Here is a 72,089-nt window from a genome sequence, read left to right on the forward strand (position 1 = left end):
TCATTATCGTGTTAAATATGTCATAAATTCTCTTATGTTGGTAAAAAAATTATTTGTATTATCCAATTACGCATACTTTTTTACCATTTTATAAAGAATCATCTTATAATCTACAAAATAGTATTTTAAACTGAAAATACCATCTCCTCACATTCTATATGAATATGTTTTTTCAGGTTATAATCTTAATTACGATACCTAATTGGACTAATAACTCCAATCAAATCTAAAGCAAAATATTCCACCCAATCTTTTGAGTTAAAAGATTTCTTATAATATTCTATTTATGTAATATTTATATAAAATAAAGCTTTTTATTTATGTTAGTTATTATAGGAGATACAGAATAAAATAAAATAAAATGCAACAACAAATACAATGGCAAGTTAGTAGTGGAGATGTACTGGACGATTTGGTTCGATTTTTTAAATCAAAATCAAATGATCAAATCAATTTATATTCACTTGATGTGTTTAGTTTCTTTTATTTTTTTCATCCCATGAATACGATTTTAATATTATTTTCTCTAAGTTTGAAAAAGGTTTTAATAATATATGTTAACTAGAAATGACACATATATGTACTATATTTACGCACTATAGTTGTTTTGTTAGTCTAACGATAACTTTTCAGTGATGTACTCGCTCAAACTTAACCTAACTTTTAATAATTAACCTCAAAAATCAACATAAAATCACTACAAAAAAGGTGTGAATTATATGAGGATTTCCTTGGAGATTAGTATGAAAATTCACAGAAAAGTTATTTTCTTACAAATTTTCATACCAACCCTCAGAAAAATCCCCACGTAATTTAAACATTTCTTGAAGTCTAAAAAAAAATATACTTTGTTTAATTTAAAAATTTCCCCTTAATACAACATCTCAAATTTGAATAAAATAAGTTTTAATGGAATAATTTTGGAGACCTTCCTTTAGATTTCATTCTCTAACACTCACCTCCCTATAGTTTAGGATACTATATCAACTGACTACCTCCCTTATTTTAATCTTTTTATGTTCATTTTTTAAACCTACTAAAATAAATATAAATTAACAATGATTCAATAAATTTTCCCTTTTTTATATTAATTTCTTCAAATTAAATATACTTTGAAATATGAACATAAAAGGAATCAACTAAATGACACGTTTCAATAACATTTGATATATATAAAAATGGATGCAATATATAGTATTTGTGGATTTGATTTGAATTTACCTTGCTTAGTGCAAAATTAATTCAAAACAATGCTTTTATAGATTTGATTTTTCAATTTGATGTGATTTTTCAATTTAATTTGTCCCCAAGTTAGTAGTATGACCGATTCAAACTAAAGAAGTATAGTGTGACAGTTTGATTGAAAATCTTGACCCTGACGGTCTCTAATGAAAGGATCAAAGATTCTTATTTTCATACATTAGTAACAGCGTCCGTAACGGAGTAACGATAAGATTCAAATCATAAAAATAATCACTGATATATGTATTAGAATAAACAATCTATATCATATATTCATACTCACAGAGTATAATTCTTTTTCGAACTTTATGTAAATACGAGATCATTTATACACCGGAGGACTCATGGTAGAAACACAACCATCCTTAGGATAATTATTATCTTTTTTGTTTCATATCTGGTGTCCAAAGCCCACACTGAAGCTCTAATAAAATTCAGATCGCGTTCTGCGAGGCTCACTCAACGATGATATTTTCAACATGATTTTCTTTATACTCAAAACTCGAAATAAAATTTCTAATTAAGCGTGAAACACTCAGCATCACAAACCAAACCATTGGTAAATATGTCAGTGTTGTGAATATGCCCCACAAGCATGACAACACTGCCCATAAACGCGTCATTCCAAGTCTAGGAGAAAGACTCAAGAAGACTTGTAAAACTTTAACTCACAAGTCTTTCTAATAACAAAAGTGAGTACCAATCTTTATGTTATAAATATATCCCTTCGTATTATATGCTGTCAACAATATTGACATAAACAAAATATTTAACAACAACGAAAGTTGATCGATACAAGTAATCATGGAAGATCTACCAGGGTTCCGATTTCACCCAACGGAAGAAGAACTTCTTGAATTTTACCTCAAAAATAAAATCCTTGGCAGAACATCGCGATGTGATGTAATTGGTCTACTGAACATTTATCGTCATGATCCTTGGGACCTGCCAGGTATATGTCGATACCATTTACATCTAATATCATGGTACGTCTAGTGAATGTAATATAACTCTGTTTTGATGTGACTTGAGCAGGGCTTTCGACGATTGGAGAAAGAGAATGGTATTTTTTTGTGGCAAGAGATAGAAAACATGGAAATGGAGGTAGGCCTAATAGGACTACAGAAAAGGGATTTTGGAAGGCAACTGGTTCTGATAAAAAGATCATTGGTTTATCAAATCCTAAAAATATAATTGGTCTTAAGAAGACTTTGGTTTTTTATACTGGAAGAGCACCTCGTGGCTCTAAGACAGATTGGGTCATGAATGAATTTCGATTACCAGATACCGTCTCATGGCCTCAGGTATTTTCCATACTTTGTTATATGATATACTCTCTTTTAAAAAGACATGTATCAATCAATAGGTTTGTAAAATGCAGGACATTGTGTTGTGCAAAATATACAGAAAAGCGACATCTTTGAAGGTGTTAGAACAGAGGGCTGCAATTGAAGAAGAAATGAAGCACGTACACAGCTCTCCTTGTTCAACAACCCCGCAGACAATGGACGCCATGTCATTTGGTAATGAACATCATGAACTGACTGATAAGAGCCCCGATTTGTTTACGTCAATCAGCAAGGATGAAGTAGATGATGATAGGTTATCAGTAGCTGAGAACAAAGTTTCAGCTGAAACCAAAGAGAAGAGTAATTGCTTTAGGCCAAAATTATTAAATGGACAAGATAGCCTGGCTGAACTGCAAGTACCCAAATTCAGCATGGACTTTAGTCAGGACCCTGTGTGGATGCAATTGCGTAGCCCTTGGCTGGATAATTTTATCTTGACACCTTCCGCGTTTGTGCATAACTTTTAGGTTAAGAAACCATCCATCTCAATTTCTTTTTCAACAATAATATGCTCATTGCTACAACCTAACCAGCTGGCCTGGGGTGTTTGTTCATATAGTATCCTTAATGGTTCCAGAAGTAGTATATATAGCTGATAAAGTATGTGTATTGACTGATGCTGTTTATGTTTATGTTGGACATAAGTCTGGATGGGTAACAGAAACATGGAGCAGTAATGTAAATTTTCAAATAGTAAATTGAATAACAAAACTAACTATAAGTGGCATAAATTAGTATTTTTGCCCAAGTGCTATTGCAAAGAAATAGGAAGAAGAAAAAGTGTACAGATAATTTAAATGATGCGGAGCCATCATTTCAATTTTATAAGTTTTTTGAATTTTAAAGAAAAAATGCTTAAGTACCTTTTGAGCCTAAGTTTGAATTTTAGACACACACTTATACATAGTTGTCTTATTATCTCTCAACTTATTTTATAAATAATAATCTACATTTTTCGATCTATGTGACATTTTCAGCCTAATAACTTGAAAAAATTATCAACACGCTTTGGACCCAAAAGATAGTGTCCACTTTTGCTAACTCAGTCATCTTAAAGACGCATATGCATGATCAATAGTCAGATAAATTTGATAAATTGTGCTTTATTAAATTTAAGAATCTAAATGACAAAGAAGTAAGTAAATTATAGAAGAGTTATTTTATTCCTCAAAAAAAAATTGTTTAATTGTACTTTTTTCCCCAACTTATATATATATATGAGCCAAGTGGACGGGTGAACCAAAATTTTCCTTGGGACCAACGTGGGTTCCCTACGAGTGGATGATACATTAGCACCAGAAATACAATAAAAAAATAATAAAAATTGTCTGCTACTATATAGAAGTATGAGAATATTTGTAGCAAGAAAACAATTATTAAACAGCATAACTGTATTCTGTAATTTAATCTTATTTTATATTTATATCTTTCAATTTTAAATATAAGCATAAACACTTCAATTTGTATAAATATAAATAAGTAGACAAATAAATTCTACGTGAGACAACACATATAAAATTTTGTTGTGTCATTTTGACAATCTGCTAAAATTACATTGTACATATAATATACTTGCAAATAATATAATTTCATAACTAATTAAAGAAAGACACTTGATATTTAAGTACAAAACAATACTTTAAAAATACATTATAAAGAAAATTTAATTTTCAGCCAAAAATAATAAATAAAAGCATTTAGTTTCTAAAACCCCACCAAACTATCCTACCCCTTCTTCCTCATTCTTCCAATTTTTTTTCCTGAGCCTCGTTTTGATTTTTTTTTTTTTTGGGGGGGGGGGGGAGGGATTTTTATTAAATTCAGATTTCCATTTTTTTCTTGTAGATTCACTTTGTATGTTATCAATTTCATGCTATTAATTGTGTATATAATATTATAATGCCTCCAAAAGAAATAAAATTATAAAAGGAGCACAAATACGAATGCTATGTATTATTTGTACGTTGTAGTCTCTCTCGTTTAGAATGGAGTTAATGGGTGTGATAGATGTGCAATGGTGTGTAGCACTGAACTTGAAAGATTGCAATAAAAATTGTAATTGTTAAATCTAAAGAACAAGAATGAGAAGATAATGATGGTTGTGATGATTTTCGGAACTGAAAAAATTAAAAAATTAATTTGATTGCATTAATAGTGATGGTGAATGAATGGTGTGTGGTGGAGGAGAGAACTAAGAAGTTTGACTTTTTACATATTATTTTTTGGCCTAAAACGAGCTCCCTTAGGCGCTGATTTTGGATGCATTACATTTACCATGTTAGTTGAGGGTTTAAATAACGCAGTAAAATTCTAATTAAGATGTTCAAAATAAACATTAGCTAGTTAAAAAGTCTAAATGAAATATTGTGCTAAACTTAAGAGACTATCAATGAATTTGACCTAGAAATATTTTGTGCACTTAAAATATTCAAATTCTGAATTCACCTCGACTTTGTTGTCTTGGGGGTGTTCTTTCATCACTGCAGTACTATTTAAAAAAAAAAGAAAAAAAAAGAAGACCAAGTCCTACACTTTTATCATTTGTAGAACGAAGAATTATTCTATTCGTGCTTCTCAGGACATAATTTTCTATTTTCAAAATCATGTTCAAACAAAATTCAGAAATAATATAAAATAATTAGACGTTTTGTATGCATGTGCTACTACTCTAATAGGAACACACTCGCAATTGCCATTTTTATCACGTGAGAGCTTTCATCGAAATCAAAATTTAAAATTTATATTTTAATATTTTAGATTACTAAATTGTATGACAGTAATCCCTTACATTTAATAGATTCGTAAGACAAATACAACAGAGTTTCACTCAAAACTATTTAGTTCAGCGGAACTAGTAAGCACACTCACCCTTCGTCCCTGCGGGGCTGCGGCCAGTCTGATTTTTGAAACAGAAACTACTGTTTGCTTTCTTTGGAAATCATTGATTGATTTTCATACCATTGTATTTGATTTTTCAAAGGAAAACAGGAAAAATGAAGATGGATAAATTGAGCGACTTGAAGCACCTGTTTGTTACTGTATTTCTAGCAAATTTTGCGTTGAATGTCATTCCTCCTGCCATAACTGATATTACAGTTGGTGCACTCTGCCCTTCTCAAGACGAATGTTCACTTGCCATTTATCTCTCTGGTTTTCAGCAAGCTGTGTGTAATCCAGATCTAACTTGTGATTTGTGAATCATTTTGACAAACAGTAGATATGCATTATCTGATTACCAGTTCACTTCTGCTGATTTCAGATCTTAGGGCTGGGATCAATGATGATGTTGCCATTGCTTGGACATCTATCTGATATATACGGAAGAAAAGCTTTGCTCACAGTTCCGGTAGCTGCCTCCATTATTCCGTCAGGTAAAAAATTGTTTTCCGGTCACTTCATCGAAGAACGCCCAAATCGCACCGTAAGTAACAAAAAAGTTTTGCAGTAATACTGGCAATCGGCAGATCAACAAACTATTTCTATGCGTATTACGCGGTAAAGACCTTCACTGGTATGGTCAGTGACAATGGAATTGAGTGCCTCTCCATTGCTTATGCGGTAACCATTAAAAGCCTAATTCAAATTTATCACAATACAATTTCTTTTTTTTTTGTTTTTTCTAATGCATACTTTTCTAGGCAGCTAATATATCAGAAGAAAAACGTGTTTCTGCAATTGGATTTGTTGCCGGCATAGGCTCTGCTGCATCTCTCTTGGGTACCATGGCTGCTCGTTTCCTCTCCACTGCACAGATCTTTCTGGTTCCTTTTTTCTCTCTAAATAACTTTCATTTTTACTTGTTACTATTCGGTTTGCTTAGTTGTGTTCGTTTTCATTGTGTATCAAAGGTAGCTGCCCTTTCTTCAATGATTGCAACAATTTACATGAGAATATTTGTGAAGGAGACGACCGGCCGGAGTGACAGTGAAACTCTAAATCAACCTATATTGATCGATAATGGTGCAGAATGTTCTAAATCAAAAAGTGTGTCACAGAGCTTTAAGCAAGTGTTACCACTCAAGGATATTTTCTGCTTGCTAAGGAGTAGGTGAGATTTCAATTTCTCATATAAGATTGTTTATTTGACAATAACGATGGATTACTATTTTCTATTTTCTTATGGGACCAGTATGTCCGTTGAAATTATGTGAAAAAGTACCCGTCCATTAACATCAAATTTTACACTAAAATATTGTTTATATTATTTTAATGTAAAGTGTAAACCAACTCCTATTTACCATCTAAATTTTATATTAAAAGGAATATTCTCATTATATTATTTTTTTTGGTAATATTATAGTATTAATTTTTATTAACTTATTTCTTAGAACAAATCCCTTTTTTTCACCAATTCACCTTATAATTTCATATTCTTTTCCCATGTAATCATTTAATATGAAATTATTTTAAATCACTAACTTTTTGAATGATATAAATTGCTAGTAAATATTATACATAATGATGAATAATACAAATAAAAGTGAAACGAAGAGATACAATTCAGTAAACATTACATATTGTAAAATTTGTTTTAATTTCTATATAAATATTCAACGTTTAAGATTAGTATGTTGCTTACTTAAATGCTCTATTAATACCTTACGAAATTTTAAAAAATGAGCATCTTTGTCCGTATATTTGTATTTTCTTTTCTTTTGTGAAGGTTGTAATTGTATTTTTATACACTTAGAATCTATAGTAAAATTAACTAGAATTTAATATAAAATCATATATACAAAAATTAATTAACTTTAAGAGTTAAAATGTATTATAAAGATATTACATATAAAATAACCAAGTAAATTAAGGATTTTATGAAAAAACATACATTTTATATAAATAAATATTTAAAAATGCGATAGTGTTGATGATAGTAGTATCATACCAAATCTATTCACATTTCACACACTAAAATAGTGTAGGGTTGAAGTTAAAAAAAAATACTAAATTTACCGTCAAAGTTAAACTGTTTGATTTTTGAAATTCAAACTATATAACTGAATTAGAACATAGAAATTAAAAATTCCTATCATATCGTCCTTTTCAGCGTGACGCTTTCGCTAGCAACAGTGGTTGCTTTTTTGAATGGTCTAGGAGAAGGTGGACAACAAACTCCGTATTTGGTACACAGTTCTATAGCTCCCTTTTAACTTTTAAGTGTCAATTCCAAGTATTAAGTCATGATTACCTCATAGCTTCTGAAGTTTTTTTTGTTCCACATTGTGCATATATCTTGTAGTACTTTTTAAAGGCTCGACTTCGGTTCAACAAAGACAACTTTGCTGTTTTAATGCTTATTGGCTACACTGGAGCAGCATTTGGCCAGGTTTGTTTTCAAGTCTAACTTCTCTTTACAGAGTATAGCTGGATTAAAGTGGGCACATTTTCACTCTGTTATATCTCAGCTCATAATTATTATCTAGTCTGTTTTTACTCTGGTATTTGTCAATCATGGTTTCGAAACAACCTTTCTATCTCACATAAGATAGTAATAACCTCTACGTATGCACTCCTCCTTTCTCTTACCTCAGTACTTGTGAAATCACACTAGATATATATGTTGTTATTGTTTAGTACTGCTCCAAGTGTTACCTCTTGTCAAATTTTGGTGCAGTTATTCTTGATGCCTCGGTTGGCTCCTATTACAGGAGAGGAGGCAATTCTCTCCTTATCCTGCATCGCTGGATTTATAAGTGTATGTGCTTCTTCAAACTTCTCTATTTTTCTTTTTTTTTTGTGTGCGCACTTGTAATAACTTACTCAGTTAGTTCTTATTATTCTACAGATGCTAATTGTTAGCATTGCATGGGCAGTCTGGGTAAGTTTTAATCTTTCAAACAGCTGAACAAATTGTCTGTTTTTCCAATAGTATATTTCAAATTTCAAAATATTAGATGTTTATATTTTCCAAATACATTTCATGTTCGCCGTTTCAGGTTCCTTATGTTGCTAATTTGTTGCCTATCATTTCCTTCCTTACAAGACCTGCTGTGAGTTTTCTTTGTTATATATTTCAAGGAAGATAAAACACTTTTTAGTTGTGTTGAATAATTGCTCTGATAAAGTGTTTATAAAATGTAGTTACAAAGCATTGTTTCAAAACAAGTTGGACCAAATGAACAGGTGAACAATTTAGATGTTGCTGATCTTCAATTATACCTTAATTTTAACTTACTTATGTGTTGGATTATTATTTTCTATCACGTTAATGTTCTGTTAATGTAATAGGGAATTGCTCAAGGGTGCATTGCAGGCATAAGCTCATTCGGCAACATTCTTTCTCCATTAATATATACTCCTCTTACAGGTAAGTTAAACCTTCAAATATTTTTCATGGTCAAAGTTTTGTGTGGCTCGGCAAAAAAAAATTACACGATATATATAAGGTATTTAAAAAAAAAAATCTGTATATATAGAGAGAGAGATTTTAAACATCATGAACATAAGATTAGATGTTGGCTAAGTGATTGACGGCTGATGGGATTCAAAATTTAGCTTGAGGTTCCAATTCAAATCTCAAACACTACATATTTTATTTTTCGAACTCCCTAGTGAAAATCCTGGATGTGTAGGATCTGAATGTCAAATTAAATGTATTTTATTTCCTTGTATGCAGATCTATTTTTATCTGAGAAGGCTCCATTCCATTATCCTGGATTCAACTTGTTCTGTGTCGGCCTTGCTTGGGTAAGCACTATACAAAAAGATTTTTGATAGGTAGACAAATGAAGATTACCTTATTTCTATCAATGCCAAAATGGAAATTAATTAACTATATTTCACATTGCTGAAATAGATTCTTAGGACTCAAGCATTACTTGTAAATAATACCCATATTCCGTGACTTCTTATGATTCACAAGCTATTGCACCACCTTAACAGTGATTTTCCATGTATATCTTTTGCAGTTGATAGCTTTAATCCCTAGTATGATGATACAGTTTGGTCCCAGAAATTCAGAACTCAAAATCGGAGACGGTGGCTCTAGCTTGGATGCCTAAATTTTGAGGTTCAAAGTTCTTCTTTTTTTCAACTAATCTAAAAATATGTATCATCTAAAAAGGTTTTCATTCACTTAAATCTCATAAAACTTAGAAGAGAAGTTCCCTCACCAAATGGCTGAGATTAATGAGTAATACGTGCAATTAAAGCTGTAGGAGGTTTGTTAAAGACAAAACATGTCATAGTGCATTTTTCTTTCGATACGAATTCGGGTTAGTCAGGCCTTGGGCATGTTTGTTTTGGTAAGGAAATTATTCCCCTTTAGCATCTGAGGTTTGATTTGGAATATGACCTCCCACGATAAAATGATCTCAATCACCAGAGTATAGATACCAAAAACTCAGGTGTCAGTCAACAATAGTAAAACAGAAGAAGTAATTTGTTGTGCTATAGAAGAAATAATTTGTTGTTCCACCACCGATGAGGGACAAATGCTTTTTCATTAAAGAATAAGAGGAATTTTCAATTTCTCAATTCTTCAAATTCTCAATTTTTCAAGTTTCTCTCTTTCGCTCTATTTCCCATTAATTCTTGCTACAACCCAACAAAGGTAATTCATCGGAGTATGAAATACGTTGAATATATATATATATATATACTCGTCAAGTAGTTTAACAAATCAAGTCTTATACATCAGTGGTTCAAACATCATGAAATACATTATCAATTAAAGAAAGTACAGATGATCAATTCAAGGAGATTTATATATTAAATATTTAATATTGATTAACTTTAGTGTGTTGATCGATAAATTTAAATATATATAATTAGGAGGTATATAATTAAATTTATGAAATTAAGTTGATTGATAAAATTAAATTTATTGTGTGGTGTGTGAACGCGCGCGCGTGCCTATGCGTGCGTACATGTGATTTTAATCAAATCACCCTCAAGAGATGAATTTATATTAAAATAAATTAATAAATACCGACCTTTAGAGCTCGATATATATTTAAATTATTATTTTATTTAAACAGATGTAGATATGTATTAAATATTTTTAAATATAAATAATTATTTTAAAGATATCGACATCCCGTGATCGGTAAACTAACACTTTCCTGAAAAAAGAATCATAATACCAAAACCCTAAGTCTCTCTCACTCCACTCTCAGTCCTTCTCAGCGCGACCCACCCCCATCGACTCCCATCCCCACCCATCCTTGTGCCACGCCACACCACCAAGCCCACCGGCACTGCCTCTGCAGCAGGAAGAGGTCACAGCAGATAGAGGGTTGTCGCAGCAACAACAAAAGGTTCTTAATTCGTGGCACCTCCATCTTGATGGGCGCCACCCCCATCCCAACTGGAAAATCAGTTCAATAAACATATTAAGAAGGTTAGTCAGATAATGACACTGAATTCTTCAATAAAGAGTGCAACACATCATTTGAATCAATGGGAATCATTCGTGAGAGTTGTTGTCCTTACACTCCACAACAAAATGGAGTGGTTGAAAGAAAACACATGCATAATTTTGAGGTAGCCAGAGCTATCAGATGGATCCATTCCAATAAGGTTCTGAGGAGAATGTGTATTAGTAGTTGTGTATTTGATAAATAGAATGCCTACTGATGTATTGCAAGATTTATCTTCTTACACTACAACAAAAATAACTTTTAGTGGCATTAAAATATTGACACTAATAAAGAGTGTTAAAGTCTTTACCGGCATTAGTTAAGTGTTATTAAAATCAATGTCGCTAAAGGCTTTAGAGTCTATATACAAAGAGTGATAATTGTTGCTAAAAATAGATATTTAATGGCAATTAAGAATTAAATGCCACTAATAATTACTTTTGTTGTAGTGTTATGAGGTGTTTCACAACAGAAAACCAAATCTTGATCATTTGAGAACCATTGGTTGTTTATGCTATTCAACTAGCTAGTTAAGAGTGACAAGTTTTCCTCAGGAGCATATGTTTGTGTCATGATGGGATACTCACTCAAGAAGAATATGTCTTGTATAGTGTGAGTGTCAAAAATTTCACAGTATTCAGGGATCTTGTCTTCAAAGAAACTGTGTTTCCATTCAGTCGTTTGAAAGAGCAGTACACACCAATTTTCCTTGATACATCACTGAATGATTCCAATGATGTGGAGGCTGATGTGGGGTCTCATGTATAATTAAGAAATGAAACTCTGGCTATGCAGGAAGTAGGGAACATTGGTTTTCAACAAGATATTTATGTAGTTTATGATGCAAATGGTGAAATACTGTCGGACATAACTCGTTTTATCAAAAACTTATTTTTATAAGTTTTTGACTTTTGAAGAATCGCCACTTAATTTTTAAAAAAGAATAAAAAAAAGTGTTCTTTCAAAAGATTTTATTAGAAAAATCCATCGAAAACTTTAAAGGGGTTCGGGAATTCAAATTTATAATTTAAGAAGGTGATTAAGGCGCCTAAAATATCCGTTAATACGATTTTCCGGCAATTAATTTAATTTAGCTAAAACTTAACATTATTTGAGATAAAATTCCGTTTGGAGCAGTTTGAAACAAAGTATTTAATTTTTTTTATCAAAGTAAGAATTGATTTGCAAATTTATTCATTCTTTTTAGAATCCGTTTGAAATTAATTTTAAGTCGATAAAACATTTACGACGTTTGCGGGGATTTGAATACTTTAATTTTAAACTACCAACAAATAAACAAAGATAAGAGAGAGAGAGTCAGGTCCAAATTCGAGTTATCTGTCCGCCTGAACCGGTATTTGGACCCGTTTCTTTTAGGTTTTTGACTCATTTCGGTCTGTCCTAACCTATTACAAAAATAAATGCAGAAAAGAAATACAACAAGTGTTTAGGCCCAAAATTACAAAATACAAAATAAAGAATAAAATAATGTGGACTTCTTGGCCCAACTTCTTCAACTCTATGAACTTCATCAATGACAGCAAATATTGATTATTTGTAATTAAAAGCCGAGTGGGTAGGTGAACCCATAATAACTTAAATCCTTTTCTAAATAATGAGATGGCTCGATTAACTAGTCAGTATTTATCTGGTTTGAATTGAACCAACTACCTGTCACAAGTCACAGCTGTAGAAGTAGAACTATTCACTGTCGTGGACAAAGTATTTGTTTATTAAAATGAAAAACGATTACAACACAATTAGATAAGTAAATTCATTCATAGCTGAGTCCAACAGACTACAACAAATAGACGATAAAGTTGTTACATAGAATCGACTAAGAGTCCATTACCAAAAGACCTCTGGTTGCCGCAATCAAGATTGTAGCCTGGACTAACTCCGAGAATTTTGCAATACCTCCTGTAGAACCCAATTCTATTCTGAACCCTGCTGTCACTGCCACGACCACGTTCTAGGCCACCATTGATGATGTTTGTAATGACACCGAATCCAGGGAGGCGATTGGCTGCTCTGTCAGCACCAGATGGTTGCCATCTTCCGGTGATGACATTGTGACAAGAAGGCTTTGGTGATTGAGGGGTCATCCAGAACCAGATAGCTGATTTGAATGAAATGACTGGATCTGTGGCTACTAAATCAGGATTGTTCAAAAGGTCCACTCCAATGGCTCTTCCACATTGCCCATAGTTGTAGTTGCTGTGTTCATTAATGTCAAAATTCACGTAATTAGACCCTACAAAATTCATAGCCATGACTTTGCTAAAATTATGGTAACTTACTATGAAATTTGGATTGGGCCTCGTCCAAAATATTTCCTTCCACGAGCACAAGGCCATTGACCACTTGGTGTACAGTAGTAGCCCGGGTTACCTTGTTCGTAAGGAAACAGTAACCCCATGCATATGGCCCATCTGGTGCTGAAGGCCATCCACCTATCAATTGGTACATAATCAATTATTTTTAGATTCATAATTATAAAAATTATAATTCTTCAATCTTAAATGTGGAATTCAAATGGATGTACCAGTAGTTTCATGGGAGGTTTGGGCAAAGAAAGTAGCAATTTCCCTTTTTCGGGTAGTGGTATAACCAGTAGTACCAAAGCCACGAAAAGACCTGGCAGCATTAATGAATGCATTATAACTATAGAAATTATTCTTTACTTGACAAGCATTATCATTGCGATGCTTAAGCATCTGATCAAACATGGAATATGAGATAACGGCGCCTATGTCTCCAACAAGAGGAGGTGTAGGTAGTTTCGAGGAGGACACTGGCTCTGGCAATTGCCGGGAGCACAATGAGCATCAGTGTAACCACACCACCCAAATTTGCTGCAACACAGTCCTGCGGCACAATGCGCAACTCCTGCCTGCCTTCCACATTGTTCAGCCGAGACAGTTAACAATAAGAGAGAAAAAAGTAAACAACAAGCAGAAAGCCTCATTTTAATGGAAGTGGTAAAAAGTAATGGAAAGTAGAAGGTATTTATAGGTAAATAAAGAGGGTGATAAAGCAGATATTGACTAAATAAGACTCAATTCTTAATATCTCATTAATACTATCTGTTTTATTGGGGTCACCTCTGCTAAGAGGCGGCTATTATAAAAATATCCTGTCGGTTTACTTTTCCTTGTTATATTTGAATTTGATATCTCTATCATGAAATAGTTTATTTCTGTCTTAATTGGTGTTTACTGGTAGCATAAATAGGGAAAATAACATGAAGAATTTTTTTATTTTAAAAGTGAAAATCTATTTCAAAAATACACACACAAAAAAAAAGTCATGGCTAAAACTTTCAGCAAACATGAAAAGGACATAGAACAAATGTTGACCAGTTAAAGGTATATGAACATGACTGGGGTATCAAATCACTCAACATAATGTAAAAATATAAGAAAATGAAAAGAGGTGTTGAGAGCTTTTCTCCAAAGTCTTATCAGTTTTAAAGGTAACAGTATTTTACATATATGATTGGAAAGAAAACAAATTGGTTATGAAGTACTATTATCAAACCATAAAGTAGATGCAAAGTAAGCTAAACCAATGGATGAGCTACTGTTGTATCATTCAAATATCATACCAAATAATAGTCTAATATATATTGACAAATGGTGTTGTTGATCAGAAACCATATCTTGTTGATAATTATCATGTAGTCTGTTTTTACTATGGTATTTGTCAAACATGGTTTCAAGTACATTTTTTCTTGTGCTGAGGGTCTATCGAAAATAACCTCTCTATCTCACACAAGATAGTGATAACAAGTACATATACACCCCTCCTTTCCGTTACCTCAGTACTTGTGAAATCACACTAGATATATAAGTTGATATTGTTTAGTATAGTTCCAAGTGATACCTCTTGTCAAATTTTGGTGCAGTTATTGATCTTCATGTCTCAATTGCCTCCTATATATTACAGGCAATTCTATTCTTATCCTGCATTGCTGGATCTATTCTACTACAGATGCTAATTGTTAGCATTCTTTCAAACTGTTAACCACATTGTCTGGTTTTTCATTAGTACTATACTAAAACGTAATTGGTAAAAAAAAAATCTCCTACTAGCTGTTCACATATGTCCTCTGTATTTTACCATAGATATGGTGAAAATGCACATTAATTAACTATATGAAATAGTTTCTCTAGGACGTCTAGTATGACTCGAGCATTACTTGTAAACTCATCAATAGATAATACCCAAATTCTGTGTCTTTCTTATAAATCACAAGCAATTGCACCACCTTAACAGTGATTTTCCATGTATATCTTTTGCAGTTGATAGCTGTTATCCCTAGTATGATGAACAGTTTGGTCCCAAAAATTCAACACTCAAAATCAGAGACGGTGGCTGTACCTTGGATGACTAATTTTTGAGGTTCAAAGTTCTTTTTTCTTTCAACTTATTTAAAAAAATATGTATCATCTAGGAAGGTTTTCATTCACTTAAATCTCGTAAAACTTAGAAGGGAAGTTGTCTCATCAAATGATTGAGATTAACGTGTAATACGTGCAATTAAAAGCTATAGGAGGTTTGTTAAGGTCAAAACATGTTGTAATCCATTTTTCCTTCAAAACATGTTGAATTATTCAGGCATGTTTGTTTGGTATTCAACCAAATTACCCTATTTGTATGTGATGAACTTCGTCAATGATAGCTTATCTTGATTATTTATAATTAAAAGTTGAGTGGGTAGGTGAACCCTTAGTAACTTAAAAACTTTTTTCTAAATAATGAGATGACTCGATTGAATAGTCAGTATTTATCTGGTTTTGAATTGAATCAACTACCTGTTACAAGTCACAGCTGTAGAAGTAAAACTATTCACTATCTTGGACTAAGTCTTTGTTTATTAAAATGAAAAACGATTATAAGTCGTAGTCACATTAGATTACAACACAATTACATAAGTAAATTTATTCATATCTAGGCCTTGCATTGTAACAAGAGGATACAACAAACAGATGGTGAAGTCATTACATAGTATCGACTAAGAGTCCGTTTCCAAAAGACCTTTGGTTGCCACAATCAAGATTGTCACCAGGACTAACTCCAAGAATTCCACAATACCTCCTGTAGAACCCAATTCGATCCTGGACCCTGCTGTCACTCCCACGACCACATTCTAGGCCACCATTGATGATGTTTGTAATGACACCGAATCCAGGGAGGCGATTGGCTGCTCTGTCAGCACCAGATGGTTGCCATCTTCCGGTGATGACATCGTGGCAAGAAGGCTTTGGTGATTGAGGGGTCATCCAGAACCAGATAGCTGATTTGAATGAGATAACTGGATCTGTGGCTACTAAATCAGGATTGTTTAAAAGGTCCGCTCCAATGGCTCTTCCACATGGCCCATAGTTGTAGTTGCTGTTTTTAAATGTCAAAATACACATAATTAGATACTACAAGTTCATCAAATTTTATTGTAAAATAAATAGATTTATTTAGCTTACTGTGAAATTTGAATTGGGCCTCGTCCGAAATATTTCCTTCCAGGAGCACAAGGCCATTGACTACTTGGTGTACAGTAATCGCCTGGGCTACCTTGTTCTCTAAGGAAACAGTAACCCCATGCGTAGGGTCCATCAGGTGCTGAAGGCCATCCTCCTATATATCAATTATATTAGATCTCAATTAAAAAGTTGAATCCATCAAATTCAAATGCGACGTACCAGTAGTTTCGTGGGAGGTTTGAGCAAAGAAAGCAGCAATTTCCCTTTTTCGTGCAGTGTTATCCCCCGTAGTGCCAAAGCCACGAAAAGACCTTGCAGCATTGATAAAGGCATTGTAACTGTAGAAATTATTCTTTCCTTGACAAGAATTTTCGTTACGATGCTTAAGCATCTGATCGAACATGGAATTTGAGATGACGCTGCTTATGTCTCCACCAGAAGGACCAGGGCCAGGGGTAGGAGGTTTCGGAGAAGGACCAGATGGACACTGGCTTTGACACTTTCCAGGACCACAATAGTCATTGGTATTACCACACCACCCAAAATTGCTGCAACACAGTCCCGCGGCACAACGGGCACCTCCTGCCTGTCTACCACATTGTTCAGCCGAGACAGTTAACAACAAGAGAGAAAAAAGTAAAGAATAAGCATAAAGCCTCATTTTAATGGAAATAGTAAAAAGTGATGGGAAGAAAATGGTGAAGTATAAGGTATTTATTTATAGGTAAAGAGGATGTTGACTAAACAAGACATCATTCTCAATTTCTCATTGTTCTCTGTTTTATCCGGATCATCAAGTATACTATACCGGCGGCTATTATCCGCATCAAATAAATATATATTCCGTTTATTTTTATTTGTTATATATAAACTTGTCAAATTAATCATGAAAATATAACTATTGACTTGGTTACTCTAATACATCTTCAACTATTTATGATTGTTATAGTTTTCTTTTTAATAGTCCAACTATTAAAATTTGTATAGATTTAATTTTTTCATCCTATTAATATTTAAAAAATTATGATTTATAGTATCTTTTGAATATTTAAACTTTTTTATTTAGAATATTAAATTAATATAATCTAATTATAATTTTATAAATTAATCAAATTAATTTTTGAAAAGCAACAAATAAATATGGATGTTGGAAGTATTTTAATTATATAATAGAGAAAAAAAATTTTATGGTCTTTTATTCAATTAATAGATTAAAAGCAGAAATCTATTTTAAAAAAAGTTTGATAAATAAATAAATAAGCGGCGGCTATTAGCTTCTTATTTTATTTATTAGAACTATTCATGTTTCATTTCTAGGAAATTATTAAAAAATAGTGGCGGCTCTTAACTTTCCAGACTTTTCAAATGCTTTTCTTTTAATTAATAATAAATTTTACGCGGCATGAGCCCATCTAATCGACAAAAATAATAATAAACACAAACAGAGGGTGAAACAACAACAAAAAAAAAAGGTTTTTATGTAGCTTGTCTATAAAGAGTCAACAACGATATCATATGTTTTAAAGTTAATCAAATATTAAAAAAGGTACTTTTTCACTTGGAACACATAATAAATTAAGATTATAGCACGAGTTAAGTTCATTTAATTAATTTTAAAATTACATTAGTTTAAATTTTTAAGATTAAAACTTATTCATTTGAAAAATTATATAAAAAATATAAAAGATAAAATTAATTTTATGTAAATATAATAAAAAATATATTTTAAAATATTAATCATAATTCACGTTATTTGATTCTAAAAATAAAATAAAAAATGTCACAAACATGGAACAGAGACTGTTATATGTTTATGACTTTGCTCAGATGCTTAAATAATTGGTTTGATCAATTCTCCCCCCCTCTCTCTCTATATATATATTACTATATGATTTTGATCAAATCTACAGAAGCCCTTCACGACTCTTTTGTATTTAAAAAATCTAAGTCAATCATACTCTTTCCGTTTCAAAAATAATATTTTTATTTCTTTTTTAGTTTATTTTAAAAAGGATTTTCAACGCGTCATGTTTAAGACCACAAGATTAAAGAGCATTTTGATATATTTAACATACTTTAATTTAGAACCACAAGATTAAAAAGTCTTCTTTCTTTTGTTAAATTTCGTTCCAAGTCAAACTAGATCAATCTTTTTAAAACGGAGGTAGTATAATATCTTCAGTGGCTAGTACTATTTCGAAATGGAGTTAGCTAGGTAGATTTATATGTTCAAACGAATTTATAAAATCTTTTTAAATCGTATATTTATATGAAAAATAAATAAACATATATATATAACTTGTGAACTCCTAAATAAAATTAATTTAACATTTTAAACTTTTAATTTTAGTTCCGTCTCATATACTATGGTAATTTGTTCTTTAAAGTGTATTACAATTAGATATCCATTGTGGTCAAGATCTCTTTTGCTTTGCGATCTAACTTCTAAATACTTTATTTATTAATGATGCATTTTCGCCTGTAGCTAGCTAGCTTTCTATGTATTAATAAGAGGGTTTAAATTTTAAAAGCTAGAGCTGATATATTTCCGGATAAATTTAATAACTTTTAATTAGATTTTGTAATTATGTTAAAAACACAATTTGTTTTATATATATATATATATATATATAAAACTAGGTTAACTAGTTATGAATTAGTGATAAATTTAAAATTCATAGACTTCAAATCATGTATCATCCTCTAAGGTGTTTGACTAATCTTATTATTATAAGCTAGTTTAAATAGTGTATAAAATATTTTTTGATTTATTTACGTGTTTGGTAATATTTAAAGTGCATAAACCAAAATCAGCCATAACCATCTCGATCTGTGACTTATTTTAATAGAAAAAGTGTTTATCATAATTCTTTTATCAAAACCTATTTAGTTCCTGATTATTAGTTTTACAATAGTTTTATCCAAACACGCAACTATTTATAAAAATTAACCTAACGTCTAAAAGTGTTTTTTTCACTTGTTGAGGATTATCAATTCCTTTGGTGTCATTTGAACCAACAAGATTCCAATGATTATTGGGTTTTATATATAGTTACTCATTAACTCAACTTCTAACCTCAAAACTATTTCAATGAAATAATTTCCTTGATTGCCAAACCACATGAACTTAATAATATTCTTTGGACCCAAAAATATTGAGGTTCCAGTAATTACTACTCTTAATAACAGGAATTGTTCGGATAATAAATATTTTTTACTTTTTTTTTGAAAATTCCCTACTAATATCTCCCGCAGAAGTTTTGATCGTATCTCAGTCTCAGTGTAGCTGGTTCAAGTTATCAATAGAACAAAAGGCGAGGGTACTACTGAAAAAATAATCTATTTTGTCAAAGCTACTTAGGTATTGTGGAGTGTACATGAAGATGATTCAAGGAATTAAAACACAAAATCATTTGCACATAATTAGTTTTATGTTACCAAATGTGTTGTAACCACATGCACATTGATTTGACTTTCGATTAGTTTTATGTTACCAAATGTGTTGTAACCACATGCACATTGATTTGACTTTCGAAGAAGTTGTAACTTCTTAAGGGATAAGTAGGGGTGTACGTGATCGGGTTGGTTTGGATTTTTCAAATATCAAATCAAATTATTTGTGTTGGATTTTTAAATTTATATATTAAACCAAATTAATAGAACTCAGGTTTTTTTAGCTTCGGGTCTTTTCGGGTTTCTTCAGATTTTTTGAATTTTCGGGGGTTTTTCGATAAAGTTTTCTTACAAACATATAATTTACTTGTATTTTAAATATTTCTTTAGTCCTACCAAAATGCAACTATCTAAGTTATTTCTCAAGAAAAATAAAAAATATATGATATGATTAATGACACTAAAATATCCAACAAAAATAATAAAAAAATCGCATAAAAAAATATTGTAAAGTAATAAGTTATAATGAAATTGATCATTACTTAAAGTAATAAATCATGCCAAAATAAGTTTAACAAGTATTAGTTATGTGATGAAATATTAAAAGAAGTAAAATTAGATCATGTATTTTAATTGTCTAAATATATTTATGTAAAACTAAAAAATAAATATTCAATATTATTGTCATTCTTAGTATTGAATTGATTTTCTTTTGCATTAGTATTAAATTTATTTTTATTTAAACTTTGTTATAATTACCAACATATATAGACTATAATTTTTATTAGATTATTAAAAATTCTAATTTCCAAACATGAAATAAGTATATTAAAAGATAAAAACTATGAAAAAGTATAAGAAATATTTCAAAATTATATTAAAATAAATATTTTTACCTATAAAATAAAATTTTAAAATTATATATATAATGTCGGGTTGGTTTGATCTTGGGTTGATTTTTTTTACTTAAAACCAACCCAACCCAAATATAGTTGAATTTTTTTCTCAACACCAAATTAAATTAAATCAAATTACTAATCGGTTTATTTTTTATTTGACTCAATTTACGATTTAATTATGTTTTCGGTTCAATTTTGTAAGCCCTAAAAAAAAATAATGCTTGAGGAAAAATTGAGGTTCATTGATGGAGACCTCTTTGAGATACATTGTATCTGTGTTGATTAAATGACTAAAGTGTAAAAGGAAAAATGGGAAGGCTCTTAAGTAAATAAAACCAATATATACATGGTAATATGGACTAACCCCTTCATATATGCTCACTTGATTTGGTATATTATTGGGATATCTTTTACTCAACTATTATTGGGATAAGATACAAATATTTTTTAATTATAATTGAAATTTCAGAAACACATATTAATTAAAATAAAATTATAATATCTCTCTGAACTTATTTTTTGTAATTTTATATACTTTTTGTCTCACGTGACATACTTTGCGACTCCACGCAATTGAGAAACGTAAAGATATTTAGATGTCATATAAATCAAACAGGTATAGAAAATTATAAAAAATTTAAAATAAAAAAAATAATAAAACTTTAATTCAATTAAAATATATCTCTAAAATTTTAATCATAAATTTACGAATATTTATACATTTTCTCATTATTATTCATTCACATGTAGGAATTAATTCACCTATTCAATTGTCAGTAATTGAAGTTGTCACATCAAAATGTATCCAATATATAAATCGTCATCTCTCCCTTCAATCACCATTGTGTAGCATCAACCCACCACTATTTTCAATTCAAAATCCTAAGTTATTAATTAAGGATAATAGTTTAATTACTATTAAATATATATTTTTAAAAATAATTAAGCTTTTTTGTATATATTATCTAAGTGATTTATCGATATAAAATCTAATGACGATTATGTAATACAGGTAAAAACTTTAGGACTTCTTAATGTGTATATTTATTATATCATTTTTTTTATAGTGAAAGTTCTTTTCTCAATTCTCACACCATTAAAAAATATTAACTAACTTAATACGATAAGGTTAAATTAGAAGTTAAATGCTTTCCTAAACAATGTAATGAAATTGCTCGATTGTTAATAAGCTTCCATAATGCTAATTAACATATGACCCGTCACCACATTAATTAGAATAAGAACCATCGTAGTCTTTGTTTATTATCAAAACAAACGATTATAAGACAAGGTCCCATCATATTACAATCATAATTCATACAATTTCATACATATTAAATTTATTTATAGTTGGGGCCTTATATGATGAAGTCGATCGTTACATAATATCAACTAATAGTCCGTTTCCAAAAGACCTCTGATTGCCACAATCAAGATTTTCACCTGGGCTAACTCCAAGAATTCCGCAATACCTCCTGTAAAATCCAATCCGATCCTGGACCCTGCTGTCACTGCCGTGACCACATTCCAGGCCACCATTGATGATGTTTGTGATGACACCGAATCCAGGGACGCGATTAGCTGCTTGGTCAGCGCCAGATGGCTGCCATCTTCCGGTGATGACATCGTGACAAGAAGGCTTTGGGGATTGAGGAGTCATCCAGAACCAGATAGCTGATTTGAATGAGATGACTGGGTCTGTTGCTACTAGATCGGGATTGTTCAAAAGGTCCACTCCAATGGCTCTTCCACATGGCCCATAGTTGTAGTTGCTGTGTTCAAATGTCAAAATACACATAATTAGACACTACAAGTTCATCAAATTTTATTATAACATAAATAGACTTATTTAGCTTACTGTGAAATTTGAATTGGACCTCGTCCGAAATATTTCCTTCCAGGAGCACAAGGCCATTGACTACTTGGTGTACAGTAATCGCCAGGGCTACCTTGCTCTCTAAGGAAACAGTAACCCCATGCGTATGGTCCATCTGGTGCCGTAGGCCATCCTCCTATATATATATATATAAATAGGTACATAATCAATCACAATGAAATTATAATTGTTCGATCTAAATGTTGAATTGATCAAATTCAAATCATCATACCAGTAGTTTCATGGGAAGTTTGGGCAAGGAAAGCAGCAATTTCCCTTTTACGGGCAGTGATATCCCCAGTAGTACCAAATCCAGGAAAAGACCCAGCAGCAGTAACAAATGCATTGTAACTGTAGAAATTATTCTTTCCTTGACAAGCATTGTCATTGCGATGATTAAGCATTTGATCAAACATGGAATTTGAAATAACACCGCCTAGGTCCCCTGAAGGACCGGGACCGCCAGGACACTGGCTCTGACAATTACCAGGACCACAATACTCATTAGTGTTACCACACCAACCAAATTTACTGCAACACAGTCCGGATGCACAAAGTGCGCCTCCGGCCTGTGAACCACATTGCTCTGCAGAGGCAGACAGCAAAAGCACAGAAAATAGTAAGAAAAGAGTAGTGAATTCAGAAAGCCTCATTTTTTTTTAATGTATTAGTAAAATTAGTTGATGGGAAACAAGTTGTAAAATGAAAGGTATTTATAGGTAATTAGGAAGATGCCTTGATGGAGACCTACTGTGAATTTTCTATTAGTTGGCTGAGTTGTGAGTTTGATTTGTGACAAAATGTAAGATTTAGTGTTTGAATAAACTAAGCGCAAATTTCATAGTCCTCTGTCTTATCCAGAAATAAATACCGTGGAGTACGGTGACAGGTTACATATTAATATTTACTGGCGGCTTTTAGCTTCTTACTTTTATATACTTCCTCCTCTAGTTTATTTTTAATTGTCATAATTAATTTAATTTATTATTCAAAATTATATTTCTTTGATATTTTAAAATAAAATTTAAAAATATTTATAAATATATAGAAAGTATTATATATAGTAAGTCTTTTCATTTAAAATAATATTAATCAAAATTTATATTTTTAACTTCTCCAAAAGAGAATTTTGACAATTAAAACGAAACTGAGAAAATATTTTATTTTCATTAGTTACTCTCTTCCCTGTGATGTATGCAATTTTCGAGTACGAAATTTCAGAATAGAGATTATAAAATATATATGTGATCTAAATTAAGATACATATCTATGTCATTGTAAAATATAAATCATGTAATTGAATATAAAAAAAATACTTTTTAAAAAATATTTACTAGAAAAATTCTACGTTATTAATTAATATAGAAGAATCATCTAACTTGTCTTCTTCTTCTTTCTAGTAAGTTGAAAATCAAAACTACTTTTTTTTTATGAGTAATTCTTTTAGTTTAAAGTCTTTTTAAAACTTTGTGCGGAATTAAATTGAAATACATTAATTAAAATTAAGAGAATAGTATTTTTAAGGGGGTCAATAAAAAAGAAAGTGGCGGCTCTTATAATTATTCCAGATCTTCTCTTGCCACATATATATATATATATATATAAGACCTAGTTGCTGGATTTTTAGACAAAGTAATGTTAACGGCAGGTGTTTTTTTAAATTATCTTACTCCCCATGTTAAGGTGTCAATTGTCATTTTTAAATTGTTCAGATATTTTTGACATAGGATAATATATCTCGTTCGTTTTAATTTATTTATTTATGTTTGATCTAATATAATATTTAATAAAGTAAAAAAAAACCGTTTAAATATTACTAACTTGAAGTAAAAATTATATAAATATATTAAAATATTTTTTAATTTTATAATTTTAAATATTTTATGCTATGCAAAAGTTAAACAAAATAAATTTTTATAATGAAATTATTTTTATAAACGAATTAAAATAAAAATCAAAATAAGCAAATTAAAATAGAAAAATATAAAGACTATGAACGGTGTGGTATTGTATTCCCTAAGATGTAACGTGTCCCATTGTCCTTTAACGACGGCGGAATTTGATCTGACTTTTCAAATAAAATTTTCTTATATTTTATACTCTCTTTTCCTAATTTATATTTTATATGATTTATTTTTATTTTAATTTTATATAAAAATTATATTTACCTATTTAGTAATAATTTAATATTAAAAATTCATCTTTATCATTTGTAATATCATTCCTAGTCAATATCCTCTCTTATTTAGACCATACATAAATTACCATATACAAATCCTTAAACTGTGTCAAATAAAATTATATGATATAAAATAGAATAAAGAGAGTATAAGTTCCTTTTGAATAGAGAAGCTCAAATTTAACTCTAAAATAAATAAAAATTAGAGTACAATAAAAGAGTGTTATTTTAAATTTGTTAAATATTTGATAAAAAATTTTATTTGTGAAGTCATAGTCAGTACTTCTTTACTCCCTTGTTTTTTATATAGTTTTCAGTATAAGTTTCTAATATTTTTCCCTCTTTTTTTTTTTTGACTATGTTCATTCATGAATTTATTACTATTGTTCATTTCTTTTTTTTAGCTTTTGTTCCTAATTGCAGTCTTCTTTAACCACGTCACGGATATGATCATTAATAGTTCTATGTTAAGAACATTTAACAAGACCTGTCAGATTCCTAGGAATTTACAGGTTAATCCATCTATCCTTTTTAGGGGCTAAGAGACTAACCATATACTAAGTAACATAAATTTATGTCAAAAAAAACATATTAAACAATTTTTACATATCATAATTTACATATAAAACATATCAAACAGTTTTTACATAAACAAACATAATTTACATATATGGAAGTTACTAGATCTTAAATATGAAAACTTACATAATTAACGAAGTGAAATTTTCCTTTCGAGAAATCTGAAAACTCACAAAAATATAACTTCTTCAAACTTAGTACAGACTTTATATTACAGAGAACTTTTTTATGCTAGGAATTTTATAAGAGAGATTTCTGGCATAATTTCTTATTTTTGATTTTTGATTTTTCTGCTCTTTTTCTTTCTTATTTTTTCTTCAACTGATAATGTCTGCTTTTATATAGAGATCTTCGAACTTCAAACTTTGTATTTCAAATAGAAAGAGAATCTTATCATCTCAATCGGTACACTTCTGGGCCCTATCGTCAAATGAAATAATGCTCCTTCTCTTGCATTATTGTCCTCGTTGTCTGGTATCTGTCTTATCCTTTTAAGCATGTCCCAACAATTTTTTCACAGATGTGTAATAGTGAGTAAAGTGGGACTCACAGATTGACTAAAGAGGCATCCCTCTTGATTACAATTTTTTTTTACAAAATACTTTAATGTATATCTATATTATTATTATTATTTATTTATTTTTTAAGTGTCTAAATTATGCAATGTTATAGGATCAAAACTCATCCAGAGTCATCACCATTAGGATTTTTGGACATATTGCATTGTCTCTAAGTAATTTTTTTGAGTTTTATTGACTAGTTTTCTGGCTTGGAATTGGGCTTGGGTCTTTAATCATATGTTTCTCTTGTTCCTGTTTTTGTTTGAGTAATTTTTTTACTGTCTCGGTAATGAGAAATTCTATGTCTTTAATTTTCTGGATTTTATAAATTTTTTGTTTCAGGTTTTGGGTAAAAGATAGTGATAGTCTTCGTCTATTCTGGGAAGAAGATGAACTTTCTTCATTTTCACTTTTTGGCAAAGCGACAACCATAAACAGATTTGATAACACTTTATCGGTTACCATTTGAACCGGATTAGCTGTGTCTTCATCCGATACAGTGAATTTCTTAACATTTAGTGGGGAATGCACACCCATCTCATCCATTTTTATTAGAGATGGAAAACCCTATATATCTGACTGAGTTTGTACATCTTATTTAGTCTGATCTTTGCTTTTCATTCTTCGGAGTTTTTCCCTGAGCTTGGCTTTTTCTTGCATTAGAGCTTCATTATTAGATTTAGCCTTTTAAATGCTTCGATCATGGATGAGCAATGATCACAAAATATTACTTTGTATGTATCCTTTTGGATGTTGTATTATGGAGTTTTATCTGAATTTTGCCTAAGTGTTGGAGAAATATAGTAATTTGGTCCTAATATCCCTCTAGCATAGTCTAAATCTTCTGTAAAATCATTAAAACCTTTAAAAACAAGTTTTTGAAAACCTTTAATAGAGTCTAAAACTTCTATCCATGTCTGAAAAACACCATTTGTTTTACCATGAATTACCACATAATATTTAAATTTATTTTCTTTATTTTGTTAGTAAAATAATATTCTAAAGCATTTGAAATAGCAATTACATATTTTGTGTCTTTTTTATTATGTACTATCCATATATTATCTATGAGGCATGTTTGTTGTTTGTCTAGTTGGCAATTAGGCAAATATCTGAATGTCTAGTTAGACAGTTCATATGCTATTAAGTTTTGTTGTCCAAACTGCAGTCTTTCTATTCTGACATCATCAATTTTGGTTTAGAGGTTTAAAATGTAAATTTGATAACATTGTCTGTTTGTAAGAGTCTGCATAGTCTTGGGTTGAAGGTTGAACTATCTTACCCCTGTCTGGTAGTAATAGTTTCATTCTGTAAAATTTAAACTTTATTAGTAATCTACTTAATTGATTTGTCATATCATTATCATTTTTCTTTATATGCTCAAATACTATAGATTGATAAATAGATATAGTATCTAAAAAATTTTAACCATCGTCTTTTACTACTACTTTTATCATTAATTTTCTGATGAAATTTACTATGGTTTCACAGTCTGTCCTTACTAATATCTCTGATTTGTTTAAAATGTATATTCTAAAACTATTCAGGCCATATATTACAACTAGGATTTCAATGTCTATGCTAGCTTTATTTATTTTTTTTTATATATTTTTCACTTTGGTAGGCACATATTCTTTCTTCTTTGTCAGGACTATATGAGGTCTGACTTTTAATACTGCTCCCCGTCCTTCTAAACTACCATATATTTCGATAATTAAATAATCTGATTCTAAAGGTATATTAAGATCATGAATATTTCTTATTTTATCCTTTAGTTTTTGTACTAACTTTGTATCTTCTATATTAAAATTTCTTTGTCCTTTGCTTCCTGTCTTAGAATATAATGGTCCTGCAAGTTTTCCTAAATCTTTAATAAATAGTCCCGCATAGTTTATTATTCCTAAAATTTTTTGTAAGTCTTTTAAACTATTTAATCTATCTGGCATACCTAAAGTTTTTTTTTTGACTATATGAGGTTGTAGTTTAATTTTTTCTTCTCCTAATATAATTCCTAAAAAATTTATATAATTCTTACATAATTTTATTTTCTTTTTACTAATTATTATTCCATTATTAACAAATAACCTAAACGCCGTCTGTAAATGTCCTAAGTGTTCTTTTATATCTTTACTGAATACTAATATATCATCTACATATACTAGAACAATTTTTTTGTATTCTCCAAATATTTTATTCATTTTTCTTTGAAAAATTGGAGGCGCAGTTTTTAAACCGAATGACATGACTAACCATTTAAAATGTCCTTCTGGACATGTAAAGGTTGTCCATTCAATACTATCCGGATGCATTTTTATCTGCCAATATCCTGATTTACAATCAAACTTACTAAATATTTTTTTCTTGTATTCTATTTATTAGTTCTATTTTATCTGGTAATTTATATCCGTCTGTTCTAATGTTATCGTTTAATCTTTCATAATTTATTACCATTCTAACTTTTCCTCTAATTATTTCATTATGATTTCTTATCATAAATGTTGCCGATCTATGTTTTGAGGTCGATCTTTTTGTTACTCCTAACTCTAATAATTCTTTAATTTGTATACTAAAATCTTCTAGATTTTGATTGGTTGCTTCTATCGCAACAGTTTTTATTTTATATTCGGGATTTATAATGTCAAGTTTACACACAATTTTGTTATTTTCCCAATGTTTTTAAGGCTTTTCACCTATTATTTTTATTTGATCTAGGATTTTTATAATGTTATTTAAGTCTTGTTGATTTTTTATTTGTCCTATTTTCTGAATTCCTGTTTTAAAATTATATAATTTTGTTGTCATTTATATTAAGACATAATTTTTGTCTAATTCATCTAAATCTTCTAACTCTTCTATTTCTGATAAATTTTCAGATATTATATTATAACCTAAGGCTGGCAAACGGATCGATTTTTTGCCGGTCCGGTTCGGTTCTAGTCCGATTTCCGTACCGATTCGTTCGGTACCGGTTGAACCAAACCGGTTCCCAATTTTTTATCCGGTTGAACCGGTTCGGTAAGAATCGATTCCGGACCGGTCCAATCCGGTAATAACCGGTTTAGTTGATTTTTTCAATTTTTTTTATTAAGGTGGCCATTTTATGACCGTTGGGCTGGGGCCCAAAACGGTCAATTATCACCCCACCCCTTTCTAACCCATTTACACTAAAAATATACCCCTTTTTTCCATTTTAAATCACAAATTCACTACTTAGACAATCTCTCAAAGTCTCAATTTTAAATCTCTCATAAATTATTAATTATTATATTGTGATATTGAGTTGGAGTTTGAATTTCGGAAGCTACAATAGGCATCTATCAAATCTGGCTTTGGTTATACGTCTACTTTTACGTAAACGTTTGTTACATTCGTCCAACTATCAACTTTAATTGTTATTTGTTTATTAATTTAGTTGTTTTATCTCTTTTATTATATTATTTTGCTTGTTTTTCTCATATATTTAATTATTTTAAATTTTAACATGAATTCGAAAAGAAATAGTGATAAAAGACTAATGTCAGAATTAAAAAATAAAAAGGGAGGAGTTAGTAGTTCTTGTTCTAAAAATTTGCCACCTAGATATTTAGTTAATAATAATGATTATACTTGTGTTAATGAAACTTTTTTTACGTCACCAAGACCTATTGAATTTAATTCTGAAAATGAAGTAGATCATGAGTCTTTAAATAGACATTATACTAATTTTGAGGAAGAATTAGAAGAAGAAGTAGAAATAAATGAGGAAGATGACTACCCCGACTAGTCCGGTTACCGAAGTCTCCCTTTTACCTACTTTTTCAAATGTCGCCGTCGTACGTGTTAAAAGATCGTTAGTATGGAAATTTTTGATACAAAATGAGGCAAAAAGCTACTGTTTCGTGCACTAAATGTAAATTGGTAATGAAACATGTAACTACGGGTACACAAGGGGGAACGTGACGACTAAGAACACATTTACGAAAGTGTAATAAAGAATTTTCTCGCCTAGATGATATAGAAAGAGCTAATAGAAATGGAACACCCATACCTGAAAGTTCTATGGGTGTTGGAGGTTCTAATATGGTTCAAGGTGTATTAAATATGTCTAACCCGGCTAGTCGAAGCACACACCGCACGTATAATAAAGAAAAAGATCGTAGAGAATTAGCTAAAATGGTTGCTGTTTGTGGTTTACCTTTTTCATTTCCTTCACATCCTGGTTTTGTTCATTATATTCGAGAATTATATAATCTAGATTATGAAGGTATTCCAAGAAATACGATTAAAAGTGATCTTTTTAAATATCAAAAAGAATATTCTCATTTTCTTTGTTGTTTATTTGCTTATTATGGTAGATTATCTATTACTTTTGATATGGGACATAGTCCTAATGGTAACAATTATTTTACACTTACTGTCCATTGGATTGACCATGAATGGGACATGCAAAAACGAATATTAGCGTATAAATTTATTGAAGAAACTAAAATCGGTTCTTATATAGCATCAAAAGTAGGCTCTATTTTACAATATTATGGAAAATGTGATAAAATAATGAGTGTCACTTTAGATAATGCTTCTAATAATTTAAGAGTCGTTGATTATTTAAAAATTAGATTTTGTCCAATTGATAATGATTGTTTTCATATTAAGTGTGCCGCACATGTCTATAATTTAATAGTAAAAGATGGTATTTCTCAATTTGGAGTTTCTTGTGAAAAATTAGTCTTGCTTGTAATTGAATTTTTAAAGCTAAAGTAAAAGCTAGAATTATTGAATTTAAAAATCGTTGTAATGAATGTGGACTTGCATATAGAAAAATTCCAAAAGAAATATGCACTAGATAGAATTCTTCATTTGAAATGCTTCAAGTTGCTTATGTTTATCAAAAACCGCTACAATTAGTTTTTAATGCTCATAATGCGGATCCGAGTTTAAGAATTGGCTTTGAAGATCGACAAAATACAAAAGAACTGATTGATTTTTTAAATGTTTTTTATAGAGCAACAAATGCATGTTCTGGTCAATATTATCCTACTATTTCTTCTGTTTTAGTAAATATTTGTGCTATTTTAATTGAATTTGCTAAATATAAAGGAAAAGAACAATTTAAAGATTCACTTGCTTTTATGATTGATAAATTCAAAAAATATTTTTTCCCTATTCCGTGTTGAAAGAATGGTTGAAAAGATTTATGTAAATTTAGAAATTAAAGATGATGAAACTTCTAGTGTTGAACAATGTAAAAGTAGCATTTATACAAAAGTTAGAGATTTATATAATGCATATAAAGTTGTAGAAAAAAATATTCCAATAGTTAAACCTTCATCTTCTAAGCCTAAAAGTGATGATACAAATGATATGATGGATGAATATCTTGAGCTTGAATCTTCTACTAATAATGATTTTGATTTATATTTTAACCAGACACGGGAAAAGATTAGGCATGAAGAAGGACAACTTCAACCTCGAATATTAATATGGTGGAAGAATCGTGAAAATCAATTTCCGACCCTTTCTAGGATTGTTCGAGATGTGCTAGTGATTCAAGCATCATCGATCGCTTCGGAGCAAGCCTTTAGCGTGGCGAGATTTATGAATGGAGATCATCGATATTCATTAGCAAAGGACAGTTTGAAAATATCGGTGTTGTTTTGAGATTGGGTCAATGCCGAAAGAAGAAACACTGGACTACCACTATTAAGTATCCATATAGAAGACCAAATAGATGAAAATATTTGGTGAGAATAGTGATGATGACATGGAAGCAATGGAAGAATAACGACAAATGCCAATTCCAGAAAATCTTTCTTTTCAAATGATATAAAATTTACAAAAAGAATTTTTTAAAAAATGCAATTGTTAGTATAATAATTACTATTCAATTCCTCCTAAATTATGTACTCTTATTCTCTTTCTAATATTTGTATTGTATAATTTATTTATTTCAATAAATATATGGCTATTCGCCTTGATTTTCTTTTATAATAGTCTCTTCTATTTAATTCATGTCATTTTATAAATTTAATTTTTAATTATTTTAATAAAAGTTTAAATTAAAAATTTAAATTCAATATAAACTTTAAAGTTTAAATTCAATCTCAAACTTTAAATTTAATATAAAGTTTAAAAAACTTTAAATTCAATTTCAAACTTAAGTTCAATATAAAACTTTAAATTCAATTTGAAACTTTAAATTCAATATAAACTTTAAAGTATAAAATCAATTTCAAACTTATATAAACTTTAAAGTTTTCAATTGAAGTTTTAATATAAATATATAATATTATATAATAATTAAAATAATTAAAAAAAAATTAAAAAAAGTACCGCATGAACCTGTAAGACCCGGTTCCAAATCGGTCCAACCCGATTCCGAACCGGTTACTAACGGACCTGGTGGAGCAGGTTGATTTTTCTGGAAAATTCGGTCCGGTAAAATTCGGTATCGGTAAGAAAATTCGATAAGAAAAATTCGATACCGGTCCAATTACGGGTAAAACCGGCCCTGTTGACCCGGTCCTGTCGGTTTGCCAACCTTATTACAACCTATTTTACTACATGTTGTATTATTTTTACAATTATCGCAGTATTTTTTTTTAGTTTGTATCTTATTTTAGTATTAGGTTTATTAGTTAAAATCGACGTATGAGTGATACTTTTTAGAAAAATTATTCCATCACTTGTTATAATAGTGCCTCCTTTATTATGTAATATAAAATCTAATCCTAATACAAAATATACACTTATATTCAAGTCTCTTACCCATATTTTATCCATTTTATAAGTAGGTTTATAAAATTCTGAACATGTGTTTAAAAACTTAACCTGTGCTTTATCTATATAGTGTCTATATACGTTATGTGTTCCGTCCATTTGCATGGCTGCGAGCGACTTTGCTAGGGTTTTTAGTTCTGCAGGTACTAATTTCTTGTTAAGGATGCTATTAGTACATCCTGAATCTACTAATGCCAAGGTTTCTATTTCGTATTCTCCTAATTGAAGTCTTGTTAATACTTTAACAGTATTTTTTTTATCTTCATTGTATATTAAGGTGTTAAATTCTTCATTTATAATTCTTGATTGTCTATTGATGACAGTGATTCAATATGTTTTTCCTATCCTAATCTTATTATTCTTTCTTCTAATTCTTTTACCTTTGTTTCTAAAATTAATACTTTAAGGTTTATTAAGGGTTCATTTATATATATTTCTTTTTTATTTTGAATTATTAGTCGTAGTTGGTTTTGTATGCAAGTTATGCATCCTTCTTTAAAATATTTATTACATTTAGCTATTTTATTTTTGCTAGGATACCATTTTCACCAACAACATGGATTACTATCTAGACCTGTGTCCTTTTCGAAATTATGTTCGCATTCTACTATGTTCATAAAATTAACTTGTAAAATCTTCTAAATTTAGGTCTTCTAGTCCTATTTCATTAATTAGTTCTTCTCCTTCTGAATTGGAGGAGCTCTCTTCTTTAGTCTGTTTTTCTACATCGATACTTACTATAGAGTAAATACTCTCATTATCTGACATATATTCGTCTACATTTAATAATGCTTCATTAAATTCTTCTACTAATTGAGCATTTCTAGTTTTTGTGTTATACCTTTTAGGACAAGTATTTGCCAAATGTTCTATACCTCCAAATGTGAAATATTCTAACTTATTTTTATAATTTCTATATGAACTGTATTTTCTAACATGTCTATCTTTATTTAGATATGGTTTTCTAGCAGAAGATTTTCTAAGAAAGTATCCTTTCTTACTATTTCTTTTAGGGATAATGTCCAAGTACTCCCTCAACCTATGCCCGAAATCCCAGAGACACACTTATACTATACTAAGCTCCAATTACCCCCCTGAACTTATTTTATAACTAATTTTCTACCCCTTTTTAGCCTACGTGACACTAGTTTGAAGAGAAAAGTCAACCATCGTTGGGCCCACAAGATAGTGCCACGTTGGTCGAAAAGGGGTAAAAAATTATTAATAAAATAAGTTCAGGGGGGTAATAGGACCTTAGTATAGTATAAGTGTGTCTCTGAGATTTCGGGCATAGGTAGAGGGGGTACTTGGACATTATCCCTTTCTTTTATTATATTGTGGTTTATATTTTTTTATACTTTTTTCTTTTATATTGATCTTTATCATAGCTTTGAGCAGTGTATATTACATCTTTACAGAAATTCATCTCATTTTGTTTTAATTGTTTTTGTATTTGTAGGTGCGTGCACTTTTCTTGTAGTGTTTCCATTATATGTTGTATCCTATGTCCTATTGACCATTTAGCCTGAGGATTTTGTAATACTCCTTCTCGTTTAGTCCACTTGTCTTCTTTTTCTCTTCCTAAAGCTCCAGACAATTTATTAAATAAATTTTTTCCTAGATCTTGGTCGAAAGCATTACCACTAATTGTACAGTAGTAAAAATAATCATTTAAGAATTTCTTTATATGGTACCAGTTACTTATACTCAACTATTCTAATTTTATTATCGCATTTCTTAGTAGTGTTACTAATCCACTATTAGGGTCTTCTCCTGTTATTAATGTATGAATTTTATTTGTAAAATTGTATGAATTTGGTCCTAATGATACCAAATATTGGAACTCTTGTGGGAACTCAACCTTATAGGCTTCCCATAATGCTTTAGTGGATTGTCCTAAAAAGGTTTCTAAATACTTATACATGGTTTCTGCATCTGTTTCAGTATAATATTTTATAAAATCTGCTACTACGATTCCTTTCCATAAGTCTATTACTGAATTCCATTTTTGTGGATCATGTGCTGCTATGTTTAATATTTTTCCTTTACTTCTTCCTTCTTGTAGTACATTGGTTCTTCTATAGGATTTCTTTTTCCTATCGGTTTTAGGTTTGCTGGGGGGACATCACCCTGTCTATACACTCTTCTACGTGGTATATTTCCAGTTTTATTGTGTGCAGTATATTCTTGTTCTGTTGTTATTTGGAATGAGCTACTTGAGCTTGCTGACTCCATTAATTCTTTTTGGCTAATTATAGATTCTAACTCAGTTTTCTCGCTATCACTTTCTTGTACTTCTTTTATTATATTATTAGCTTTTTCTAATTTTTCTTGTAACATTTTTTCTAATCTATAACCTCTATTATTTGTCCCGAATTCACATATTTTAAAATGAGATGTTAACTTTTCTAAGTCTAAAATTCCTAGTTTACATCCTTTATATTAAACAATTTATTTATGTTGCTCTAACTTATCTCTTTTGTTTTTTCTATAGCTAAGTCTACTGCAAATTCTTCTTCTAATATTACTTCCATGTTCATTCCTTCTAACGGTATTTCTTCCACGACGCTTTCTTCTTCTATATCTCTATGAGTTACATAGTTATAATCTGTAAATCTAATCGAGGGCTCACCTTTAGAATTTATGTACATTAGATGAGCATCAGGAGTTAGACTTTCTTTTTTCTTAAAATCATCTAATTTTCAATCTAATCCTGCATATTCTTTAGGGTTTATCTTTATAGGTTTTACTAGTTTTATTCCTTTATTTTCCATTACTTCAATACATCTTTTATCTGTAATTTAAATCTAGTATTACTATTGTCTGTTATTTTTCCTAAAAATCCTATGCACATTAGTAGGTTTTTTCTATTTTGCATTTCTTCATATCCTTTAGTTTGTAATTCTATTTTAATATGTTTTTTTTTTTAAATTCATCATAAAGTTTGGGTTTATATAAAATATTTCTCCATTATTTGTTATATCTACGTCACTTAATCCTATAATTGATTTTTTTAGGTCTGATCATCTGTCATCATATATTATAATTAATATCTTTGTTCCTAAATTTTTTCTAGTAAATCCTTTAACACCTATTATTATTAGTCGCATATGCATTAAGTCTTTTCTTACATTATTTAGTTCTATTAGGGAATCTGAATTTATAAGATTTAGGGCTACCGAATTATTTCTATTACTGATAGTTGTTCTTCTCTATAGTGTCTATATAATTGAGATTTGTTAAGGTAATTTGTATTATATAAAACTTTAGGGTTTAACAATGTTAATTAATTTCGTTGAAAAATTTGTACATCTTTATCTACATCTATTGTTTCATCTAATTGTTGGTTGTTTTCTTCTTTAGTTCTTTTATTTAATATTCTCGATATAAAATTATTACCGATGCTATTTCGGGAGTAGTTTGGTCTAGGTCTTTCTGGTCCTTCATTTCTTGATCTAGCTGAAAAATGTCCATTTCTTTTATTTCTTTATTGTTCTTTCTCTTTGTGGAGTGATTTCTATTTTAGCTAATTTTTCTATTAATTCCTCTACCTCTGTTATATTTTTACTTTCTCTTTTTTCTTTAAATTTTTTTTAATTTATTTTGTTATTTATTTGTAATAATAGTGTTATTATTATATTATTTTGTTTTATGATAAATTGATCTGATTTTGAAGATGGATTAAACTCATTGTTATCTGTTGGAAGAGTTATTCTTTTTTCTATTAACGTAGTAGCTTCTTTGTGTGTCTTAGTTTACACTAAATCTATCATGAAAGAACTATTTCTTTTAATAATGTTAATTCTGTTTTTATCTCTTGTATTCTTATAATTAATGTATTATTAACTTCTTCTTTTTGTTTGTTTTTTAGTTTGCTTAATTTTTTATTTAATTCAATTCCTTGTTCCTTAATATAATCTAAATTACCCTCTATTTTGTTGAAAAACTGTTTTTGTCTATTTTGAGTTTCTTCTTGTTCACCTAGTAATTTTATAATTTTATTATTATGTTCTCTAATTGTTTAACTAAAATTTATTATTAAGTCTATTAGGGTATTATATTTAGAGTCTTCTGTAGTGTGTAAACAGTGTCATCCGTTTTCAAAATTACACTTTATTACACTATCGTCTTTTAGCCTTTTAAATTTTGTTTTTATATTTATCTGTAAATCTAAGTATTCTAGATTTTTTAAAGAACCTATTTTTACTATATTCTATCCTAAAGGTGTTATTTTACACTGTTCCCTATGGTCTTTCATTCTTTTAGTAAAATTGTAAATTTTATTTCTAATTCCTTGTAATTCTCACTTTAAAGCGCTTATGTATTCTTCGTTTGTATGTCTTTCTAGATAAAAATTTTCTAGTGTAAATAATTGATTTTCATATATATTTAAGTATTCTATTATACATTTTTCTATTTTTTGTAATCTTTGTTTTTCTTCTAGTTCTCTATATAAATATCAATAATTTATTTTTACACTTCTAGTAAAAGGATGTTTTTTCATAGAACTTGTAGCCTCTAATCTGGATATTTCTTGATCTAAGGTGTCTTAATAACTTGTATTTTGATTTTTTAATTGAAAATAATAGGTTATTTAGTTTCTCGCTATTATCTAATTTTATTTCTTCTAAATATTTTGTATATTTGAAATATAAACTTAATAATTCTTGTTTAACCTTACAATATTCTTTAGTATTTTTATGGGGTCTTCTCATATACATTTATCCTATAGGGCTATTGTAAAAGGAATTATTTTTAAATATTTTATCCGTGCTATATTTTCTCTAATTTCTTTATTTACGTGATCTATCTCTAAACTAACTTTACTTTTTTCTTGTCTTGCCTCTTTTTTTTCTCAGCTTTTTAATTTTTTCTCTTTCTCTCACTCCTTTTTGTTGCCCTTTCTCTCTTACTCTTTTTTTTAAATTGTTTTTTTTTAATTTTTTGCTTTCTCTTTGCTGATCTCTCTATCTCTTTGCTTTTTTAAAATTATTTTTTATTTTTTACTTTCTCTTTGCTGCGCTCTCTCTTTTTCTAGTGTTTTTTTCATTTTGTTTTTCTTTTCATTTTCTGTCATAGAGTAGTCAATAATCATAGAATGAATAAAATTTGTATCAGTAATTAATTAAATAAATAAATAATTTAATCACAAAAAATAAAGAGACATAACAAATTGCAAAATGAATTAAACTTGAATAAAAAATGTATTACACACATACCAAAGTTAAATTAAAAAAATGATCTATAGAGTAAATAAAACTTGTATTAATAGTGAATTAAACAAGTAATTCAACAATGACAAATAAATCAAAAAATTGCAAAATAAATTCAGTTGCTTTAAAATTGTATTACACAATATTAAAGTTCAATTAGAATAGAAAATTAAGAATGAACGGGAAACGTAATTAATAAAAGACAAGTCAACATTCTATAAACGGAATTAAACTCATATTATTCATGAATAAAACTTATACCATATGTATTTTATAAATTATTTTTCTTTTATCACTAAGAAAATGAGTGATGGTTGCAATATGTATTAAAAATATATTGTGCATGTTTTATAAATGTATTATTAGTGTGTATCTAAATTATTCTTGTTAGTATCCGAAAAAAAAGTGAAGTGTGCAATACATATTATAAATGTATTATTCATGAATAAAACATGTATTATATGTGTCTTATAATTATTTTTTGATTTGTTTCACTAAGAATGTGAGTGGTGTTTGCAATATGTATTAAAATGTATTGTGCATGTATTAAAAATGTATTATAAGTGTGTTACCCAAATTATTTTATTTGATATCATTAAAAAGGGAGTGAAGTTTGCAATATATATTATAAATGTAGGATGTATTGTTCATGATTTTAATACATTTTTAATACAATTATGAAACATATCTAATACAACTTTGATACAAATGCGATATTATTCTATAAACTTCATCATTTTCAAGCTTCAATCTAATAATTTTCCTAAAGTCAATTCTAAAGTTAATTGAACCCTCTTAATTAAATATAAACTCCAAACGATATTTTTAACTATTTGTAGAAACTATCTATCCAAACTAATTGCAAATGAAAGAGCAGTTAATGATTCGTAAACTAAATAAAACTTGTATCAACAATTAATTAGATAAGTAATCTAATTGTAACAAATGAATAAACATAATAAACTGCCAAATGAATTAAACTTGAATAAAAAATGGATTACACACATATTAAAGTTGAATTAGAAGAAAAAATTAACAATAAATGAAAAAAGTAACTAACAAAAGACAAGACAATAATCTATAGACAAAATTAAACTTGTATTATTATAAATAAAACATGTATCAGATGTGTCTTGTAAATTATTTTACTTTGTATCACTAAGAACATGAGTAATGTTTGCAATATGTATTACAAATGTATTGTGCATATGTTATAAATGTATTACAAGTGCTTACTAAATTATTTTTGTTGATATCACGGAAAAAAAGTGAAGTGTGTTATGCATTATAAATGCATTGTTTGGGAATTTAATACAATTTTAATGCAATCACGAAACATATCTAATATAACTTTAACACAATCGCGATGCCGTTTCATAAACTTCATCTTTTTCGAGTTTCAATCTAATACATCTCCTAAAATTAATTATAAACTTAACCAAATACTATTAAAATTGTGCTATAAATTTCAAAAGACATTTTCAATTACTTGTAGAAATAACCTATCCAAACTAAATACAAATTCGTAAAATTCCTATAATTAATTCAAAATTAAAATTTATACAATGACCATCAATGTTGATCTCTCGTTTGTATAATTTTTAAGATTTGAAAATTTAGTTGAGAACATGATATTGTATATTTCTTTTAATTTCCTATTTCTCTTCTTGTCGTATTTTTAAATAAAATTAATAAAATATAAGCAAAAAATAATTTAATTTAAATGAAAAATTCAAAAAAAGAAGAAGAAGAAGAAAAATGATACAGGAAGGACAATGAAGAAGAAGTAGAAAAAAGGAGGAAGAGAAAAGTTAGACAGAAAAAGGGGCGAAGGATTCTAACGTATTGTTGTTTAGTTAAAAAAATGATATTGACATAAATGGTTAATATTGCATATTTATGTAATTTACCCTTTTTTGTATTAGATAATTATATATATGTAATTGTATGTATTAGTGATTATATTTATATACCTACATAATTGTATATATTAGTATGTATTTGTATCAATGAATACAATAGTATTAGTATCAATTAATAAATTATGTATAATCATATCAATTTGTGTTTGAATGTATTATTTATTGTCATCATTTGTATTTATGTTTGTATGGACGAACATATGTGTATTCCTATTTGTATCACTAAAGAGATATGTATAGTCGAGACTATCATTTGTTTTTGTATAATTGATTTAATATATGTTTGTATCAAAATAGCTAACATTTGTATTCGTACAAGCGAGAACAATTGGACAAAATAAAGTAGCAATGAGATTGGCAGATAATTGGTATTGTATAATTAATTGTTATCATTTGTATTTATATAGACAACTATTAATATTTGTATTTGTATTTTGTTTTATGTTTGTAAAAGCGAGAGAGGGAAGAGGAGAGAGGCAAAAGAGATGACTGAAAAAGAGGAGAAAAGCAAGCTAGATTCATGACGTGAGAGAATAAGAGAGGAGATGTAAATATGTAAATAACGGTTAATCACAAGTTATATTATATTAAATAATTAATTAATATATATTTACTTATCTGTATATTTTTTCCTTTTAATTAATCCGATAATAAAAACGCACTCTTCCTTTTAAAGAGAAAGATCATTAAGCCAAACTTCCACTTCTGCCAACTTTTATTATTGTGCAAGAGTTTACACTTTCCAAAGATGCCTAAATAATTGATATATTTAGGTTGTAAGCATATACACATTTATTTGATTTCGAAGATTGAACTTTTGGTGGCAAGTGTCTTTGTTTATTATTACAAGCAGTTATAGTCAGGTCCCATCAGACATTCAGACTATTATCACAATTTATTTATAGCTGAGACATTATAGGTTACAAGAGAATACAACAAAACAAGGGATGAAGTTGTTACATAGTATCGACTAAGAGTCCGTTTCCAAAGGACCGCTGGCTGCCACAATCGAGATTGTTACCAGGACTAACTCCAAGAATTTCACAATATCTCCTATAAAATCCAATTCGATCCTGAACCCTGTTATCATTCCCATGACCACATTCCAGGCCACCGTTGATGATGTTTGTGATGACACCGAATCCAGGGAGGCGATTAGCTGCTTGGTCAACATTAGATGGTTGCCATCTTCCAGTGATGACATCATGACAAGAAGGCTTTGGTGATTGAGGGGTCATCCAGAACCATATAGCTGATTTGAATGAGATGCTTGGGTCTGTTGCTACTAAGTCAGGATTGTTTAAAAGGTCCACTCCAATGGCTCTTCCACATGGCCCATAGTTGTAGTTGCTGTTTTGAAATGTCAAAATACATTAGACGCTACAAGTTCATCAAATTTTATCATAGAACAAATAGACTTATGTAGCTTACTGTGAAATTTGAATTGGGCCTCGTCCGAAATATTTCCTTCCAGGAGCACAAGGCCATTGACTACTTGGTGTACAGTAATCGCCCGGGCTTCCCTGTTCTCTAAGGAAGCAGTAACCCCATGCGTAGGGTCCATCTGGTGCCGTAGGCCATCCTCCTAACAAGGCATAATTCGACGAATTTTACCAATTTCTAGATTCACAATAAAATCATAATTGTCCGATCTAATTATTGAATTCATCAAATTTAAATTGATATATATACCAGTAGTTTCATGAGAGGTTTGGGCAAAGAAGGCAGCAATTTCCCTTTTACGAGCAGTGGTATCACCAGAGGTGCCAAAGCCAGGAAATGACTTGGCAGCACTAATAAATGCATTGTAGCTATAGAAATTATTTTTTCCTTGACAAGTATTATCGTTGCGATGATTCAGCATCTGATCAAACATGGAATTTGAGATGACACCGCTAAGGTCCCCAGAAGGTTCGGGGCTGTCACGACACTGGCTTTGACAATTGCCGGGAGCACAATGGGCATCAGTGTAACCACACCACCCAAATTTGCTGCAACACAGTCCCGCGGCACAAAGCGCACCTCCTGCCTGCACACCACATTGCTCTGCGGAGGCAGTCAGCAAAGGTGAAGAAAATAGTAAAGAAAAAACTATGAATTCAAAATGCCTCATTTTATTGTTGTAGGAAAAGGTCATGATGGGGAACAAGTGGTAAAAGGAGATGTATTTATAGCTAGAAATAATATTTCACATCGTTATTTGAACTTTTTTCTTCATAAATCACTCAATTTTAACGAAGCAGACATGGCTAAATAAATAGTGGATGGACTTTTTAATTGGCAAAAATCAAATGTTTAGGTGGCGGCTCTTATCTTCTTTAAGTTTATTTTATATATTTTCATTAGTTATTATCTCAATTCTCAGCTGATGATAATATTTTATTAGTACGTAATTTAAGAAACAGGCTACGAAAAAAGAATAAAAAGTTTAAATTAGTATTAAATATAATTTTTTAAAGAGATGTACCAATACAAAAAGTTACATAAATTAATTATAAGGATGATTTCCATTTATATGTCTTTTTTAAATATTCCTTTAGAAAAAAGATATCACTTTTTATTTGACAAATTTCTTTAACCCAATATCGTAAATGTTATTTTAAAGATAACACGATTTAAAATTAAACATTTTGTTTTAAAATTATAAATTATTTTTGAGATATTTTCTTAAATCTCATGTTGAACTAAATTAAGATGCATAACTTAAAATGTAGAGAATAATATTTTCAAAAGGGGTGGGGGGTTTTTTTAGTTGGGAGGGGGGGGGGGGGGTCTGGAATAATTATTTATAAAATAAGAGGCGGCTCTTAACGCTGTTTTGAAACATTACTTAAATTTTAAGTATATATTTTAGACTTTTTTGTGTTTGTTTGGTTATCAGCTAACATCACTACTTTGACAAGTATAAAATTTGGACTTTGATTATTCAAATAAACTTTTACCTATTAAAAATTAGAGAAATTACATGATTTAATATAATTCACCATTATATATACTATGGCGAGAGATGAAAAAGAGGCGAACGAAATTTATTATGTATTTCAGATACATGCAAAATATATCTATTGTAATTCACATATATATGGTGTTGAAGTGTGTGACCGTCTCATCTAAGAGACACGTGTACATAGTGTGATTTGCATGCATATGGTGTTAAGTGTGTAACCGTCTCAACTATTAGATGAAATATTAGTTACTCTCTACGTCCCATTTTATGTGGCACCATTTTCTTTTTGGTCAATCCCAAAAAGAATGTCACATGTCCTTATATGGTAAGTATTTAAATGTATAATTTCTTTTTTACCGTTGTTTGTCCCACATAATTTTAAAAATAGTACTCAAATACATTTATGAGGAGAGAGAAAAGTGAATCAACTTTTGAAGAACAATTTGGTAAACATTTCAAAGTCTTCATTTATTTCTTAAACTCTGTGCACGATCAAATGTCCCACATAAAATGGAACGGAGGGATTAATTGTATTCTCAACATCTGGATGCTAGATACATATGAGAGTGGCAAGCGAGATGAGAAGGAGGTGAACGAGATTTGTTATGTATTAAGATACATGTGAATCCATTTGAATGCAATATATCTAGAACAAATTATACATAATTTTTTCCCCAGGTATCTAAAAGTATATCTAGATGTATTAAAATCTGGTAAGATTCGTAATATTGCAAACTAGACTGTATCTAAAACTTCATTTGCTTGGACTTAATAAATGTCTAAATTTGAATCGTTCGGACATTAGGTCATTAAATGCATTTGTTTTTTTATCACTTAAAAATCTCTTAATGAGTCTAAAAGGATCTGAATGAACCAAATTTGAGGCGAAGTCTTAGGCCTTATTTTTGCACTTAATGAGGATCTGAATATAATCATTCATATTTAGTCCATTAAGTGCGTTGAATTTTTAGGTCTGAATGTTAATCATATGGGTCTTAATGAGTCTGAATGAGTAAGATCTATAACATAGCCTTAGGCCTCATTTGTTTCCATTAAGATTAAGACGTCTGAATCTGAATATTAAGATATGCATGAAGATCTAGATGTGTAGATCTGAATAAACATCTGAATATTAAGATCTTGTCTCTGAATTTGAACACCAGATTATTGGGACTGTTTGTTTTGATATCTTAATGTACATATGAAATTAAACGATATATCTGTTGACACCCAATTTTAACCCTCCACAATATAACTTATCATCGAGTTTCTTAAATTTCAAACAATTTAAAATAATTAGTTTTATAAAAATTTCAAAAAATAAAAAATAAACATAGTTTGGAAACTTTTTAAAATATTTTTGTCACATTTTTATAATTTGTTGTAATATATATGTTTTAAATAACTATGTATATACGATTAATATATTTTATGAATATTAAAAAATCATCTAAAAAGATTTAGTTTTTATTTAGTAGAGTATTTTATTAAATTTGTTTACTTTAAGTTGACATATATTCTCTAGTTATTAGCTTATAATTAAGTTAATTATTTTATTTCGTCAAGATAAAGACGCTCGTTAATCAATTAATATTAATATGTCTTATTTAATATTTAGCTAAATTTATTAATTAACTCAATTTAGCTTAACTCAATTTGGCTACAATCCAAATTCATTGGTTATTTGTTTAGTTATAATTTCTCTGCTAATTTCCTAAAAGGAAACTTTCACATATAACCACTTAAAAATAATTAATTACTCTCCATATCTATAGTTTGATAATTACAATTTGTAACTACATATCATATGGAAGAAGAGAGATCGAGGGAGACTGCGATAGAGAGGTGAGATAGAGGGGGAAAAGAGTGGGAGAAAGGTGAATTGTATATGTATATTGGTTAGATAATTATATATTACACATATGTATTTGTATATATGGCAAGAGAGATTAGGAGACGGAGGAGAGAGGCGAGCGAGAGCGAGAGAGAGAGAGGCGAGCGAGGGAGGGCAGAGAGTGGGAGAGAGGTGAATTGTATATGTACATAATTATATATAGCTGTATATTATACATATACATTTGTATAAATGGCAAACGAGATTGGGAGAGGGATGAGAGAGGCGAGCGAGATCGAGAGAGTGAGGAGAGAGGGCAGAGAGTGGGAGAGAGGTGAATTGTATATGCATATAGTCTAAAAAATTGTATATTATACATATTTATTTGTATATCCTGGTGAATTATACATATACAAACATGACTAATTATACAAAGTCGAAGTCAGCCCACGTAATTAATGTATAATGTTAGTCGCAAGTCATAATTATAGCAAACTATAACTATGATGAGTAATTAAATAATATAAGTTTGCTTAGCCGCGTAATTTTTCTCTTTCCTAAACCCATAAAAAAAAAAAACCCAAAGCTTTAGACCTTTTTCTTTAAAATTCAGCAGCTCAATATAATCTTCTTTCAGCCTAAACCAAAGACCAAGTCCAAGAAACCCACAAACAACAATACTATACGTACATAATGACCCGCCCCCCATACTCGTTTTTTTTCCAGCAAGAACATGCCAAAATCCAAGTACACCGATTTGTCCCAGTATCGTCTTCTTCACGCGTTATTGTCCAGCAAACACGAAAAAGCGACTCCAACATCAGTAGCTGCACCAAACGACGTGAACAGTGCTAACAATAAGCCCACACGTCCCTTTTTCCCCTTTTTTTGGTTGAGTTTGAGAGCAAGATACAACTCTCCATTACTTTTTTACTGTTGCCTCGAAAAGGAACGAATTGATTCAGTTGGATTTTGCCCCTTTGTCGCCCAAGAATTTCTGTATAAATAGCCCTTTGCACTCAAGTGATAAGGACATGGTTTTGGAATTTGGATTCTTAAGACAAGATTTGAGCTTCGTTTTAAAGATTGTCACTGCTCTACTTCAAATTTTTATGGCTAGTCTTTTGATTCTAAGTTGAGAGAAGATCGTCGTCCGAATTTTCATAGCTTGCCTTTAATATTCGAAGAGAGTGGTGGAATCGCTCTTCTTGTCGTCCCCAGTAGCTGCCTTGAAAAAGGTAAACTTTTTATCGTCTTATATAAATCATTGTATATTCTCGATGTACTGATTAATTTAATATTAACTTGCTATTATTGTTAGCGGATTACTCTGTTGACCTCATGTTGAGTGGTTCAATTATTTTTCTTTATAAGTTTGATCTCGTTTCTAAGTATGTGAATCTCCATTGGATTAGTTTGTCTCAATTTTGGCGTTTAAAGAGTCAGGATTTGTATGGTATTTGTGATTTTCTTGCATAGGAGTTGCTATTATTTTGAGTTTATTTGTTGTACGCGTTCCATAGAATCTGTTTTGCCTAGCCTTGAGTTGGTTTTTACCTTCTATTTGTATGTTAGTTTAAGTTTTTTTAAAATAAAAATAAAATCGCTACTTGTTCATATAACCGAATATCTCTCATTTCGCATATGATTCATGTTTTATCTATCAACTTTACATCTTGACGAGAGCAACCTAGAATATATGTTTGAGAAGATAAATATATATTCCTATATTTATCGAATCAGCTGATTATTCACTATTTTAGTTCAAAATACTTCCATCTTTAAAATTGATTCCTTTCTAACTTTGATCCTTATATCTAATAAGTCTATTCTATCCTCATCCTCCACTTGCTGCCTCATTGTTTAGCTTTCTCCATTTGAACATTCATGTCCATTAGTCTAATATATATATATATAGATAGATAGATAGATAGATAGATAGATAGATAGATAGAATGGTCAATTCTGTACTTATACACAAGACTAAGTATGTAGAGAAAATTAAATGAAAGGTGTCAAATAAGTCTTGGTTTGGGTTTTGATGACAAATTAACAAAGAGCTGGTCAAATCCTCTTTAAAATGTAAATAAGTAAATTTGGAACCAAATTAATATTTTTAAAACTTTTTAATCTTTTATAAAGTACAAAAAGACACTTTATTTTTTCAACTTTTATAATTCTATTCAAACCATTTTTTTTAAAAAAAAGTAAATGAAAATAGGATTTTCTCTTCTTCTTTTCTCAATGTTCTCTCTTCTCTTCTTCTTCCTTTAGAAAATTTGAAAATCCGACTATCAAAATAAATATTCTCCCCCATTATCTTATCTTCCTACTCATCTTCGATCGTGACTCTCTTCTCTTTCTGAACTGGAGATTGTGTTCGACTTAAAATGAGTAAGTAATTTTTTTTTAGAGATTTTACAATTTTGGAACAATACTAAGCTTTTTTCTTGGGTTAATGAAGAATAAATCGTTCAATAGATGTGAAAAATGAATAATAGTGTAATGATACCTATTATTTATTGTTAGAAAGAAAATTAACAAACTAAAAAGCCCCAATTTCGAGAAAATGTATATGTAATGTTAAAATTCAGTGGAAGTTCATTTTTTGTTGTTTTTGTTGCTCTTTCTGTGACCATTTTGTTCATATTATTTAAGAAATATAGTTTTATTCAGTTGTCCAACAAATATTTGAAGTGTAGGAGATTAACAAAATCTAAATTCTCAATCACTATCTATAATTAGTGAAAGAAAAAAATAAAGATTACTGCTCTGTATCACACTCAAACCAAAAGGCAAGGAGAACAAGAAGGAGAAGGACAAGGACCTAGAGATAGAGAAAGAGAGATTGAAAAAGAAAGATAAAAAAGTTGAAGTCATCTGTGATGTGAAACAATAATATCCACCATTGATTAGATTGATGATTATGTATATCACTGTGAATTACCTTTTTTGTTTATAAGTTGTATAAAACAATTGGTGAAGTGTTTATTTTTGCTGATAATATTAATGATATTTTTTGTTGAAACAAATGTCAATTATGACGGAGAAGAAGAAATGTGGTGTATGTGGCAACATATATAACCTACGTTGTAAAAAACACCACAGAATTATCTGCATGTGCCCCAACAATAAGGATATATGTGGAAACATATATAACCTATGTTGTAAAAAACACCACAGAATTATCTACATATGCCCCAACATAAAGGATATATGTAGCAACATATGTCACAGAAAGAAGATATGTGGCAACATATGTCACATAAAGAAGATATGTAGTAACTTATCCCACAGAAAGGAGATATGTGGTAACATATGTCACAGAATGGAGATATGTTGCAACATTTCATTGTTACCAATGTGGTGTATGTGACAACATATATAACCTTTGTTGTAAAAAAACTATAGAATTATCTGCATGTACCCCAACAAAAAGGATATATGTGGTAACAAATGTCACACTATGAATTTGTCAAAAAAAAGTAAAATAAAAATGTCTAGAACAATCGTCCCTTCATTTTCCCTCTATCCTCTCCTCTATAGAAGGTCGTTTTGTTTCATATTTCAAATTTAATTTATATTTACTAATTTTCGTTTTCTTTTCTCTCTTTTCTTTCTCTCGTTCCATTATAATTAAAATTTTTGCTATGTCTACAACATCAGTGGTAATATGTTGCGATTTTCTTCTACAACAAGCCGTCCTTGCCCTCATCATTACTAGTTTATCGTTGATATCTTTTAAGATAAAATTTAATAGTTATTGGTATTAAATCAGAAACTTTTTAGTGATTTTATCACTTATTTATTTGTAGGATGGTTGGGCTGTTATTTTTTTTGAAATATTATATGATTAAAAAAATACATTTTAGGATGTACATGTTGCCACATATGACATGTCTGTTGCAATTTTTTCAACGGAACGTGCATATGTTGTTACATATGTAACTTCAAGGTAGACTTAATCGATAAATTGACGATTTAGGAATGAAAAAATGTCAAATTGGATTAAATTTTAGTACTTTGCACCATAATTAAACAATAAAAATATGTTATAACACTTGGAACACCAATTTACATAGGTGTTATATAACCATCATATGAATTTACTTGGTCATTGTATGTTGAACTAGTGATGTGATAGTTTTTATAAAAATAATTTATAAAATTGATGAAAATTTGTATTAGACCATATTTTTATACTTAGACATGTTGTATGACTATATATTAGTGTTACATGTTGAATTAGGTGACAATTTGATTGAATTTAACCCCAAAAAGATCTTTTATGATATACATATGTTGCCACATATGACATGTTGTAATTTTTTCCAACAGGACGTGCATATGTTGCCACCTATGTGACTTCAAAAATGATTTAATCGATAAATTGAACGATTAGGAATGAAAAAATTATCAAATTGGACCAAATTTTAGTAATTTGGACCATAATTAAGCAATAAAAATATTCAATAACACTTGAAACAAAGATTTACAATGGTTTTATATAACTATCATATGAAGTTACTTGCTATGTTGAACTTGTGAAATGATAATTTATGTAAAAATAATTGATAGAATTGAGGAAGGTTGTTATATTAGACTAAATTTTTTTTATTAGACATGTTGTAGGACTATATGTTAGTGTTACATGTTGACTTAGGTGACAATTTAATTGAAGCAACCTCTCAAGACCATTTTATGATATACATATGTTGCCACATATGACATTTCTGTTGCAATTTTTCCAACAGAACGTGCATATGTCGTTACACATGTCATTTCAATGATGACTTAATCAATAAATTGAGCAATTTAGAATGGAAAAATGTCGAATTGAACCAAATTTTAGTACTTTGAACCATAGTTATGCAATAAAAATATATTATAACACTTGAAACAACGATTTACAAGGGTGCTATATAACTATCATATGTAGTTACTTGTCATTGTATGATGAAGTAGTGGTATGATAGTCTTTGTAAAAATAATTGATAGAATTGATGAAGGTTGTTGTATTAGACCATAATTTTGTACTTATACATGTTGTAGGACTATCTATTACTGTTACATATTGAATTAGGTGACAATTTAATTGAATTAACCCCCAAATGATCATTTTATGATATACATATGTTGTCACTTATGACATTTCTGTTGCTATTTTTCCAACAAAACATGCATATGTTGTCACATATGTCACTTCAAAGATAATCGATAAATTGAGCGATTTAGGAATGAAAAAAATGTTAAATTGGACAAAATTTTAGTACTTTGAACCATAATTAAGCAATAAAAATATGCTATGACACTTGAAACAATAATTTACAAGGGTATTATATAACTATCATGTCAGTTGCGACATGTAAGTCATATGTTGCTACATGTCTAGCTTATATGTTGCAACTTGTGTAAGTTATATGTTGCAACATATGTCTATTCTGTTGCTATTGATTTATTGCTACATATGACTATAATTTGATCCAATAGTCAATTGTTCCAATATATTGTAATCTGTTGGAAACGTGAATGCAAATTATTGAAACAATTGCAGGTGCCCAGATGATGATGAATGATTTCAAAGAACTATTAATTTTACATATCAAAATAATAGTGTGTGACCCTAATCATTTATGAAAGTAATTTCAATTGATACGAAATGAAATCTGATCCACTGATTAAATTAGTTAAATCTGATTCAAGAAGAAGAAAAGAAGAAAGCTCAAGGACTAGCAGCCAAGACCAATAATGTACAAAAAGAAGAAGAAAAAGATAAAGAGAATGGGAAGAAAGACAATCAAGCAAGCAAGAACGAAGAAGAAGAAGAAGAAGAAGAAGAAGAAGAAGAGGAAGAGGAAGAAGAAGAATACGATGAGAGGTGGAGGGAAAATATTTTATTTCCACTTTTGGTACAACTTGCTGATGGCTTCCCCCAATTTTAATTCCCATCAAAATTGGTTAAATTAGATTTTAGTCAATTTACCCCTTTACCTTTCATTTAATTCAATGGGTCAAACTGTCAACTTATAAACTTGAGGGTAACTCCACAATCCTTAATCATTAATCACATAATTGTCACCTACACCCAATACTTAAGACTTATGTCACCGCCTATTTATTTTGAAACCTTACAATCACTTTTTTTTAAAAGCCCAAGTATCTATGTGCTTAGATATGTTATTAAGGGATTTTATTTTAGGAAAAATTAGTAAATTAGTCAAAATAAATAACATATTTAGTAAGAATATCCATACTTTATAAATATTAGCAATAATGTCAAAAATGTCATTATTTTAAAAAATTTATGTGTCCCAATTTTCTTCCTATTTTATCTGTCTTTTTCAATTAATTCTATATATCCTTTTTTTAGAAAAAAAAATCATTCTCTCTCATATTTATCTTTTCAAATTGTTAATTCTCTCTCCCATTTAATTTTTTTTCTCTTTCATGGTTATCTTTTCTGATTTTCCTCCAACATTCAAGTTGCAAATATTTTTTTGCCATATATTTTGGTTGTTTTTTTAATCCAAAATTGAATCAACAAGAATCCCTTTGATTAAGGTATCTCTAATCTTTATCTTATTTTCAGATTTCTTTTCTAATTTTATTTTTGTTTAAATCTTAAAAAAATATTGTTTGTATTTTTCAATTTCCGTTATGATTTACTCTTCAATGGCTGAATCCAAGAGGCTTACTAGAGGTATTCATCTTAATCAACCAATTTCTGGTGACTTTTCATCCTTTAATTTATTTATTATTTAACAAATAGTGTATAATGTATGATCCGCTGCTAAAATGAGGGAAGAAAGAGGGTAAGAACATTTGCAAGACTCATTGGTGTGCAAAACCTTCCTCAAATTCAGAACGCAAATGTAGAATCTTTGTCTACTCGTGAGGATCTTGAAAAAGACGACGAAGATCGGATAGTTGTCGAACAATTTTCTATTAGTTTGTTTTGAATTTATAGTTCTTTTTTAGAATTTGGTATGCTTTCTTTAATTTGTATTCAAATCACTATGTATACTATCAATATTTATATTTATTAAAAATTTCATGTTGCATGGTTTATGAATCTTGTATTTGTCCCTAATTTGTATTCATCCAAATGTATGTCAACTAGTTATGTATTTTATTTATAAGAAGAACAACTTTCTATTAGTTTATTTGTATTCGAATGAATACGACTTAGAAAAGGAAACAAGATTTTGAAAAAGAAAAATAAATACATAGTGAAAATATATACGAATACAAATGTATTTCTTAAATAGCTATATTTTATTTGACATACATATTGGAATGAATACAAACTAACAAAGGTATGTCAACTGAATTTGATATTTTTTTCTAATTTGTATTTATTCTAAAGGTATGTCAACTAATTTTGTGTTTTATTTAAGAATGAGTACACCAAATATTCAATTATTTCTTTTCAATTTTATATTTTATTCACTTTTTCATCAGACTAATTTTTTGTATTTTATATATTATTATACAAAATTCTAAATAAAAACTAGAATAAATAGAAATACAAAAGAAATACATATTGAAATGAATACATACAAGATTTTTGAAGAAAAAAATAACTATATAAGGAAAAAATATATGAAAATACAAATATATTTCTTAAATGACTAGATAGATAAATTCGGCATACCTATTGAAATGAATACAAACTAATAAAAAACTATAATAAATATAAATAGAATATATTGTGGAATGAATATAATTTTAAAAAGGTAAAATTCTGAAGAAAAAAAAACAAATTTATATTTAATTTGAAAATGTAACTGATGAAAAAATTAAGGATGCTTGCCTTTTTTTGAAATATTCCCCCCTTAATTTTCTCCTTTTTGTTATTAAATAATTATATTCTTTAAATAAAAATAAATAATAAAAATATACATAACAAACTAAAATGACATTTTTACTAAATATTAAAATTGTTACTAATGAGTCCTCTTAAATGCTAAAATATTGACATTTTAAAAAATTTCCCCTTATTTTATTTGTTTTGTGTGAAGAGTTTTTCTTTTGGGTATTAACTGAATGACATACTCTATGGGTGAATATATCATTTTGTTTCAAGGGAGATTTATATTATGACTGTTATAATATTGCTTGTTTGAATTTTTCTTGTTATACATGTGTTGAGCTCTAGTTTTATATTTTTAGGTGTTGTGATTCATTTCCACCAGAAAATTTATAGCTGGCTAACTCTTGTTTTTGTTTCCTCTTTATGGCATCATTGGATGAGTTCATTGAACTCTTTTCCTTCCTCCTTTGCATTTTAACATGACCCATGAAAATACAAAATTCTTTTAACAAGTCATACCGCCTTGAGAACTTGAAGAACAGGTTCCCAAAAGATGGCACACGTCCGGAAGACATGAAACGGGGTTGATATATGAGATTTATATGCCGATATACAACTTGTGTATACCAAAACGGAAATTGGGTTAAATAAAGTTGCAGTAAATTGGCCCACAAACAGAAAATGATAGGGGAAAAAATGAAGGAAGAATAAATTCTTGAATGTACATTTCAATGAGACAGACATGATTCTTTTGCTGGACTTGTTTCTGATTTACAAGTTTTTTGGCCTTTCAACAAACTTAATTAAACTGAAGGACAACAAATTCACTGGCTGTTCTTTCTATGACCAAATAAAAAATTCACAATCATTTTCTCATAATCAAATTCAAACATCACACTTCATAGTGAAATCATGAAATTAAGTGAATTTAAAATTTTGAGACTTACTTGTGAGGCTTGAGCAGTGAGCGACCGAGAACCTGAGACTGGAGAGCCAAGTAGGTCTGTGCAGAAGTCATGAGAACTGAGAAGAGTAAGGCTCAAAGTCTCGAGCACTTAAGCTTCTAACTTTTGAAATTTGAGCTTGCTCACCTATCAGACAATCAACAAAATGACATTTTAAGGAGGAAATTTTATCACCAATGCAAAATAGGATGCTGAAAATGAACTCCATCATCGCGAAAATCAACAATTAGACCAGAGTATAGTACACAAATGCACTGAATTCATATCTCGATCCGACTAAATAACAAACTGGTATAATATAGAGAAAATACACTATCAGAAGATACACAAAAAGTATGCATCAATATGCACTTCTTCAGAGTAACTAAAGCTCGACTAACAAGCCAATATTTTGTTCCTTCGGTTGAATCACGAAAATAGACATACATAATGATTAATAGAATGAATAAAAATGTTGCAGGCTTGAGGTATAATCGTTAGTCGTTACCTTGCGAGTTGCATCCTCGCCTGAGTGACTGGAGCAGTCGTTGCCTTGCCTCGCCTGAGTGACTGGAGTAGTCCGTAGTCGTCGCCTCGCCTCGCCTGACTTTGGAATTTGGAGAAATGAGAAGTCCTTAAACGAGAGGGGGTTTGGAACTGAAGATTTTCTAACCTAAGACCTAATAACTAGAATTGTGATTAGAAATTAGGGAATAAATAACGGGTCTTATCGGGGTATCGGGTACCCGATACTTTTCCTTCCAAACCCGACCAGGGAATCGTTAAGTCAATTAAAAAAATACTAAATCGAGCTCCGAACCAATTACCCAATATCCCGACCCGTTAGCCCAATAAATTAAAAATTGGTTCGAGTTAATGGTTTGACTCGATTTTCAAACAGGCCTAGTGCTAAATATTATATCATGAAGTGCTTATCAATTCGTATATATTGGTTAATTTATGAAAGTAAAAGATGTATATTAAGTTACTAAGAATATAGAAAATTATAATGGTAAGCAAGTTTAATTAAATAAGTAAAAAACTTTTATGAGTTGTTGTGATGCAGTTGAATTAAGGTAGGAGTCTTATTTTTTAGTCTGATTGGTGTTAAGAGTGTCTTACATTCTGATTCATTCAGATGTAATCAGACCCATTAAGAGGCTTATAAGAAAATAAAACAAACAAACTTAATGAACTGAATCTGCATAATTAAGATTTAGTCCTAAAAAACAAACAACCTGAATGAGGCGAATTTGATTGATTAAGATTCAGACACCCATTAAGTGCAAAAAAAGTGAGGCCTTAATATCATTCAAACTCTATTAAAATAATAAACATTCTTTTCATAAACAAATTCTCTTCTTCCTTGCTTTTCTTCTGGACAAGTTTCAAGTTTCTTCCTCTTCTTTTCCAATCAAGTATCATTTTTTTCTTTCGAATAGATAAGTTTTCATAATCTTTTACAAGTATTTATATAATATTTCTAATATATAAAATATTCTTGGGTGAATTGATATTTATGAAGAACTCTTCTTGTCACACAATTTGTTTGTTGTCAAAACTTCTTTGGACGAAGTTATCATTGTTTCTTGAGAAAAATATTATTGAAAACACAAATAAATCATTTTTTTCTGGGATGGGTTATAGTCTTATTCTTGAAACAATTGTTTGGAAGAAGTATCTTGGTGTGGATTATAACTTTTATTGACCAAAGCAAAAAAAAAAAACTTTTATTGATATAATGTTTAATTTAAAATTTAAAAAAATATTATGCATATTCAGATTTTGAAAACAAACAATCTTAATGATTGATTTATTGTTCAAACCTAGAAACTACATTTTAATGTTTGTTATCAACCTATATTTATAAGGTTAACCAATAAACAGAAAAAGAAATAAGATGAAGCAGAAAAAATATAAAATAATCCGCGTCCACAAAAATTATTGTGTCTCTTTAAGAAATTTAATCCCCTCACTGTACCCGAGGTTATGAATTAATTTCTCCAAAAATAAAACGGATTAATCCTGTTAAAGAAATAGTCATACCTCAAACTTCTTTAACGTCAGCAAACTTAAGAAGAATAACAAGTCACACAGACTCAGTCGATCGACACTTTGATTTTGAGAGAAAATTATATGCAGAGAATGAAAATTTCAGTGTTTGAAAAAAATGAAAAATGACTTCCTTTTATAGCCATTTTCAGCAAGAAACGTGTCTGTTCAGAAAAATCTGTTCAGACCCGTTTTATCCAGAAAGTTGTGTCTTTTGAAAAAAATAACAACTCTTCGAAAAATGTGTCTGTTAGGAAAATAACAGCTTTTTCGAAAAGAGTAACAACTTTTCATAAATTTTGTCCAAAAAATTCATCAATCAAATTATTCACCGAAGCCGAGCGAGCGACGACGACGACGACGCAAGGGGACACCTTCTTCTTAGCTCTTTAAAAAGTAAAGAAAATGTTTCCTTATATAAGGAAAACAATTTCCTTTTCTTTTGCCGATATGGGAGAAATGACTTTTCATTTGCATTTTGCAAATGACTTTTCATTTTTCTTCCAAAATAGTTCCCCGACTTTTTATATTCTCTCTTTTCTTTTCTCATTCACACTTGCTAAACCCAACAATATTCAGACAAGTATTCAAATTCTGACATCTTAATCTTAATACTTATCTTAATATTCAGATATGCATTCACATTTAGACCTCTAAATCTTAATGAAAACAAATGAAACCTTATTCTCATTTAGACTCTTTCCGAGACACTTTTATTATTAGAAAAAAAATTGTACGCCATACTTTTTTCTTCAAAAAAATATTCAAGCTTGTCTCATTTTTCAATTTTATTAGTCATCCAAATTATTTCCATTACACTTTTAAGTTTTTTCTTTCTATTTATTTATGAAGAATTGATAAAATTTATTGCAAATTTTTTATTTGATTAAAGTGGAAAAACAACTTTTCATACATAATGTTTGTGGCAATATCCGAGGTTGATATGAAGGCGACTTCATTACCATATATGTATCCAAGACAACAAACAGATGATGTATGGTTACCTAGAAACAAACTAAGAGTTAGAAACCACAATCAAGATTGTCATCTGGGCTAACTCCAAACATTTTACAATACCTCATGTAAAATTCAATTCGATCATGGACTCTATCATCATTACATTATATCAAAAAGTTATTTTTAGTGACAATTATTTAACGATAATAAAATGATTGCTACTAACTTATTCTCTAAAATGAAAAATAGCGGCAAATGCACACAGGCAGTAAAAAAATTCTCTTTTCAAGTGGCAATAAAATACAATTTCCACTAAAAGTTAATTAGTAAATTCAATTTTTCTATTTTAACTCATTCCCACAATAAAAAAGGTTGTCATTAGATCCGCTATGTGGGACTTTAAATCCATCTCCGTTGTCGTTCAAATGTCGATATTAATTCTCATTTACTAGTAACTATTTAAATTTCTTCATTTTTACAAGTTAAATTAAGTGATTGATAATTTTATTCGTGGTTTGCAATATTGAGAGCAATTTTAGTGCGTATGATCGTCTCATGAGAAAAGTAAATTGTTACAATTGAAACTTAAACTATTTCAATTTATATATATCTTTGTTTTCTCTTCTAATTGGATTTATGTATTCAGGTCCTAGCTTGAATGATTTGTAGAAACAAATGATTTTGTAGGCACATATATGATGATTTTGGAGTTCGTTGTCGTATAGAATTGAAGTTAAACTTGGAATTGGGTTATTATTAAAGAACAAGACAAAAACAAAAAAAAATAGATGAAGCTTTAATAATTGGCATAATTATATAAATAAACACTCAAATTTTGATATTCTAATAATTGAATTTTTTTATATATGTGGCATTTTTCTTTAACAAAATTTGACATACTAATTAAACTATTTAAAAAATTATATTTATAATTTAACAAAGAATGATGATGAAAAATATGAGTCAAACTTTTAATAAAAGTAAAATTTACAAGAATTTTTTTTAACCTTTTCCCTATAAGAAAGTAAAGAACTCAAAACTCTTATTAAGATTAGGTTAAGCATTATAAATATACTTTTAACAAATTTAAAACATAAAATATATAAGGTTCATATATCTTTGGTTGCCAATAAATAATTTTTTTTTCTATATGTGCCCTTTTATTTAATAAACTAACATCTCGATATGAACATTAATAAGGCGCTATCATGTTCCGTCATCAAGATTCATTAATGGTAGGCAACTCCACCCTTCCCATGCATCAACATAGTACTTAAAATTTTTGAAGGAACGCTTCGTCTTAAGATAAAAAAATTTTGATCTACTTTAATAATCATAGCAAATAAATATTTTCTCCATTGTTTTCCTCTATCCAATCCAATCTAACTAATATCAAATTTACTGGTAAAAGTGAAAAAAGATACAATCCTTAATTGGCCAAATAGATAAATTTAATGAAATGATATTGCCAAAGAAATTAATATGCTATTTAACAATGATGAAAAAACAAATATATTATTTCACGAAAATACTTAAAAGGAAAAATACAAATTAGGTCTCTATGAGGATTGATGTGGGTTATATTCCCCCTAAAACATGTCCTTTGTAAAATCTAAAATGCATAGAATTGAACTCTTGCAAAATCATCACTTATATAGTTGCAATTATCACAATGTCTTCATTCTTTTTGTACCTTCGATTCGCTTTGTGAAAGCGGACATACTAGACTTTGAAAGAACTCTGTCAAAACACCATAATCAAATTCCCTAGTCTTTGAATATCTAATTGAGTTATCCTTTGGATCGTATATCATCACACTATCATCAAACATAATAAAAAATTCACCTCTTTTTGACAAACAAAATGAGTGAGAAAACAAATAATCCACGGGATTTAGAGCACAATCGATTGCAAACATTTTTATCCAAGATTCTTTTTCCTCGTACTCCTCCATAGTCCACACATCTACGTGAGTAGTTGAATTATTACAAATCGCGCAAAGATTATTTCCCAACACCCCCAACACAAGAGCTTCACTCTCTTCTCCATTGTAAGGTCGTTCCACTTTTCTCCATTTCTCATTAATCAAATTGAAAGAGGTTATGCTCCAACCACTTTTGATATTAATCCTAGTAGTCCAATAAAATTTTCCATTCACAAATTTACCCAAACCAATTAATCGTATCACGTTTAGTGAACAATGTATTATTTGCCAAGAATCTTTCTTTAGACTATATATATCTATCTCTTGAAAATGAGGTGGACATCCAACAATAGAAAAAATACACACTACCATGTAATCATCATGGATCTCATCATATCCAAAGCCATAAGTGCAATAACCCTCATTCTTCAATTGAGTTCTAAAACTAGGCAATTTCTTACACTTTCTTATGGTTGGATTCCATAGAATTATTCATTTTCCTTATTCACAAGACAAACCAATCCATTGATAAAACCCTCAATCGTAAAAGATATACCTGAGTTTTTTATGTGATAATCCAAATCAGTTTCCTCCATAACAAAACAATCCTTATGTTTGAGTTCTGGTTGGGTTATACTCAAAATAACATTATGGTTGGTAAAGTATTTGTTATGATTAGCCGATAAATTAAGATGGTACTTGATAAATTTAGGACTAGTAATCAATGCATGCCAAGATTTTGAAACAAACCTGATTTTCAAGAGAGATTTTACCGGAAGCTTTAAGAAAATTTCAATAACAATTTCAATTGGCAGATCAAAAGGGATTGTTGGGTTGCTCTGATGAGATACTCCATGTTTTTCTGGTAAGTTTAAAACCACAAATTCGGAACTTAATTGTTCCTCTGCCATGCTTTAGAATGAATAGGCTTGTTCATCTCTTCGCTAAATTTATAGCAAACTCATATCACTAAAATAAATAAAATAGTGTACTAAAATTTAATGTTAGATCATCTCTCATAATACTTTGGAGAAAAAGTCAGAACTGATAGTCGTTACATGAACAAATTTCAAAATTGTAACAAAAGTTATAAATGCTAAGTCACTCTTTTTTCAAAATGAAAAAGTCAGTCTTGTATGGAAAAATAGTCAATAATGTAGTAAATTCATTTTATCAGTTATCACTCTTGGTAAAAATAATCATCATAATAAACATAAAATGCTACCTTAGTCTTGTAAGGAAAAATAGTCAATAATGTAGTAAATCCATTTTATCAGTTATCACTCGACTGTTGCACATGCAGATTTTCTAAAAAGCTGATTTTTTGTCTGTTTTAGTTACGGGGTGTTACACAAAAAGAATGAGAAGATAGACAAGCAAGCAAGCAAGAACGAAGAAGAAGAAGAGGAAAAAGAAGAGTACGACGAGAGATGGGGGACAATATTTTATCTCCCCTTTTGGTACAGCTTGCTGATGACTTCCCTTAATTTTAATTCTCACCAAAATTGGTTAAATTAGGTTTTAGTCAATTTACCCTTTTTTACCTTTCATTTAATTCAATGAATCAAACTGTCAACTTATAAACTTGAGGGCAACTCCACAATCCTTAATCATTTATCACATAATTGTCACCTACACCCAATACTTAAGACTTATGTCACCGCCTACTTATTTTGAAACCTTATTGTCACTTTTTTTTTAAAAGTCCCAAGTATCTATGTGCTTAGATATGTTATTAAGGGATTTTATTTTATTTGTTTTGTGTGAAGAGTTTTTCTTTTGGTTATTAACTGAATAACATTCTCTACGGGTGGATAATATCATTTTGTTGCAAGGGAGATTTATATTATGACCGCTATAATCTTGCTTGTTTGAATTTTTCTTGTTATACATTTGTTGAGCTCTAGTTTTATATTTTTAGGTGTTGTGATTCATTTCCACCAGAAAATTTATAGCTGGCTAACTCTTGTTTTTGTTTCCTCTTTATGGCATCATTGGATGAGTTCATTGAACTCTTTTCCCAATAGCTTGCACACGTCCAGAAGGCATGAAACGGGGCTGATATATGAGCTCTGTACACTGATATACAAATTGTGTATATACCAAAAAGGAAATTGGGTTAAAAAATTGGGATAATTACATGGGATGGCAAACATCCCTATGTAATTAGTTAATAAGGGTATAGTTTAATTTATTTACGGTCAGTAAATATAGTTTCATTTTTTGCCATAATTAATGGGATCCACTATCTATTTGTATACAGAATAAAAATAGTCATCCAAAGATCTTTATATAATTTTATTCAAAAATCAAATTTATCTCTCATATTCTCATTCCATATCTTTTCCTAAAATTACTCTTCCCTTCTGATTTGAATTTCCATTGGGAAAATTTTGACCTCTCCCTCCAATGTTCTTACACTTTTCGTAGGTAACTGCCAAATTCATGGCTTTCAATATTTTTTTCTTGGCTCCTTCTACAACAATTGTATGTGTAGTATGATTGTTAGTTTTTTCATATTTTTTTTAAAAATCTTTATTACTTATTAATTTACAAATCTTTCAAAATCAGAATAGATGATTTATGTCCATGTATGAGGATTACGAGAGGTATGTCATTGCATATCAATGTTTTTGATAATCCACCTTCGTTTCAATTGGGTTAACTCATGATTCTGGGTTAATGTAGGGTCTATGACAAAACATAAACAAGTTTAAGTTGAACAATCTATTGAAGAATTGAGATCCTGGACAAATCTGAAGAATATCGGGAATATCAGGTAGTGTAATTTATATACAAATTACAAAGTTATGTATATAGTGATTTAGATATTAAGTTAATATATACAAAGTATTATGAAACAGTTTTTAATTGTATATTCTATTAGTTGTATACCAATTACTAAAGTTAGATATATAGTGGGTGTATATTAAGGTAACATATACAAAGTCTTATGAGGCAATAGCTATTTGTATACAATTATTTAATTTTGTATAAAGAAATTTGTAAATCACTCTTTAATATTATAATACATTATACAAATTTGTCGATATATACAAAAAATTATGAACATAATAAAATATTGTATGTATAAACGTTACACCCTCAAAAATAGAAACATATTTCAAGCTTACTATATATACAATTAACAAATGAATATAATATACAATCAGTTTAATCATTAATACTTTTAAAAAAATAAAATAAAAACATGAAATCACAGATGCACATATATAACTATAATATATATACCAAGATTATTGTACATTATACAAATTTCCAGAATTATACAAAAAGATAAAATAAGAACATAATAAAATATTGTATACAAAAAAATTACCCAGAAAAATTAAAAGAATATATGATGGTCGTATACAGTTTAAAACACAAAATCAATTTCACACAAATATTATATAAAAATTATATACAATTTCGCAAATATATACAATATAATCAATTTATATATAAATATATTTGTGTGTGTGTTTCATAGATTTATCTAAAAAAAATTAGAAAAATATTTAATTTTGAACTGGTATTGTCTTTCTATAACTTTAGAATTCTTTTTTGGGGGAAATATTTGATTTTAAATGTTTTGCTTAAATCATGGGATTATGTAAATTTATTGTTAGCATCTTTTGTGCTACTGTTACCATTTATTGAAAAATAATTTTTTTGTACAAATTTAATTAAAAAAAACGTTTTATACAAATTTAGAGTCACCTAACAAACTAAACTATACCCATGAAATGTAATTACGTACACTATACCCATAAAATGTAATTTCATAACATCCGTTTGCCATATAAGAAATTTCCCTAAAAAATTTGCAGTGAATTGGCCCACAAACAGAAAATGATGGGGAAAAATGAAGGAAGAATAAATTAACTTGAATGTACATTTCAATGAGACAGACATGATTCTTTTGTTGACTTGTTTCTGATTTACAAGTTTTTTGGCCTTTCAACACGCTTAATTAAACAAAAGGATAACACAAATTCACTGGCTGTTCTTTCTATGGACAAATAAAAAATTCACAATCATTTTCTCATAATCAAATTCAAACATCACACTTCATAGTGAAATCTTGAAATTAAGTGAATTTAAAATTTTGAGACTTACTTTTGAGGCGTGAGCAGTGAGCGACTGAGAACCTAAGATTGGAGAGCCGAGTAGGTCTGTGCAGAAGTCATGAGAACTGAGAAGAGTAAGACTCAGAGTCTCGAGCAGTCAAGCTTCTAACTTCTAAAATTTGAGTTTGCTCACCTATCAGACAACCAACAAATGAAATTTTATCACCAATGCAAAACAGGTTGCTAAAAATGAACTCCATCATTGCGAAAATCATTAATTAGACCAGAGTATAGTGCACAAATGCACTGAATTCATATCTCAATCGGACTAGATAACAAATTGGTATAGCATAGAGAAGATACACTATTAGAAGATACACCAAAAATATGCATCGAATATGCACTTCTTCAGAGTAACTGAAGCTCGACTAACAAGCCAATATTTTGTTCCTTCGGTTGAATCACGAAAATAGACATACATAATGATTAATGGACGAATAAAAATATTGCAGGCTTGAAATATAACCTTTAGTTGTTACCTTGCGAGTTGCGTCCTCACCTGAGAGACTGGAGTATTCGTTGCCTTACCTCGCCTGAGTGACTGGAGTAGTTCGTAGTCGTCGCCTCTCCTGTTTATGGAATTTGGAGAAACGATAAGTCCTTAAACGAGAGGAGTTTGGAACAAAAGAGTTTTCTACCCTAAGTCCTAATAACTAGAATTGTGAAATTAGAAATTAGGGAAAAATAGCGAGTCTTATCGGGGTATCGGGGACCCGATATTTTTCCTTCACAACTCGACCAGGGAACCGTTAAGTCAATAAAAAAAAAACTAAACCGAGACCCGAACCAATTTCCAATACCTCGACCCATTAGCCGAATATATAAAAAATTGGTTCGAGTTAATGGTTTGACTCAATTTTTGCACAGGCCTAGTGCTAAATATTATATCATGAAGTGCTTATCAATTCGAATATATTGGTTAATCTATGAAAGTAAAAGACGTATATTAAGTTAGTAAGAATATAGGAAATTATAACGGTAAGCATGTTACTAACATTAATTAAATAAGTAAAAAACTTTTATGAGTTGTTGTGATCTAGTTGAATTAAGGTAGGAGTCTTATTTTTTAGTCTGAATGGTGTTAAGAGTGTGTTACAAATCTGATTCATTCAGATATAATCAGACCAATTAAGAGACTTATAAGAAAATAAACAAACAAACTTAATGAACTGAATCTGAATAATTAAGATTTAGTCCTAAAAAACAAACAACCTGAATGAGGCGAATTTGATTGATAAAGATTTAGACACCCATTAAGTGCAAACAAATGAGGTCTTAATATCATTCAAACTCTATTAAAATAATAAACATTCTTTTCATAAACAAATTTTCTTCTTCATTGCTTTTCTTCTTGACAAGTTTCAAGTTTCTTCCTCTTCTTGTTCAATCAAGTACCATTTTTTTCTTTTTAATAAATAAGTTTTCATAATCTTTTATAAGTATTTATATAATATTTCTAATATATAAAATATTCTTGGGTGAATTGATATTTATGAAGAACTCTTCTAGTCACACAATTTGTTTGTTATCAAAACTTCTTTGGAAGAAGTTATCATTGTTTCTTGAGAAAAAAATTATTTGAAAAAAAATAAATTATTTTTTTCTGGGATGAGTTATAATCTTATTCTTGAAACAATTCTTGGTGTGGATTACAACTTTTATTGACCAAAGCAAAAAAAATAAACTTTTGTTGATATAATGTTTAATTTCTAATTTTAAAAAATATTATGCATATTAAGATTTTGAAAACAGACAATCTTAATGATTGATTTATTGTTCAGACCTAGAAACTACATTTTAATATTCAGACAAGTATTCAAATTCTGACATCTTAATCTTCATACTTATTTTAATATTCAGATGTGCATTCACATTTAGGCCTCTAAATCTTAATGAAAACAAATGAGCCCTTATTCTCATTTAGACTCTTTCCGAGACACTTTTATTATTAGAATTTAATTGTATGCCATATTTTTTTCTTCAAAAAATATTCAAGCTTGTCTCATTTTTCAATTTTATTTGGTCATCCAAATTATTTCCATTATACTTTTAATTTTTTTCTTTCTATTTATTTATGAAGAATTGATAAAATTTATTGCAAATATTTTATTTGATTAAAGTGCAAAAACAACTTTTCATACATAATTTTTGTACCCTTTTCTTTAATAAAGTTTGATATTTCAAAGAGATTAATTAAATTACTTAAAAAGTTATATTTATAATTAAAATTTGTTAAAAGTATATTTATAATGCTTAGCCTAATTCTAATAAGAGTTTGAGTTTTTAACCTTTTTAAACCTAATTCAACTTTTTTACCTTTTCCCAATAAGAAAGTGAAAACTCAAACTCTTATTAGAATTAGGCTAAGCATTATAAATATACTTTTAACAAATTTAATACACACAAAATATATGGTTCTTAGATGTTTGGTTGCCAATTAATAAGAAAAAATATATTTTTTTGCTATATGTACCCATTTCTTTAATAAACTAACATCTCGATAGGAACATAAATGAGGTGCTATCATGTTCCTTCATCAAGATTCATGCAGTCTTCCCATTAATGGTAGGCAACTCCACCCTTTCCATGCATCAACATAGCACTTAAAAATTTGGGAGGAACACTTTGTCTTAAAGATAAAATTTTAATTTCTAAATTTATTTTTTATACAATTCCATATTCACAAGTTTTTCAATCTATTTTTATAATCATAGCAAATAATTATTTTCTCCATTGCTTTCTTCTATTCAATCCATTCTTGCTAATATCAAAGTTACTGGTAAAACTGAAAAAATGCAATCCTTAATTGTCCAAATAGATAAATTAAAGAAATGATATTGCTAAAAGAAATTAATAAGCTATTTAACAACGATGAAAAAACAAATATATTATTTCATGAAAATACTTAAAAGGAAAAATACAAATCAGGTCTCCATGAGGATTGAAGTGGGTTATAGTTCCCCCTAAAACATGTCCTTTGTAAAACTTAAAATGCATAGAATTGAACTCTTGCAAAATCATCACTTATATAGTTGCAATTATCACAATGTCTTCATTCTTTTAGTATCTTCGATTCGCTTTGTGAAAGCGGACATACTAGACTTTAAAAGAACTCTGTCAAAACAACATAATCAAATTTCCTAGTCTTTGAATAGCTAATTGAGTTATCCTTTGGATCGTATATCATCACACTATCATCAAACATAATAAAAAATTCACCTCTTTTTGACAAACAAAATGAGTGAGAAAACAAATAATCCACGAGATTTAGAGCACAATCGATTGCAAACATCTTTATCCAAGATTCTTTGTCCTCGTACTCCTCCATAGTCCACACATCTACGTGAGTAGTTGAATTATTACAAATCGCGCAAAGATTATTTCCCAACACCCCCAACACAAGAGCTTCACTCTCTTCTCCATTGTAAGGTCGTTCCACTTTTCTCCATTTCTCATTAATCAAATTGAAAGAGGTTATGCTCCAACCTCTTTGGATATTAATCCTAGTAGTCCAATAAAATTTTCCATTCACAAATTTATCCGAACCAATTAATCGTATCAGTGAACAATGTATTATTTGCCAAGAATCTTTCTTTAGACTATATATATCTATCTCTTGAAAATGAGGTGGACATCCAACAATAGAAAAAATACACACTACCATGTAATCATCATGGATCTCATCATATCCAAAGCCATAAGTGCAATAACCCTCATTCTTCAATTGAGTTCTAAAATTAGGCAATTTCTTACACTTTCTTATTGTTGGATTCCATAAAAATACTTCATTTTCCTTATTCACAAGACAAACCAATCCATTGATAAAACCCTCAATCGTAAAAGATATACCTGAGTTTTTCATATGATAATCCAAATCAGTTTCCTCCATAACAAAACAATCCTTAGGTTTGAGTTCTTGTTGGGTTATACTCAAAATAACATTATGGTTGGTGAAGTATTTGTTATGATTAGCCGATAAATTAAGATAGTACTTGATAAATTTAGGACTAGTAATCAATGAATGCCAAGATTTTGAAACAAACCTGATTTCCAAGAGAGATTTTACCGGAAGCTTTAAGAAAATTTCAATAACAATTTCAATTGGCAGATCAAAAGGGATTGTTGGGTTGCTCTGATGAGATACTTCATGTTTTTCTGATAAGTTTAAAACCTCAATTTCGGAACTTAATTGTTCCTCTGCCATGCTTTAGAATGAATAGGCTTGTTCATCTCTTTGCTAAATTTATAGCAAACTCATATCACTAAAATAAATAAAATAGTGTACTAAAATTTAATGTTAGATCATCTCTCATAATACTTTGGAGAAAAAGTCAGAACTGATAGTCGTTACATGAACAAATTTCAAAATTATAACAGAAGTTATAAATGCTAAGTCACTCTTTTTCCAAATGAAAAAGTTAGTCTTGTAAGAAATAAATAGTCAATAATGTAGTTAATTCATTTTATCTGTTATCACTCTTGGTAAAAATAATCATCATAATAAACATAAAATGCTACCTTAGTCTTGTAAGGAAAAATAGTCAATAATGTAGTAAATTCATTTTATCAGTTATCACTCTTGGTTAAAAAAAAATCATAATAAACATAAAATGCGATAGCCTCTAACGATAACAATGAGAACAGAGACAAATATATCCTTCAATTTCACCAATTAAAGTGGATATATTCCTCGTTAAAAAAAGTGGTATAAAAATATTTTTTTTATTTAAGAAAATAAAAATAGTTTAAAATTTGTGGTTGTATGCCTCTTTTGTACTTTCTACATCATTTTCCCATATTTACATCTTTTTGGACAATCAATTGAAAATTTTCACACTAATAATATTATTATGTTTTTTTTTTGTTTGTGGAGTTGCAGCGTATAAGTCATATTTTGTACAGTTATTATCGGATATAAGTGGTCTATAATTAAAAGCATCCGACACTCGACAATAATAAAATATTTGCTCAAATTATTTAGCGGCAATCTTATAATTGTTACCATATTTTACGTCAATATAACGTTTGAGTACTTGTAACAAACACTCCATAAATACCATTAAAGGCTAAATATTTTTTTTGGCAAAAGTAATTATAGCCATTAAATATCTCTTTCGTTATAATATGATTACGAGTTAGTCCTTAATAATGATTTGTATCTACTATGCATATCCTTCTGCTTGTAATATCCTTTGTTCAGATTCTTTTTAACATCAAGTTTGAATAGTGATTTTGGTCCATTAATTAGTAATATAAGTCTTTTCACTTGAGAAAACGTTTTCTGTTATATAAGAGAAAGAAATCTACTAAGCTATATAATCCTCCCTAGGAGCTCCCACTCCTCACTACAACAAATATGATATATAACTATGTAATTATTAGTTACAATATCTAATTTGTCATTAATTATTCGTTTTTAGTGATAAAAATTTACTTTTCGTACATAAATGTATGAGACACATACTTTTCGTGACTAAACATAAGAATTCGTTTGCCCACTAAAGTTTTCCACTAAAAAATTATTTGGCGTCATTTTGTTAAGTAGTGTTAGTCACAAATTTAAATTTATCTGTGACACAATATTTCGTCACTAATAGTGAATGTAATTTAAAACAAACTATGACATCAAATTCGTCACTAATTATTCACTTTTAGTGACAAAATTTACTTTTCATGCTTAAATATATGAGACACATACTTTTAGTGATGAAACATAAAAATTCCTAGCAAAGTTTTACACCAAAAATTTATTTGGCGTCATTTTATTAAGTAATATTAGTCACGAATTAAAAGTTGTAGTTGACACATTATTTCATCACTAATAGTGTATGTAATTTATAACAAACTACAAGATCAAATTTGTCACTAATTATTCGCTTATAGTGACAAAATTTACTTTTCATGCTTAAATATATGAGACACATTCTTTTAGTGACGAAACATAAAAATCCATAGCAAAGTTTTGTCCGCTAAAGTTTTCCACCAAAAAATTAAGTGACGCCATTTGTTATGTAATGTTCGTCACGAATTTAAAGTTATCAGTGACAAATTATTCCGTCACTAATAATGTATCTAATTCATGAAAAAAATATTTTTTGTTTTATGATTTATTCAATTTTGACACAAAAGAATTTCATCTAAAAGATATGTTGTTAGAATATCAACAAATTAGAGTTCTTAGTTAAATATTATAAATTTTAGCTATGAAAATTTATACTTAATTATAACATTTACTTCGTCATGATAATATAAATAATTGGTGACAAATATTTAATTGTCTCTAATCAATCTATGATTCAGTTATAACAAAAAAATTATCACAAAATATGTAAGGTGTTAGATAGCGACGACCTAAAATTTGTTGTGACTAATTAAACTATTAGCTACAAAAAAAAATCATAGCTAAAACCAATTTTTTTTTTCTGCAATTGTTCATAATAACAAGTGACGACTTACAAAAAGAATAGTACAAGTGCTTTATAAGAAGTAGACAGAGTCCATTCGTTAATTGACAAGTGAAAAATATTAAAACTAATGAATTCGATTGATTTTGTAAAAATGAAAAAGTTAAATACATCAATTTTCTTAAATTACGCAATTATAAAATGCATCATTTGAAAAATACAATCCGGGTTATAGGTATTGTGAGTGGGAACAGTTCTACCACTAGATGACTAATATTTATTTGTTTAGCATTTTTATTTTTTATTTGATACACTTTTATTGCTAAGCACGATAAAAAAATAATAATTTGTCAAGTCTTTGTGCTAAGTTTTGTGCATGTCTATTGATTTGTGATTGGTAAACTACATAGATTAAGTCAATCTATTTGCTTTTGTATATAAATATGTGCATATCTAATAGTAATTGCACATATGTACGTAGAGTAACTATGCAAAGATAACATCGACAAACTTAGACTTTGCAAAGGTGCAATATATCTCATTAATTTTCATTAACTTTTTCCATCGGTGTAAAAATGAAATAAACTAAAAATAAAAACATAAATAAAAGAAATGATCTAACGAGGATTTCAAATATATTATGATGAAGTACTATAGTTACTGATATCGATGTTCAACTTGAACCAACTATTCATTTTTTTGAATAAATTCAAAAGTTTAATTTAAAATAAATTTATTATTGTAGTGAATAATTTTAAAAACTTATAAAAATAAATAAACAAAAAGACAAAATTGTAATGAATATATTTAAACATATTTTTTAAAAATACACAATTTAATTCAAACATATAATATAAAAAAACCCCATTTTTATGATGATAAATTTATAATATATACATCTAAGAAAAAAATAATTTTTTTATATTCCCTCCGTCCGAAAATGTTTGTCATGCTGCGCTTATTAAAAGTCAATTTGACTAATTTCTAAAGATAAATTAGATCACATTAATTCGATATTTTTAACAAAAAAATTAGATATCCTAAAACTATATGAAAATTACTATAAATTACATTTTTTTGCATATTAATATGATGAAATCATGACAAACAATACTGGACGGAGGGAGTACAAAATATAATCATTAGTGACAAAATTAGATTTTGTTCAACTACGTATATATAACTTTAGAGACAATTGATTTCGTCATTGATTGAAGTAAAATAATTAGCGACGATATAAATTTGTCGATAGTAATAACATTTTTAGTGACAAAACATACTATTAACTACAAAAAATATATTTTTTTACAACAAATAAATTTGTCACAAATGTTTAAGCATTTTGGAACGATTTTTATTTTTGTAGTTAATGGAATACTTTTAGCGACGAAGCATTAAATCGTAATTTTATATATATAGAGACACACTTTTAATGACGACTGAATGATAAATTATTTTTCGTCCCATAAGATTTTTAGTGACAAAATCTGATTTATTAATAACGAAATTATTTGTCCTTGATAATCAAATTTGTTGTAATGCCTTTTGCTCCCTTGGCGACTGAACTCACAAACTCCAAATTGAAAATGAAGGGTGCTTACCATCCGCACACTCCCTCTCTCTCGTCATAACTCGCTAATATCAATCTTACTACTAAAGTTAAAAAGAATAATTCAATCTTTTATTGACCAAACAACTAAGTTAATGGAAAGGCAGCACCAAAAAATTCTAATAAGCTATTAGAAATAATGAAAAAAAAGTTCTTTTTATCATTGAAATATGCAAAAAGAAAAGATTTTTTTTTTTAATAAAAACAAGATCTCCATGAAGAAGTTAAATATCTCCTTAAATATATGATGATTATTCGACTAAAAAAAAAGAAAATATAACAACCCTTTGCAAAGATGGAACAATTTCAAATAATTACTTGTACAATCATAATTATCAAAGCTTCTGCCGCCTTCTTTCTTGTAGTGTTCTTGGTTCATCTTATGAAAGGGGACAAGTTAAACTTTCACTGTAGATAAGAAGTAGATAATTTGAGTTGACGTATCAGGTGTTTAGTATTAATGTGACCTACAATGGTGTTTGCCAATGGATTCGTTATTTATGTTTTCTTTTTCTATCTTTGAAATGGGAAGGGTAGGATCACATTCTTTGTTATACCTCTAAGTGGTCAGGTGGATTTAGTTTAAGATATTTAATAATTCTATTGGGGAAAATCTGTCTTCTATGAGTACTACTTTTTGTACCATTTTCTAATTGTACAAAGTTTGCCTCTTTATATCCTCTCCTCATTCTATTCACCTTTGGTACATATACAAGACTAGGTTTCAAGAATACCAATTATATTGGAGAATGGTGTAAACATTATTATCAAAGCAACATATATTGTATATTATATAGGATTCAATATGTGTAATTTTTCTTACTTTGTTTATTCATAAACACCTCGCTTTTGAAAGGTCTTTTCCTACAATATAACCTCCTTACTTCTATATTAAAATGTAAATGACATTGATGAGAGATTTCAGATTTAATTAGAATACATTCAAATCATATGAGACTTGATAAAGTTAGGGCTACAGATCAAAGCAAGCCAAGTTTTCCAAACAAAATTTCACCGGAAGCCTTAAGAGGATTTCAATAAAGAGATCAAAGCAAATCAAGATTATTTGTTCATCAGATTCTGAATTTTCTTTCATTCCTTCACTATTCTCTCCATTGAGTTATTTACCAAGTAGCATTGTGATATGGTGATTCTTTGAGAAAATGTTGGAACTCATAAACAAAGAAAGCAAATATAAAGAAAATTTTGGAGCTGATAAAGAAAAAAGTAATTATAGTATCACATTAAAAAAAAAAAATCACATTTGGAATCACCCCAATAGTTACATCCTGATGATAATCATAATTATCTTCTTTTTTCAACTTAATTTCAATCGTTATTCCCAGTATAAGATTGGAAAATTTATGATTATTCATGGACTTCAATTCATAAAATTCAGGTACGGGAGACTTTCTTTTTCTTCAATTTTTGGACATACACACTTCATTTCATACAGGTCAATTTTTTGGGAAATTTTTTTTTGTCAACTTTAACTTTTGCAAATTCAAAGATGACTGATTCTACATTTTGTAGACCGTTGTTGAAGTGATCATGTGGAGGAGAGAAAATAGGTGATCAAACTTCAGATTATTGATTTTGGTATGAAGGTATCATTTTTAACATGTTATTATTTATGAAAATGTTACTAAAAATGAAGAGAT

At 29.2% G+C, this 72,089-nt stretch overlaps 5 protein-coding genes, 1 long non-coding RNA gene and 1 pseudogene across 8 annotated transcripts; 3 read left to right on the forward strand and 4 right to left on the reverse strand.

Annotated features, from left to right (window-relative positions):
- Positions 1-1,497: 1,497 nt before the first annotated feature.
- LOC101267943 (NAC domain-containing protein 6) lies at positions 1,498-3,453 on the forward strand. Its single transcript, XM_004248590.5, has 3 exons — positions 1,498-2,194; positions 2,278-2,546; positions 2,624-3,453. Exons 1-3 carry the CDS (start codon positions 2,047-2,049, stop codon positions 3,056-3,058), a joined length of 852 nt encoding a protein of 283 aa, XP_004248638.2. The 5' UTR covers positions 1,498-2,046; the 3' UTR covers positions 3,059-3,453.
- Positions 3,454-5,155: 1,702 nt separating this feature from the next.
- LOC101267067 (uncharacterized) lies at positions 5,156-9,857 on the forward strand. 2 transcript variants are annotated; one of them, XM_004248588.5, is made up of 14 exons: positions 5,156-5,755; positions 5,851-5,962; positions 6,037-6,149; positions 6,230-6,352; positions 6,440-6,639; positions 7,639-7,714; positions 7,831-7,917; positions 8,206-8,286; positions 8,377-8,409; positions 8,528-8,581; positions 8,673-8,714; positions 8,820-8,898; positions 9,208-9,278; positions 9,500-9,857. In XM_004248588.5, the coding sequence occupies exons 1-14, from the start codon at positions 5,585-5,587 to the stop codon at positions 9,590-9,592; spliced, it is 1,335 nt and encodes a 444-aa protein (XP_004248636.1). In that variant the 5' UTR covers positions 5,156-5,584; the 3' UTR covers positions 9,593-9,857. The 2 variants fall into 2 exon arrangements, with proteins under 2 accessions (XP_004248636.1, XP_069146250.1); XM_069290149.1 differs by having other exon boundaries at positions 6,230-6,639.
- Positions 9,858-12,693: 2,836 nt separating this feature from the next.
- On the reverse strand, positions 12,694-13,919 carry BCHP (class I basic chitinase; annotated as a pseudogene). The gene is given in 3 exon segments (NR_158459.1): positions 12,694-13,168; positions 13,252-13,404; positions 13,497-13,919. The product of NR_158459.1 is annotated as a class I basic chitinase (transcript).
- A 1,891-nt stretch (positions 13,920-15,810) lies between these two features.
- LOC101267358 (endochitinase 4) lies at positions 15,811-17,365 on the reverse strand. Its single transcript, XM_004248589.4, has 3 exons — positions 16,654-17,365; positions 16,435-16,588; positions 15,811-16,348 (listed from the first exon to the last, which is right to left on the reverse strand). Exons 1-3 carry the CDS (start codon positions 17,093-17,095, stop codon positions 15,955-15,957), a joined length of 990 nt encoding a protein of 329 aa, XP_004248637.1. The 5' UTR covers positions 17,096-17,365; the 3' UTR covers positions 15,811-15,954.
- A 4,596-nt stretch (positions 17,366-21,961) lies between these two features.
- Positions 21,962-23,287, reverse strand: CHI9 (chitinase). The gene is made up of 3 exons (NM_001247474.2): positions 22,835-23,287; positions 22,585-22,738; positions 21,962-22,498 (listed from the first exon to the last, which is right to left on the reverse strand). Exons 1-3 carry the CDS (start codon positions 23,253-23,255, stop codon positions 22,105-22,107), a joined length of 969 nt encoding a protein of 322 aa, NP_001234403.1. The 5' UTR covers positions 23,256-23,287; the 3' UTR covers positions 21,962-22,104.
- A 17,339-nt stretch (positions 23,288-40,626) lies between these two features.
- LOC101266770 (basic endochitinase) lies at positions 40,627-42,112 on the reverse strand. The gene is made up of 3 exons (XM_004248587.4): positions 41,504-42,112; positions 41,243-41,396; positions 40,627-41,161 (listed from the first exon to the last, which is right to left on the reverse strand). Exons 1-3 carry the CDS (start codon positions 41,946-41,948, stop codon positions 40,768-40,770), a joined length of 993 nt encoding a protein of 330 aa, XP_004248635.1. The 5' UTR covers positions 41,949-42,112; the 3' UTR covers positions 40,627-40,767.
- A 3,115-nt stretch (positions 42,113-45,227) lies between these two features.
- Positions 45,228-51,660, forward strand: LOC112940154 (uncharacterized). Its single transcript, XR_011211919.1, has 2 exons — positions 45,228-45,830; positions 50,147-51,660. It is a non-coding gene; the product is annotated as an uncharacterized lncRNA (long non-coding RNA).
- Positions 51,661-72,089: the final 20,429 nt, after the last annotated feature.

The sequence above is a fragment of the Solanum lycopersicum genome, chromosome 10 (genome assembly GCF_036512215.1).
Source record: "Solanum lycopersicum chromosome 10, SLM_r2.1".
In the NCBI taxonomy this organism is placed as follows: Eukaryota; Viridiplantae; Streptophyta; class Magnoliopsida; order Solanales; family Solanaceae; genus Solanum; species Solanum lycopersicum.

Bases quoted from the DNA above. Each gene is read 5' to 3' on its own strand.
- CHI9 (NM_001247474.2), bottom strand. From the start codon at position 23,255: ATGAGGCTTTCTGAATTCACTACTCTTTTCTTACTATTTTCTGTGCTT. The intron at 22,739-22,834 runs GTATGATGATTT...ATATATATATAG, and splicing joins AACTTCCCATGAAACTACTG to GAGGATGGCCTACGGCACCA. The intron at 22,499-22,584 runs GTAAGCTAAATA...ATTTGAACACAG, and splicing joins GGTCCAATTCAAATTTCACA to CAACTACAACTATGGGCCAT.
- LOC101267358 (XM_004248589.4), bottom strand. From the start codon at position 17,095: ATGAGGCTTTATGCTTATTCTTTACTTTTTTCTCTCTTGTTGTTAACT. The intron at 16,589-16,653 runs GTACGTCGCATT...ATTGATATATAG, and splicing joins AACCTCCCACGAAACTACTG to GAGGATGGCCTTCAGCACCT. The intron at 16,349-16,434 runs GTAAGCTAAATA...ATTTAAAAACAG, and splicing joins GGCCCAATTCAAATTTCACA to CAACTACAACTATGGGCCAT.
- LOC101266770 (XM_004248587.4), bottom strand. From the start codon at position 41,948: ATGACCTTTTCCTACAACAATAAAATGAGGCATTTTGAATTCATAGTT. The intron at 41,397-41,503 runs GTATATATATCA...ATGCCTTGTTAG, and splicing joins AACCTCTCATGAAACTACTG to GAGGATGGCCTACGGCACCA. The intron at 41,162-41,242 runs GTAAGCTACATA...ATTTCAAAACAG, and splicing joins GGCCCAATTCAAATTTCACA to CAACTACAACTATGGGCCAT.
- LOC101267943 (XM_004248590.5), top strand. From the start codon at position 2,047: ATGGAAGATCTACCAGGGTTCCGATTTCACCCAACGGAAGAAGAACTT. The intron at 2,195-2,277 runs GTATATGTCGAT...TGACTTGAGCAG, and splicing joins TGATCCTTGGGACCTGCCAG to GGCTTTCGACGATTGGAGAA. The intron at 2,547-2,623 runs GTATTTTCCATA...TGTAAAATGCAG, and splicing joins ATACCGTCTCATGGCCTCAG to GACATTGTGTTGTGCAAAAT.
- LOC101267067 (XM_069290149.1), top strand. From the start codon at position 5,585: ATGAAGATGGATAAATTGAGCGACTTGAAGCACCTGTTTGTTACTGTA. The intron at 5,756-5,850 runs GTGTGTAATCCA...TGCTGATTTCAG, and splicing joins TCTCTGGTTTTCAGCAAGCT to ATCTTAGGGCTGGGATCAAT. The intron at 6,150-6,229 runs GTAACCATTAAA...ATACTTTTCTAG, and splicing joins GCCTCTCCATTGCTTATGCG to GCAGCTAATATATCAGAAGA.